At 45.7% G+C, this 72,089-nt stretch overlaps 1 protein-coding gene across 2 annotated transcripts; it reads left to right on the forward strand.

The window, feature by feature from the left end:
- The first annotated feature begins 4,034 nt into the window (after nucleotides 1-4,034).
- Nucleotides 4,035-28,372, forward strand: COPZ1 (COPI coat complex subunit zeta 1). 2 transcript variants are annotated; one of them, XM_073663122.1, is made up of 9 exons: nucleotides 4,035-4,188; nucleotides 16,452-16,520; nucleotides 17,465-17,546; nucleotides 18,197-18,288; nucleotides 19,348-19,403; nucleotides 20,280-20,357; nucleotides 20,989-21,040; nucleotides 23,102-23,140; nucleotides 27,526-28,372. In XM_073663122.1, the coding sequence occupies exons 1-9, from the start codon at nucleotides 4,075-4,077 to the stop codon at nucleotides 27,571-27,573; spliced, it is 630 nt and encodes a 209-aa protein (XP_073519223.1). In that variant the 5' UTR covers nucleotides 4,035-4,074; the 3' UTR covers nucleotides 27,574-28,372. The 2 variants fall into 2 exon arrangements, with proteins under 2 accessions (XP_073519223.1, XP_073519229.1); XM_073663128.1 differs by lacking the exon at nucleotides 16,452-16,520 and having other exon boundaries at nucleotides 4,065-4,188.
- Nucleotides 28,373-72,089: the final 43,717 nt, after the last annotated feature.

The following is a 72,089-nucleotide window of genomic DNA, read 5'->3' on the forward strand; positions in this document are numbered from 1 at the left end:
GGTAAAAGAGATGTTCATAGTTCAACGTTTTACTTTACTGGAGATACCACCGTGGTTTCTTACATTCCCAAAAAAACCAAACAGGTCATTCTGATGAGCACGATGCACCATAAGGCTATGTGCCCACGATGCAGAAATGAAGCAGAAAATTTCTGCAGCGTTTCTGCATCTCCCTTGCCAGAAAAAACGCATGCAAATTGTGCATGCGTTTTTCCTGCAGAATACACGCGTATTCACATGCGTATTCACATGCGTTTATGCATGCGGACTACAAGCACTTTCCAGGCGATAGCATCACTTGGAAAGTGCTTGACAACTAGGTCACACTATATAAATCCATGCAAACAGCATGGATTTATATAGTGTGACCGTAAAAAATAAAGCTATACTTACCGATCCCCCGCCGCGTGTGCTGCCGCGTGTGTTGTTGCGCTCCTTCCGGGTTGCCGGCATATCGCGAGACAGCCTGCGGTCACATGACCGCGACGTCATCTCAGGTCCTGAAAGGTAAGCGCTGCAGGGGCCGCCGGACAGGTGAATATAAACTTTATTTATTATTTTATTCTTTTTTTCACAGGTACAATGGTACCCAGGTCTGGATGAGAGTCTTCTCTCCTCCAGACTTGGGTACCATACGCACATTGAGACGCATATAATCCGCGTGTACAAATGTACAGACACGGATATTATGCGTCTCAATGCAAGTCAATGGCGGCGCTTCCGCAAAATTAATGGACATGCTGCGGATTTATGAGCGCTGCAGAAACGCTGCGGAAAAACCCGCAGCATGTGCATTGACATTGCGGAATGCCATTGGGGACCATGGGGTGCGGATTACCAAGCGTTTTTGATGCGTTTCCGCTGCGGAAATTCCGCAGCAGAAACGCATGAAAAACGCATCGCGGGCACGCAGCCTGACAATGCGGTAACTAGTCGGGATGACAAAAAGCCGCAGATTATATTAGATTATAATTCCACCAAAGAAGCAGTTGATACACTAGATCAACTAATAGCTATGTACACAAGCAGACGCAAAACCAATCGCTGGCCAATGATTTTATCTTATAACATTGTTGATGTATCTACCTACAATGCAATTGTTTTATGCCATGAAATAAACCCCGATCAGAACGTCAATAAACTGCAGAAGAAAAACTCTTTCTGGAAGAATTAGAAAAGTCACTTATGCCATCTATTTTAGGAAGAAACGTAAAACTCTGAAGTGAAGGAGCAGCAGCCATAGTAAACCGTATCCAGCAGCTCAACATAGCGAAGCCACGGCCTCCAGCAGCACTGGAAAAAGACTAAAAATGAAGAGATGCAGCATTTGTCCATCTTCGTGTGAAAAAACAAATGTTACACGTTATAGTTGTAGTAAATATTTATGTAAAGCACGCGAGTTATTTCTGTGCAGAATGTAAGAATGCCTGAATATAGCAATAAGTCAACCTGTACAACCTTTTTTTCTAAAGAAAATAAAGCAAACAGAAGTTTTGTTCACATACAGTTAAGTAATGCAACTGGTATTCAAATAATAAGTTTAGAGTAGGTAAATGTCAAAATTAACAGACTTTAACCCCTTAGTGACCAATAGACGTCTTTTTACTGACCTGCAATATAAGAGACTAGCATCCCCCAACGAGTGACAATCCTGTAACTGTCACCTGTACACTATAGCTGACAACTTGCTGCATCAGCCATGATCAGTGTTGGCACCGACCATGGACGTTTAACCCCTTAGATTCTGTTGTCAATAGTGACTAAAGAATCTAAATAGTTAACAGAGTGTGGGGGGCCCCCTCTTTAACCTCATTGGCACCCTGAGATCTTGATTGTGTGGTCCTGATGTTTAGGTTTAGGATAGAATCAGTAATCTGTGACCGTGTAGTATCAGTAATCTGTGACCTTGTAGAATCAGTAATCTGTGACCTTGCAGAATCAGTAATCTGTGACCGGGTAGTATCAGTAATCTGTGGCCGTGTAGTATCAGTAATCTGTGACCGTGTAGTATCAGTAATCTGTGACCGGGTAGTATCAGTAATCTGTGACCGTGTAGTATCAGTATTCTGTGACCGGGTAGTATCAGTAATCTGTGACCGTGTAGTATCAGTAATCTGTGACCGGGTAGTATCAGCAATCTGTGACCGGGTAGTATCAGTAATCTGCGACCGTGTAGTGCCCAGTAATCTATGCCCGTGTAGTATCAGTAATCTGTGACCGGGTAGTATCAGTAATCTGTGACCGTGTAGTATCAGTAATCTGTGACCGTGTAGTATCAGTAATCTGTGACCGGGTAGTATCGGTAATCTGTGACCTGGTAGTATCAGTAATCTGTGACCGGGTAGTATCAGTAATCTGTGACCGTGTAGTATCAGTAATCTGTGACCAGGTAGTATCAGTAATCTGTGACCGGGTAGTATCAGTAATCTGTGGCCGTGTAGTATCAGTAATCTGTGACCGGGTAGTATCAGTAATCTGTGACCGGGTAGTATCAGTAATCTGTGACCGGGTAGTATCAGTAATCTGTGACCGGGTAGTATCAGTAATCTGCGACCGTGTAGTGCCCAGTAATCTATGCAAGGGTAGTATCAGTAATCTGTGACCGGGTAGTATCAGTAATCTGCGACCGTGTAGTGCCCAGTAATCTATGCCCGTGTAGTATCAGCAATCTGTGACCGGGTAGTATCAGTAATCTGTGACCGTGTAGTATCAGTAATCTGTGACCGGGTAGTATCAGTAATCGGTGACCGTGTAGTATCAGTAATCTGTGACCGTGTAGTATCAGTAATCTGTGACCGGGTAGTATCAGTAATCGGTGACCGTGTAGTATCAGTAATCTGTGACCGTGTAGTGTAAGTAATCTGTGACCGGGTAGTATCAGTAATCTGTGACCGTGTAGTATCAGTAATCTGTGACCGTGTAGTATCAGTAATCTGTGACCGTGTAGTATCAGTAATCTGTGACCGTGTAGTATCAGTAATCTGTGACCGGGTAGTATCAGTAATCGGTGACCGTGTAGTATCAGTAATCTGTGACCGTGTAGTATCAGTAATCTGTGACCGGGTAGTATCAGTAATCTGTGACCTGTAGTATCAGTAATCTGTGGCCGTGTAGTATCAGTAATCTGTGACCGGGTAGTATCAGTAATCTGTGACCTGTAGTATCAGTAATCTGTGACCTGTAGTATCAGTAATCTGTGGCCGTGTAGTATCAGTAATCTGTGACCGTGTAGTATCAGTAATCTGTGACCGTGTAGTATCAGTAATCTGTGACCGTGTAGTATCAGTAATCTGTGACCGGGTAGTATCAGTAATCTGTGACCGTGTAGTATCAGTAATCTGTGACCGTGTAGTATCAGTAATCTGTGACCGTGTAGTATCAGTAATCTGTGACCGTGTAGTATCAGTAATCTGTGACCGGGTAGTATCAGTAATCGGTGACCGTGTAGTATCAGTAATCTGTGACCGTGTAGTATCAGTAATCTGTGACCGGGTAGTATCAGTAATCTGTGACCTGTAGTATCAGTAATCTGTGGCCGTGTAGTATCAGTAATCTGTGACCGGGTAGTATCAGTAATCTGTGACCGGGTAGTATCAGTAATCTGTGACCGGGTAGTATCAGTAATCTGTGACCGGGTAGTATCAGTAATCTGTGACCTGTAGTATAACTGCAGGGGTAGAACCTTCCCCATTAGTCTCTAAAAAAGGAAAGCAAAACACTCGCCGGTAAACGGAACCTAACTGCGTAAACCACGTCCTCAGCCAGTTACCATAGCAACTGGAGGACAATTTCCATTGGTCCTCCAGATTGATTCTACACCAATCAGAACATAGAACACTTTTTTCTTATTAGAAACTGAACCAATTCCTGGGAAGCCGGAAAAGAACGTGACTGCAGGAGGTGGGCGGAGTTTAATCGAAACGTTAACCAATTAGCTTAGGCCTTGCCACCCACCAATCACCGCAACTTCCGCCTTTGATTTAGAAGCGACGTGCATTTCTGTCAGAGTAAGGAGACGTAGACCAATAGGAGAGCTCAGCGCGCACACTTCCGGTCTGTTACTAACAGTATCCAATGGGCAGTCAGGTAAGGGCGGGGGTTAGATTGGAGCGTGACAGCTGTAGGAACCAATCTGTGGTTTGCTCCACGTCGGCAAGACTGAGGAAGAAGATGGACGCGGTGCTGCTGGTGAGTGAGGGCGCTGGTGTGAGTGGGAAGGCGGCCTCTGTGTAAGGTCAGCGAGTGTGTGACGTTGAAGACTGGCGGTGCCCGCATCCTCAGCAGCCGGCCTGTCTCCGTACAGGTGAACGTCAGGCTGTGACGTGACCGGTAGAGACTGATGCTGTGACCCGTCCTGCCTGGGCCTGCCCCCCCCCCCCCCTCTTGCTGCCTGAGCCTGCCCCCCCCCCTGCTGTCTGAGCCTGCCCCCCCCCCCTTGCTGTCTGAGCCTGCCCCCCCCTCTTGCTGCCTGGGCCTGCCCCCCCCCTCTTGCTGCCTGGGCCTGCCCCCCTCCTCTTGCTGCCTGGGCCTGCCCCCCCCCCCTCTTGCTGCCTGGGCCTGCCCCCCCCCTCCTTGCTGCCTGGGCCTGCCCCCCCCCCCTCCTTGCTGCCTGGGCCTGCCCCCCCCCCCTCCTTGCTGCCTGGGCCTGCCCCCCCCCCCCCCCTCCTTGCTGCCTGGGCCTGCCCCCCCCCCCCTCCTTGCTGCCTGGGCCTGCCCCCCCCCCCCTCCTTGCTGCCTGGGCCTGCCCCCCCCCCCCTCCTTGCTGCCTGGGCCTGCCCCCCCCCCCCCTCCTTGCTGCCTGGGCCTGCCCCCCCCCCCCCTCCTTGCTGCCTGGGCCTGCCCCCCCCCCCCCTCCTTGCTGCCTGGGCCTGCCCCCCCCCTCCTTGCTGCCTGGGCCTGCCCCCCCCCCTCCTTGCTGCCCCCCCCCCTCCTTGCTGCCTGGGCCTGCCCCCCCCCTCCTTGCTGCCTGGGCCTGCCCCCCCCCCTCCTTGCTGCCTGGGCCTGCCCCCCCCCCCTCCTTGCTGCCTGGGCCTGCCCCCCCCCCCTCCTTGCTGCCTGGGCCTGCCCCCCCCCCTCCTTGCTGCCTGGGCCTGCCCCCCCCCTCCTTGCTGCCTGGGCCTGCCCCCCCCCCCTCCTTGCTGCCTGGGCCTGCCCCCCCCCCCCTCCTTGCTGCCTGGGCCTGCCCCCCCCCTCCTTGCTGCCTGGGCCTGCCCCCCCCCCTCCTTGCTGCCTGGGCCTGCCCCCCCCCCTCCTTGCTGCCTGGGCCTGCCCCCCCCCCTCCTTGCTGCCTGGGCCTGCCCCCCCCCCCTCCTTGCTGCCTGGGCCTGCCCCCCCCCCTCCTTGCTGCCTGGGCCTGCCCCCCCCCCCCTCCTTGCTGCCTGGGCCTGCCCCCCCCCCCCTCCTTGCTGCCTGGGCCTGCCCCCCCCCCCTCCTTGCTGCCTGGGCCTGCCCCCCCCTCCTTGCTGCCTGGGCCTGCCCCCCCCCCCTCCTTGCTGCCTGGGCCTGCCCCCCCCCCCCTCCTTGCTGCCTGGGCCTGCCCCCCCCCCCCTCCTTGCTGCCTGGGCCTGCCCCCCCCCCCCTCCTTGCTGCCTGGGCCTGCCCCCCCCCCTCCTTGCTGCCTGGGCCTGCCCCCCCCCCCTCCTTGCTGCCCCCCCCCCTCCTTGCTGCCTGGGCCTGCCCCCCCCCCTCCTTGCTGCCCCCCCCCTCCTTGCTGCCTGGGCCTGCCCCCCCCCCTCCTTGCTGCCTGGGCCTGCCCCCCCCCCCCCTTGCTGCCTGGGCCTGCCCCCCCCCTCCTTGCTGCCTGGGCCTGCCCCCCCCCCCTCCTTGCTGCCTGGGCCTGCCCCCCCCCCCTCCTTGCTGCCTGGGCCTGCCCCCCCCCCCTCCTTGCTGCCTGGGCCTGCCCCCCCCCCTCCTTGCTGCCCCCCCCCCTCCTTGCTGCCTGGGCCTGCCCCCCCCCCTCCTTGCTGCCCCCCCCCTCCTTGCTGCCTGGGCCTGCCCCCCCCCCTCCTTGCTGCCTGGGCCTGCCCCCCCCCCTCCTTGCTGCCTGGGCCTGCCCCCCCCCTCCTTGCTGCCTGGGCCTGCCCCCCCCCCCTCCTTGCTGCCTGGGCCTGCCCCCCCCCCTCCTTGCTGCCTGGGCCTGCCCCCCCCCTCCTTGCTGCCTGGGCCTGCCCCCCCCCCCTCCTTGCTGCCTGGGCCTGCCCCCCCCCCCCTCCTTGCTGCCTGGGCCTGCCCCCCCCCTCCTTGCTGCCTGGGCCTGCCCCCCCCCTCCTTGCTGCCTGGGCCTGCCCCCCCCCCCTCCTTGCTGCCTGGGCCTGCCCCCCCCCCCTCCTTGCTGCCTGGGCCTGCCCCCCCCCCCTCCTTGCTGCCTGGGCCTGCCCCCCCCCCCTCCTTGCTGCCTGGGCCTGCCCCCCCCCCCCTCCTTGCTGCCTGGGCCTGCCCCCCCCCCCCCTCCTTGCTGCCTGGGCCTGCCCCCCCCCCCCTCCTTGCTGCCTGGGCCTGCCCCCCCCCCCCCTCCTTGCTGCCTGGGCCTGCCCCCCCCCCCTCCTTGCTGCCTGGGCCTGCCCCCCCCCCCTCCTTGCTGCCTGGGCCTGCCCCCCCCCCCCTCCTTGCTGCCTGGGCCTGCCCCCCCCCCCCCTCCTTGCTGCCTGGGCCTGCCCCCCCCCCCCCTCCTTGCTGCCTGGGCCTGCCCCCCCCCCCCTCCTTGCTGCCTGGGCCTGCCCCCCCCCCCCTCCTTGCTGCCTGGGCCTGCCCCCCCCCCCTCCTTGCTGCCTGGGCCTGCCCCCCCCCCCCTCCTTGCTGCCTGGGCCTGCCCCCCCCCCCCCTCCTTGCTGCCTGGGCCTGCCCCCCCCCCCCCTCCTTGCTGCCTGGGCCTGCCCCCCCCCCCCTCCTTGCTGCCTGGGCCTGCCCCCCCCCCCTCCTTGCTGCCTGGGCCTGCCCCCCCCCCCCTCCTTGCTGCCTGGGCCTGCCCCCCCCCCCCCTCCTTGCTGCCTGGGCCTGCCCCCCCCCCCCCTCCTTGCTGCCTGGGCCTGCCCCCCCCCCCCCTCCTTGCTGCCTGGGCCTGCCCCCCCCCCTCCTTGCTGCCTGGGCCTGCCCCCCCCCCTCCTTGCTGCCTGGGCCTGCCCCCCCCCCCTCCTTGCTGCCCCCCCCCTCCTTGCTGCCTGGGCCTGCCCCCCCCCCTCCTTGCTGCCCCCCCCCTCCTTGCTGCCTGGGCCTGCCCCCCCCCCTCCTTGCTGCCTGGGCCTGCCCCCCCCCCCTCCTTGCTGCCTGGGCCTGCCCCCCCCCCTCCTTGCTGCCTGGGCCTGCCCCCCCCCCTCCTTGCTGCCTGGGCCTGCCCCCCCCCCCTCCTTGCTGCCTGGGCCTGCCCCCCCCCCCCTCCTTGCTGCCTGGGCCTGCCCCCCCCCCTCCTTGCTGCCTGGGCCTGCCCCCCCCCCTCCTTGCTGCCTGGGCCTGCCCCCCCCCCTCCTTGCTGCCTGGGCCTGCCCCCCCCCCTCCTTGCTGCCTGGGCCTGCCCCCCCCCTCCTTGCTGCCTGGGCCTGCCCCCCCCCCCCCTCCCTCCTTGCTGCCTGGGCCTGCCCCCCCCCCCCCTCCTTGCTGCCTGGGCCTGCCCCCCCCCCCCTCCTTGCTGCCTGGGCCTGCCCCCCCCCCTCCTTGCTGCCTGGGCCTGCCCCCCCCCCCCTCCTTGCTGCCTGGGCCTGCCCCCCCCCCCCCTCCTTGCTGCCTGGGTGCGCCCCCCCCCCTCCCGTGCTGCCTGGACCCCCCCCCCCCTGTGCTGCCCCCCCCAACCCCCTGTGCTGCCTGCTGCCTGAGCGCCCCCCCCCCCTTTTAACACCCCGGGAACCATGGCCATGGGGCGGCAGAGGATTGTGAAGACTATTGCTGCTTTATTTATACTATTGATACCAATATGTGGTTGGTATAATAATATTAGTATTAGCAAATACCTCCAATTAGAAATGTAGTATAGTTCTTCTAAAAAGCTAAGTAGCTTACCCCATGTGCAGGCATTGCAGTAGCTTAGGTATCCCTGGTTATGACCACTGATATAGCGACGGTTATTAGTGGGCGTAACATGGATACCTAAGCTACTGCAATGCCCTGCACATGGAGTAAGTGACGTAGTGAATCAGAAGAACTATCCTACATTTCTAATTGGAGATATTTGCTAATATTATTTTTATACCTACTACATATTGGGATAGGATCTTGGGGATGTTAATACTCCTTTAACAATGTATATATTCACAGTTTAGGGGTTATAACTTGCTGGAGGCTTGATAGCTGAGATCCCCAGCGATCCCAAGTGAGGGCCTCTGAAATCCTGAGAACAGGGCTTTGCAGTGCATCTTGGATGGCACAGTGGTACGCATAATCGGCCTCTGCTCTGTTCACTTTTTGAGGCTGTTGGAAATACGAGAGCTGTGTACACGTATTTGTATCTCGCCTTTGGTGACTTTATACAAATTAAAGTGAGTAAGTTTAAGTTTTACATTTGTTACAGACAATTATATAGTTTTCTGATCAATTTGCCTTAGTAGCATCTGAAAATATTAATATTAATTATTAACCACTGTCTTTTGCTACTTTTGGAAATTTAATGCTTATGTGAAAGGTTCTGGAAGGGCTTTAGTGAAGCTGTATTGTCTGCAGACTTTGGAGGATATTTTCACCAGTATTGGCAATATATCATTGGCACGTGTCTTGCTGTTTTCTTGTTACGCTCCTTGGCAGTCTTCTAAACCATCCTTTGTGCTTGATATGTTGATCCATAGTATATAAATTATGCTGTAATGTATTAAAAAAAAACACCTTTTTTTTTTTTTTTTTTAAAGTGGTTGATTTCATGAAAGACATTTATTGCACAGTCACATAAGAGATGCTTTAAACTTCTATGCAGCTGCCATCTTTGGTGCCAGAGTGGCAGTGACTGGAGAGGTGACCTCGCATGCAAGTGCTTTTGTACATCCTCTGACATCCCATAACCGTGAATCAAGAAAGCTGCACATGCGCTGCCAGATATGTTACTGCAGTGGGGCACCAGTCGTAATGGGGAATCGACGGACCCCTGTTTTGGGGATAGGTGTACGAGACTCCCATCTATTACACAGTGATTTAAAGAACACAGGAGGATATCTGTGCCATACATTGCCTCTGAGAAGCTTGTATTATGTATATACGTGTATCTGTTTTCCTAAAGAGTTGCTTTACTTAGTTCACTTGTGTTTACTGCTGGGCTGGTGAATGTTTCACATCCGTCATTAGGTCTAGTAGGACGTTTCTGTTCCCACAGGAACCGACAATGAATGAGTTGAGTCACCTTCATACACCAGAATAGTGTCAACCTTATTCTTTTTTTTTTTATCTACCTGCTCAACTGTCTCACCAATAATACCTGACTTTCAATAGGGCAGTTGTGTTTTTGAATCATATCTCATTAAAGGGGTTGTCCTTTCCTGCACCAGCGCTATTCCTGGGATGTTGGCGCCAGGTCTCCGGCGCTCGCATGTTATACCAAATGAGGACTGCAGCCTTTACTATTTCTTCAGAACTAAAGCACACTCCGATTTATATTTATGAGCATCAGATGATCAGTGACTACTGATTGTCATGCCACGTGACCGCAGCAGCCAATGTCATGCTACCCACCGGTAACATCCGCGCCGGCATTGCTGGAACGGCACCGCTGTGGGAGCTGAGTATATGCTGTTTTTATTTCAAATTGGGGTTGTCCAGTAGTGGACTACCCATTTTAATGAAGGGTCGCATTACATATGTCCATGAGGTCTTTAGGGTATTAGTTCTCCTTATGCCGCCTGGTAAGCCTGCATCATTAGACTTTTGCAGATTGGAAGATAGCCTTCTCTATAGCACAACACATTAGAAGTTGCTACCGTATAAACTAACGTCTGACTCTAACGTGCCTTTCTATATGAATAGGGATACTCATCTAAATCAGAATCTCTTCTAGAAAAAAAAATACATCAATCATGAACAGCAGTTTCAGGGCTATTACCCCTCATCAGTGCAGAATAAGTTACTGGTTGACTGAGTGAGAGATCTTTGACCAATATTTAGGATCTACAGTTTCTCTTGTGAAGGACACTAAGCTATTGTAAGGAGTCCTATGGACTTTGCCGTGCTTTCTCGTATATCGATTAGCTCACCTCCAGAAGTAAGAAAATGCTCATTAACACCAGTCACTTATAGTATTCTTCTGTGAAACTAATATTTTAGTTAAGATACTTGAAAATCTTTAACTCCTTTGCAAGATAAATTATATTGTATGGCTATCAATGCATCGTGTCTATAAATAAAGATGTGTGTTACCTGTATTCATGGTGCATAGACTGGAGGGGTATAAAGTGGCCTCAACGTGCGTTTCACTGCCTAAAACGGGGCTTCGTCAGGAGTTTATATTGTATGGCTATCATGGATGCATAGGTTGTAGAAACTATTGTAGTTATTATGTCCCGTTCCTGCACATCTATATCTTATTAGCAGAATATGGCCAACATGTTCATACAATATACATACTAATCAATATCTTTATACTTTTTTGTGTGAACTGTTAAATACTGAGTGTATTCCATGAATATGCACTTTATGTGATCACTTTGATGCCATGCTAATATAATATTGGGGTATATAACTCTTTCTTGCTTGCGTTTTTTGTCCACTAAAATTTGCACAATATACGTGGTTGCCTTATGAGGTAAACCATTGTGTGTAGCAGTAATTATCTGTTAATACATTTTGATACTGTTTTTATACATTTGGATCCCATATCTCTTTTTTTGGACTAGAAAGGTTTGTTCAGCTGTGACATCACCTAAGGGCTCGCTCACACCAGCATATACACAGGACGAGTGCTATCCGTTTTGTTTTTTTTATCGGATAGCACTCAGACCAATGTTATTCAGTAGGGCAGGGCTGATGCACAATTTTTTTTTGATAGAATCTGTCAGTGGAAAAAATCACAGCGTTCTGCGATATCACTTAGGAATCAGAAGACACTCACCCATTCAAGTCTGTGGCTGCGGGGAAACATCGGACTGTCCTCCGATGACATCGAAGTTCAGTTTGATTCCCGTGGACTCAGAATGTGGACGATAGAGAAATTGTGTTCTCTGTCTGCTCCACAGTGTGTTACTGTTCTCTCATCAGAGTTTGATCAGTGCCATTTTCATAATCTGCCCTTTCCTCTCGGATGAAGCTACGACCATCTGACCGTAGCTTAGTAGTGTGAATCCAATCCCGCATTTTCAACTGTGTACAGAGATGTTACCTGTCATTGTAATCCTGCCTGTGATGAGAACAGGAGGAATGAGTCTAAAATACTCCCAGTGGCCAATATGAAAATTGCAAGATTTTTTTTTTTCGTGATCTAAAACATTGCAAGATAAATAATACAAGTAGCACAAAAAAATCGGTGATGTGGGTGTGATGACTGCTGAACAGCATTGGCAATTTCTACAGTTAGGAACTGGGAGGCCTCAGGCGGCGGCAGAAGCATGTGGGGCACCTGGAGGTTGAAGGCAGGGAAGAGGCTTCAAGGACCTTATCAGCATCTATTGCTTCCGCCAATTCCCAGAATGCAAAAGATAGGGTCAGACTCTGTTCATTGTTGTTAATGTACTTGTGGATTTCCTGAAACAGGAGATTTAAGAATCGCCTCAGTGAGAAAATTGCACGATTTTTTCTTTTATTATTTTTAATACAGGTTGTGATAATTAAAATAATTTTATAAAATACATTTAACACAAAAACCTAATTTAAACAAGTCATTTTCTGATGATGGGTTCCCTTTAAATTCAATGGACACTTGTGGAGTCTAGTATACCTCTCCTTTTTGTTTGGTGGATTATTTAGGTATACTAGTCAATTAGAAGTTTTCCCAGCATACACACCAACCCAAGGACCATGGGCTGATAAGAGAAAAGTACCAAATTTGTTTGAAAACTGAACCAAACCTGCACTGTGTGAACCAGCCTCGCTGGAGAATTGATCTCTGTTCCCTGATCTGTGTATATATAAATCTTCCTGCAATCAAACGTTGTGTCCTGGGAACGATCAGCAGCTAGTAGAGATTGCACTACTTGCATAGTTTACCTGGATGATGTGGGTTGAGGGATCGCCAAGTCCTGATTACAGGTGTGTGATTTGAAGTCCCAGGCACAATTGGCGCTATGTCATACAGCAGTGTCGCAGCCTGTCCAGCTTTTAATGGCCAGGTCAGTATTTATTTCCAGTAATTGCAGCACTAATAAATAATGCTCACATAAGAATTAATTACTTTCCACCATCACATCCAAATCACTCATCTTCCATCTCGGAAGTGAGATTAATCATGTGCTTCAGCGCTTCGTAGCTGCTCTGCTCCACTAGCAATAGATCTGTGTAATAATTAAAAGGACTCTGTAAATGCCTGTGCTTTATTAATAATGGGATATTTTCTGATTCATTAACACAAAGCCTCCTGCTAATATATGAGGTTTATAAGGGGCTTTAGCTTGGCCTGGTAAATGCTTAGCAGGCGGTTTTGTATACAAGTGAAAAGACAGCATCTCCAGCTAAAATCAAAGTTGAATTAGTCAGAGGCGCTCTGTCCTAAAGCTCGTGTCTCATAAACCACTTCTATGTCTGTATGGTAACACTGATAAAAGTATGATTGCCTGCTGAGACCCCCAGTGATCTGACATTTATTACCTGTGCTTTGGCTAGGTGGAATATCTTATAGGACAGCCCCTTTAAGTGCTTTCTAAATTATATATTTTTGAGATATCCGCATTACCAAATTTTTTTAACCCTCCCTAGGTCCAAGTGTAAATGGCAAATTTCCTGATACTCTATAACTACATTACTTGGCGGCTATATATCATTCAGCAATCTATAGATGTTTGGTGCCTATCCTATCCCTTTCGAGAGCTGTATTTGCAGACATAATGTTTATCACCCTGCATTTCTAGAAAGGGAAACACCCGTGAAGCGCTCTCAACCTTAAAAAATTGATAACTTTTAATACTAAATACTTCTGAATTACCGGTAATTTAATTGTCTGTTAATTTTCTGAATTAATTTAATAAAAATTCTTTTAAATTATTTCCCGGTATTTTTTGAGTCTTTAACAGCTCATAAATGAGCAGAATGCCAAATTGCTGCCACTAGTGCCCTTTTGCACATAGAGATGGGTACATGTTTTGGAAAGTTACCATAATTTGGGGGCCTTGGGCTGTATTTTTTTATGATCAGAATGACCTGTACATTTTTGGACACTATCAGAAAATCGGAGTACTTTGGGGCTTGCATCTTTATGGGGAACTGGAAGACCATGTACAGATTTCTCTATTCAGATAATGGGTGATATAGAGAGAACGAAGCAGCAGTGCCTGGCTGTTTCCATAACTGCCATAGAAGTATGGTAAATGGGGGCAGCTGCCCATACGCATAGCCACCTCTGCATTCATTCTCCACCTGGATATGGCGGTTGCCTCACTAGGTAGGACTGGGATATTCGCTCTGTAGTAGATTATCTCCCATTGTAACTGATAAAGTTTTGGATTAAAGAGGCTTTATTAAAAAAATTACTTATAGTTTGAAACAACAGGTTCTTTTGGTAAATGTTTTTTTTCCCCAATATTTTTTAGATTTTTATTTTTCATATCAGTCTAAATTAAAATAAAAATATCCTGCAATTTGCACACTAGCCAGTAGGCCTAAATTTAGACTTTTAGTTCCAATTGGGCACTAGAACATTAACTGTAATAGGGTTTGACAGTCTATCTTTGATATAGAACCCTTTTGAACATCTGATTTGAGCTCTCATCAGTGCAAAGGTCATTGTGAAAAGATGGGGAGGAGGTGAGCTGTGACATCACCTATTGGGAATAGTGGATCCAGGGTTATCTACCATGTATACCATTGTTACTTTTGGTTGTGATCCTGTCTGCGATGATGATGAGACAGCTGAAAAGTCGTTAGTACAGAACAGGAAGTGTGACTTTAGTATAAGGTCCAGTGGCTAGTGTAGAAAAAAAATCCATTTAATATAAAAACCTAATTAAATAATAGGTCATTTTCTGATGACACATTCCCTTTAACTTCTAGTAGTTGCTCATAATGCAGAGCAGAAAGTTGAGTCGTTCATTGACATTACACTGGTATCTACACTTTGCTTCTGTCACATATTGTTTATTGACTCATTTTATTCAGTTCAGTGCCCAGAACGGCTCTCCGACACCTGCTCTATATTCATAGCTGTCTGCACCACACTTATGATTATTACACTGCGAAGAAGTATGGATCCGCACATATTACATATGTAGGAGGGAAGGGCAGTGTTCAGGAGTCTTTTTTTATTTATTTTTTCCTTTGAACTTGCATTTTTCTCATGGCACATTTTATGTAAGTGAAGTAAAGGTTGTACAATAAAAGTTACGCCTCATATCCAGACTTTAGGAGTTTATGGAGCTGTGATATGACATCCATAAAGGTGTACAGGTCCATACAGAATCCTTTTAATAATTAAAAAAACAAAACAATCATGTGGTTGGAATGTGTAATTAAACCTTTAGACCTTTTATATAATGTAACCCCTTCAACTCCCTGTAGATCAAGTGGTTTGGGTCCTGAGACCTCCAGAAATCACATAGCAGGAGGCGCGAGCAGAGGTGTGTGGACCCACAGACCGGCTATTCAGCCCCTACACTGCTGTGTGCATGTGCTCATGGAGAAGATGAACGCCTCTGCTCTGTTCCTTGAGCAATCAGTGGGATCTTAAAGGGGTATTCCCATCTCCAAAATCGTAACCAAATATGTAGTAGATATAATAATAATATAATATTATTATTAGCAGATACCTCTAATTAGAAATGTAGTATGGTTTTTCTGATTTGCTACACCTTTCCTCATGTGTAGGCATTGCAGGACCTTAGTTATCCATGGTTATGACCACTGGCAACTAACTAACTGTCACTATAGTAGTGGTCGTGACCATGGATACCTAAGGTCCTGCAATGCCTGCACATGAGGAAAGACACAGCGAATCAGAAAAACTGTACTACATTTCTAATTGGAGGCATTTGCTAATATTATTATTATCATTATACCTACTACATATTGGCATAGGATCTTGGAGATGGGAATACCCCTTTAAGACCCAGATTCTCACCAATCTATGGAGAGTTTAAATATCAAAAAAATTTACTTGGTTTTAGTTAGACTCTATGGAAATAATATTTCCATAGCACAGCACATGAAATGCCGTTGGCTACTTTGGCCAGTTTCAGACGAGCATGTGATGGCTACGTTTGTGTACCTGTTTTACAGACACAAGTCCTGGATTGATTGCTGGGTTAGAACCCAAACTGACAGCTTTAGGGCTTGTGCAGACGGCTGTATTATCGGTCCAAGTGCGATCCGACAAAACATCAGGACCAATATTAGTTTATGGGGCCGTGCTTATGTCTGATTTTTTTTTTTCTGGAAAACTCGCTGCATGTCCGAGTTTGGTCCGATATTCGCATTGCATTCGACCATGCAAGTCAATGAGTGTGGGGAAACCACCGGACTGCACTGGGAAGACATCTGAGTGCAGTCTGATTTCCGCACACTGACACAATGTAGAAGATGGAGAAATTAGGTTCTCCATCTTCTCCTCAGTGTGCTTCGATTGTCCTATCTGAGAGAATCGGATCACACTATGCTGACGCTCAGATCAAACTCTGATCATAGTTTGATCAGTGTGTCATTAGCATAATTGCCCCAATTCTATTGGAAGAGAAAATCTACGGCCATCACCAGCCCTTATAGGGATCTATGAAGCAGTCAGTACAGATTCGTAGACCCTCGTTGGGCTGTGACTTGTGCCTGCAAGACTCAGGACTGAAACCGGCCATAGTATGTAGTAGTGTTAGGGATTCGTGCTGCTGTACAGGATCTTTGTGCTGCGTGTATGAAGACTCCTCATTCTAAATAAATGAACCCTTGATGGTAAAAGTGTAAGTATCTGAGATGATAATCGGCATTTGAGGTGAAGTTCTGTTATACACTCAGGCTGTGAGTATGTGGAAGTCAGTGCATCACAGAACTTTGTCTCGAGGGCTCTGGGGCATCTACAGGACGGACAACCATGAGAAGGCAGAAGCTGAAAGGCATGGCAAGGTGTGAAGGGGTGACTGCCATAGAAAGTATTTCCTGTGCAGATCCTCTTCTGTAAATCTTTTATTACATTCATCATGTGTTGACATTTCATACAGAGTATGAAGTAGGTAGAAAGTACATCGGGGGGAAAAAAAATCTAAAATCATAGTGGTTCCAATTCTGTGTCCATATTAAAGATAATAAGCCCTCATCATCATCATCATCATAAGGGCCTTCCCTATATGAGGATTGTGTGGGAGGGAAGAGGGGTGCGGATGGCGAATGATAGTGATTTCTATGTATTTTTTTTCCGGCAGGACCCCTCACTGTACACAGTGAAGGCTGTTCTCATATTAGACAATGATGGAGAGAGGCTGTTCGCTAAGGTAAATATTCAGTCATTTATAGGCTGTGTTCAACTGTGAGGAAACTAACTCTTGGTTACAGATGCAACTAATAAAGTAAGGAATAGTGTAGTGCACGAGTAGGACTTTTATTAGTCTGTGATGTTAAAGGCTCTATGTGAAATATAAACAACTCCACACCGCCCAAACCTCTATATGTAAAAAGTATAAGAAAAGTTTTATTTAAGTCAGAGCACAAGATATTGATGACTTTTCTTTAGAATAAGTTTCATCTGATATTGATGAGCTATCAGATGATAGCTGGCCACTGCTTTACACTGCACTAGAGCTTATATTAAAGATAATAGGATCTGATCTGCAGTACCCTGCAATGGCCACTACACATTGAGTGAAGCTCTGCAGTGTAGCGCTCTTCCATGTGATTACATCCAGCCGCTGGAGCTTATAACTGCTGACAGTGGGGCTGCCAGACCTGCATAGGTCATCAATATCCGATCTATCTCAAGGTTGGGTTATCAATCTCATAGGCTCACATGACATGCTAACTTGATGGTGCCAGTGTTGCAAATACGGTGCCAAAAGGGGTAAGATGTGTTTACACCAAAGCTGACAGCAGGCGTTCCATAGTTAGTATTAAAACTATTGTTTAGTCAACCACATATGGCTCAGGATGATAAGGGGCTGCCGGCCATCATGGCACTGCTTATAATTTATATCCATAGGATTGGACAGTAAAATTCTGTCCTATCCAATTATTGTTTTACAAACCACAGAGGTAGGATATTAGGGGGTCTTCCAGCCTGTATCTCATCCCTCTTCTACAAAAAGTTTACCATTTTGTCCTTGAAACCTCAAGCCTTTTGAGACTTTGGCTGTGGGTAAATATTGGCCATATTATAGAATACACGCATTGTATACCATAGAGACATTAGATTGGATCACATGCTTTCCTGTTAACTCCACAGTACTATGATGAGACGTATCCCTCGGTGAAGGAGCAGAAGGCTTTTGAAAAGAACATCTTCAATAAAACACATCGGACGGACAGTAAGTGTGGGGTTGTATGGACCACTTGTACCATTACTGAATATGTAACACCTAGACTGAATGCTCAGCTTCTTTTCCTAACTATTATTCAGATGGGATATGAAATTAAGAACGGTGTATGTCTGATCACTAGGGCTCCAAGCTTTGCAGAGAAGGAGGACTGTTGATGAATGTACTCATTTGGAGTACATATGATGGCAGTGACGGGGTCATGTCAGCACCCCTGTCTCACTGACTGGAAATAAACTGCTGCAGGAGTTTGCTCTGATAAGCACAAGGTTCAGGAGGAGGCAGTTGCTGATTCGTCACTACCATCATCTGTACTCCAAATGAGTACGTTCTGATTTCAGTGCAGGTAAATAGATTGAGAGAAAGCAGATGTTTGGAGGCCACTTACATGCAATTTCTTTACAGGAATAAAGAAAAATCCCCTAGTAAAGTGGTTTACAAAAGCTTTGTAATTTTCCATGCTGGATAAACTTATTAAAAAAAATATGAAAGCTTAACTCTAACGGCTGGATCGCTGCTTGAAATTGTCCCGCACCACAGACTTGGGTGTTTAAGAAATGGCTTAATGCTCATATTCAGTGAATGTATGTCCCTCTGTACTCGATCTACCCGTCCATCACTTATTGTTTCTACCTGTGCAGGTGAAATTGCTCTCCTGGAGGGCCTGACCGTGGTCTATAAGAGCAGCATTGACTTGTACTTCTATGTCATTGGAAGCTCCCATGAAAATGAGGTATGTTTCACAGCTTGTTCTGCTAATAAGTTTTAGAAGCTGCAGTCATTTGGTTAGATAACATCACCCCTGCCTGTGCTCAGAGCCGTTATATGACTGTGTACATTAGCTAATATTAATGAACTGCATTCGACAGCATGTTAATAGGGTGATATAAGCTAATGGTGATGATTAAGTCTGCCTACCTAACAGAAGTGAGCGAGCAAAGACATTCATCCCATAAACTTGTGAAGTGTCGGCGTGTTGTATCATACTGACGTGAAGATAGATGGTGGTATAGGTACGGTCTCTTACTTTATCTCAGTAGTCTTGGCTTTTAAAACCTCTCTCTTTGACTTCAGCAGCTGTCCATATTCCATAGTCTTTCAGGGATTCTCCTGATCTAAAGTCATATTATACGTGCACATGATGGGGCTGTAGTTTAGTTAACGTCCTGCAGTAATTTCTGCTCTACTGTAGATCTACAAGATCAAGGCTGTTTGGGTACACAAGTAATATAGTTTATAGTTGTGTGTACCCATGTACTATTTGGTATGTCTGTTCCTTGACTGTCCCAAGCTGCTGCTTTCCATATACTGATCCACGGTTTGGCATCTATTGAGGCAGGACTAGTCCTGCAGGCAGTCCCTTCCCCATGACTAGTCCTGCCTCAGATTCTATAATCCCACCCCTTTAGGCATGATTGGCAGCTTCTAAACCAGCTCTACTATGGTAGGGCGGATGTGTGCAAGGTTTTCAGCAATCCTATTAAGACATGCAGAACAAAAGGATGGGACGCAGGCTGGATCCTTCTCTCTACCTATTTCCTCTGTAGGGGAAGATTCAGGAGGCTTCCACGCACATTAGATGGTTGGCAATCCCGATGATTTTTATCTGATGTGTATAGCGGTCTTAGCTGTACTTCCAGTGCTGCATAAAACCATTAAGGATCAGATTATCAATGAAAATAAGAAGTACACATATATTTTTTCGTAATGTGTGCTATTTTGCTTCCATTTCAAAAGAAAAATATTATTCTATTCTGTAATATTTCTGTATTTCCTTTTCACCCACATATAGCTCATGTTGATGGCTGTCCTGAATTGCCTCTTTGACTCATTAAGTCAGATGCTGAGGTAGGTGGGGTGTCTGCTGTCACCTTCATTATCTGTATGTCCCCTAAAGAGGCCTTTTTATTTTTTTTTTAAACAAGGCTGTATACAAAGAATTGAACAAGTGGGTGTTTAGTCTTTCTATTGCTAGAACCAGAGTATTAGGGAGCTGTATACTGTTCTTGGCATCCTGCTGAAGAGGACTTTGGGATAAGCTTTGCTATATCTGTGAACTGCTCTCAGCCAATCAGCGTCCCTGAGAGCTTTCCTGTTGCTGCGGCTCTCAATGCTCCTCCCACATGTACTTTACAGCTGGTTGCCAAGAAGCCTGCAGCAGATGTAGGCTGTGAGAGCTCTCAGCGTCCACCAGTGTAATAACCCTGTATGAGAAGCTTCTGCAGCTTGATCACACAAATTGTTCTCTTTTACCACTATTCAAAGTAAAGAAATAATAAAACTTTATAAAACACACATATATGCATTGCAAAGGTCCGATCTATCAAAATATAAAATTAACGCTGTAAAGAGAATAAATCAAAACACCAAAATTGTCTTATCTACCCCAAAATAATATGAATAAAAGTCAGAATAAGCCCTCCTACAACTGTATTGATGGAAAAATGAAAACGTTACAGGTCTTGGAAAATGGGGATGTAAACAAATTTTTTATTTTTTTTTTTACAAATTTTTGCATATTTTTTCACCACTTAAATAAGTTAAAACACTCCAAAAAAACATAATTTAGTGTCGCCGTGACCTGGAGAATCATGTTGCCAGGTAATTTTTACATCACATGGTCTAATACTTCAATAGAAATAGTTATTGCTGATTTGTTTTTCACTCAAGCTTTGCTGTCAGTGGAGAAATTTGACTAACTATAAAAAATGTCTAATTCTGCAGAAAAAACGTAGAGAAGAGAACGCTGCTGGAGAATATGGACGGCTTGTTCCTGGCGGTTGATGAGATTATCGATGGCGGGTAAGAGGTTCATTGGATTTCTGGTGTAGCCTTTTCTCTGTGACTGATGACCACCAACATCTGTTCCTGCATGTGATGGGAGTGTGCCATCCATCTATTCCTTCATTTCACCTCTATCCATTTCTCAGGTTATAAAGCCGGTGCAGCATTAAATACTTCAGTGCTCATCTCCATCTTGTAAAGCATGTTGCTGCTGAAGTAAATGACTGGCATCGCGGTGGTTAAACGTTCAGCCTGAACATTAAGGCAATTCACATTCACAAATGCAGACAGTAAAACCCTCCTGTGATTGTAAATAAAGTGTTAATCTGGAAGCCGTACATTTCCCGTCTGTGCTTGTTTTTGTGTGAATTGTGATAGCGCAGCAGTTACCGCCATAGAGGCTGTGTGCGGAGCGCGGCTCCTAACAGTATCATTACCGTGTAAGAGCTGCTATGTCTCCGTGTAATGCCATCATTAGGAAGGCTTCCATCATAGGCTTCTGCAGATTGAGCAGCCGTGCTCCGGCTATAAAGACGGAAAACAATTGCCTGTTGTTTAACTCTGTAATGACTGAAGCTGCCGTGCCCGTGGTGTACAGTAAACTGCGTGTGGCTGATGCAATCTTGTTGACTTATGTTCTTCTTTACAGAGTCATTTTGGAAAGCGACCCACAGCAAGTGGTCCATCGGGTTGCCTTAAGGGTATGTTGTCATTGTCAATGCTTTCCATTAGGCATTTATAGATTGCTGTCCCTGACTGCCGGTTATCATAGAGAAACAAGCCGTGCTCTACTCTCCTTCCCCGGGTCCACCGGTGAGTCTCCGCCGCTTCTTTTGGTGTCTATAACGTTGGCCCCAGCGTTGACGTGACATAAACAGCGCATGAGCCAATTAGTGAGTCAGCGGCTTTACAGGTGTAGACAGATCGCCCCCTTCAGAGCCACTGAGCCCACTGATTGGCTCAGGCTAAGCCAGGCTGGCTGCCTTGCTGTCAGTGTCACAGCCAATGTCAGACAGTGGGAGCTGCGGCAGAGTCTCACTGGTGGACCCAGAGAAAGTGATCACAGCACAGTTTTCCTTTAGTAACCTACAGCCGAGGACCTTCTTTTACTGAAAGGGAAGAACCCCTTTAAGTGTATCCATAAGCCCTTTCACATGACAGATGCCAAAAAAGTGTCAGTTTTATTTTTATTGCTCTTGTATGAAACCTACACTTTGTGTATAGGAGCCAATGCAACATAAGTGGGAACCTATGGCTGACTTGAGCCACCTGTACAGTGGCATATGTCTGAGCCGTTCATTAGTATAACTTATAAGTATATACACCCCCTGAAGGCACAAACACTGTATAAAGCGCCAAGTCTAAGGCTATGTGCCCACAATGCAGAAATGAAGCAGAAATTTTCCTGCCCATTTCTGCATCTCCTTGGCAGAAAAACGCATGCGTTTTTGACGCGTATTTGCCATGCGTTTTTCCAATGCATTGTATAGGCAAATACGCATGCAGAAACGCACAAGAATTGGTCATGTCCGTATTTTTTCTGCGAGTAAAATCTGCGCAGAAAAAATACGGACCATGTGCACAAGACTTGCAGAATGTCATAGGTAGTCATCGTGGGCACACAGCCTAACTTTCAAAAGTTTAAAAAAATCATTCCTGCTTCCTATTGGCAATCTGATCCCTGGATCTCGGTTTTACCTGATGAGCGGTGCAGATCACATTACGTCTACTGATACCTGCTGGGATGCATCTGAGATTGGCAAATATTGTGCCCCTGCCCATTCATTAAGAACAACACGTCATCATCGCCTGCATCCCCCATTTCTCGATGAAGAAGTGAGCGGAGCAGAGCCTACCTTTTTTAATACCGCTAACCCGATCTGTTGTGTTTTAACACTATCTTAATCTTATTCCCACTTTCAGCCATCACCACCTCTTGAAGGTTTGATAACTGTTAGACAAATAAAGAAATGTTTGATTTTTGAGCTGTGACCGGGTAATTCTGTGGGGTTTGCGAAAACGCTTATCACATTCTCTTTGATAAATATTTAAGTAAATGCCATCTATCAGCATCTTATCTGTAGGGTTAAATAAATGTAGTTTGGTAGCCAAAAGGTTAAATATATTTTTAACATTTATATAGAAAAGAAATGTGCTCCTTGTCCTGAATCCAGAACTTCAGTTTTGCTTGGCGAGGTGTCAAATTAAAATTGCTCCTAGTCTTGGGAGGCTTGGGACTAGCGAGGAAGGAATTGGCGTGAAATATAATTATTTCTATTGAGTGTCCCTAATCTAAGGTCCAGAGGGCTCCTTGTAGACTCTTCTGACAGTGTGAATACTGCTGGATGTGCTTTTGATTGCTCTTTTGATCTGACAGTGGTGAAGTGGTTAAGTGCGGTGCTGCCATATGTTGTTTCTCTTACTAGCATCTGTCCCCTGGGTCCTCCACACCGCTCCCTGTGAATGCCTGCTGAGAAGGCAGATTTATGGGCGCCATTAGCATGCTGTTACAGTGTGAGCTGCGCTCTCTCAGGAGTCTGTGCCCAGCTACTGGCAGTGCCACCTGCTGAGCTGTGCAATGATGGAAGATGGTTCACTACCGCTGTAGTGGAGGGAAAATCGGTAGGGTGTCTGCAAGGGTGGAGGTTAATATGGGGAAGAACTGCTATTTTATGGAAAAGTATTCGGGTGACGGACCCGAGTGCCCCCAGTTGTACAAGAAGTATGGGAGTTCATATTAAATGTGATATTTTGTTTTCTAGGGAGATGATGTTCCTCTCACAGAACAAACAGTCTCACAGGTAGGTTGCACAGACTGCAGACTTTATTGCGTACCATAATATGAGCCATTTTCATACAGATATAAAGGGGTATTAAAGTGTCAACAAGTGATCACCTATTCACTAGATATGTGAAAACTTCTAGATCAGGGTCACGGTCAGGTGGAGACAGCCAGGAGGAGTTCAGTGTAGCAGCTGGTCGCACATGTGCAGTGCACTCGCACCCTCAGCTACCAGTCATGCATGGGGAGGGAATGGCGCACATGAGACCTCATTCTAGTGATCGCTTGGGTCTTTGCCAATGTGACCCGCAGCGATCAGACAGTTATCTGTGACAAATCCATGGCATCATAGGCAAGCTATAGATTTAAAAATGTACATCTTGCAATAAAATCTGCATTTTTATTTTTTTTCTGCCAGTTATGAATAGGGTTTTGAAAATGCCATCCACATACAGTCCTGCTCATCATTATTGGCACCCATGAAGTTTCAGTACATATTCCACATTATCTCCTGAAAAAAATGAATCAAGTGAAACAGTTTTTTGTATGGAGCACTCGTGTTAAATACTATAGAGCAAATGATAAACAATAATTTAAAACCCAAAATAATGGGAGGGAAAACTAGAAAAACCTAAAGCTTGCTGTGTCACCGATATTGACACCCTTTACATTAATTTAGTATGGCAACACATTTTGACCCTCATGTGGTAAATCACAAAAGAGATTCACCTGTGATTAATTGTTGGTGCCCATGTGACATGAATTAGCCAATGAATGATGACTTCAGCGTGTTAAAAAGCCACATGGTAGGCCCTGTTCCTTTGTCACAATGGTGAAGACAAAGGAGCTGTCTGAGGACATCAGAACTGCTATTAGCAAACTCGTATCCCAAGTTTCAGTAGTGCGCAATGTTATTAAGAAGTTTGCCAAGCATGGAACCGTGAAGAGCCTAACTGGACGTGTGGGAAAGTGGAAAATTAACAAGAGATGTCTTCGAAGGTTAGTGCGAATGGTGGAAAAAAACACCACATCAAACATCCTAAGGCCTGAAGGCCAACCTGGAGCAGTCTGGGGTCATGGTTTCAACAAGTACCATATGCCGCACACTAAACCAAGCTGAGCTTTATGTGCGAAGGCCAATAAAGATCCCATTGCTGAAGAAAAGACCTAAAAAGGAATGACTGATATTTGCCAAAGAGTACCTTGACAAACCTGGGAAAATGTTCTGTGGACGGATTAAACAAAAATAGAGCTTTTTGGCAATGCAAAACAGTTTATTTACAGACGGTGCAATGAAGCTTGTAAGGAAAAGAACACCTTACCATCAGTTAAGCATGGTGCAGGATCCATAATGCTGTGGGGTTGCTTTGCTGCGTCTGGAACTGGAGGCCATGACCGTATCACAGGAATCATGAAATCATAGAGATTTTAGAACGAAATGTTCTACCCAGTGTAAGAAAACTTAGTTTGAGTCAAAGATCATGGGTCCTCCAGATAGACAATGACCCAAAGCACACATCCAAAGGTACACAGGAATGGTTGAAAAAGAAAAAAATGACTATTTTAAAATGGCCAGCAATGAGTCCTTACCTCAATCCCATTCCAAATCTTAGGGGTGAGCTGAAATCTGCCATTGGGAAAAAGAACCTTGCAAACATTCAAGAGCTTGAACAAACTGCAAAGGAAGAGTGGGAGAAAACTCCAGCTGAGAAGTGAAAGAAGCTTATAGATGGCTACAAGAAACATTTGGAGGTTGTCAGCAATTCCAAAAGGTGTGCAACCAAGTATTAATTAGGGGTGCCTTTATTGCTGCACATGCTGTTTATTTTGTTTTTTTTTTGTTTTTCAACTTCCATGTTGCAATTTCAATGTTTTATTGTATTATTTTAGACCACTAGTTAAAAAATATTGTACAGTCTGTGAAAAAATGAAGGGGTGCCAATAATGATGAGCAGCACTGTATATTGTATTGCTACATTGTATACAGAACATTCACAACAACTTTTTTTTTTTTTTTTTCAACTGTTGAATTTAAAGAATAAAATTAGAAATTTTGTAAAACCGTCTTAATTAGTGTTGAGCGAGCATGCTCGACACTGCTCGTTACTCGCCCGAGCATCTCACTACTCGGGATGTTCGGCGAGCACCGAGCATTTCCAGGTTACTCGGGCGGGAGCTCGGGTCTCCGCCCTGCACGTTTGGCGCTCTTTACTGAGCCAATGAACATGCAGGGATTGCCAGCCAGTCACTGTAATGCCGCAGCCATATTGTTTATGGGCATTGCTGTGCGGCCAGCCAATCACTGTCACCTCGAGTATTTAAAACCGGGCGCCGCCATCTAGGACACAGTCGCTCCAGATCAGACAGTGTAGGGAGAGTGCTGCTGAGTTAGGGAGAGATATATAGTGCGAAATAGGTAGTGTAGGGTCTCTAAAGCCTGCCAAATCAAACAAACAGTCCTTCTCAGGACTAATATCCATCCCAGTTATCAGGCAGGCAGGCTGTATAGGAGACGCAGTGGTTATACCAGCAAACGCTGCATTACAGTCCTGTGTGCTCCTGTTGGTCAAAATCTAAATCCTGTATTTTATATTTTTTTCCCTCAGTCAGACTGTACAAATACGTCTGATTCTCTGGTGGGCACGTCCAATGCTGCCCTAAAGCAGGCCGGGCTAAGAAAAGTGTGTGTGTGTGTGTGGGGGGGGGGGGTTCCAAGGAGATATAGGGGCGGCTGGGGACAGTGTGTGGACACCCGGCCGCCCCCTGGCGGCTGGGGACAGTGTGTGGACACCCGGCCGCCCCCTGGCGGCTGGGGACAGTGTGTGGACACCCGGCCGCCCCCTGGCGGCTGGGGACAGTGTGTGGACACCCGGCCGCCCCCTGGCGGCTGGGGACCGTGTGTGGACACCCGGCCGCCCCCTGGCGGCTGGGGACCGTGTGTGGACACCCGGCCGCCCCCTGGCGGCTGGGGACCGTGTGTGGACACCCGGCTGGGAACTGAGTATGGATACCGCGCTGCCAAAGCAGCCATGAGGTAATGGCCAGCTTCGGCCTCCTCCAAACTAAAAGGCCCCATTTCAAGTGCAAGCTAGCAGTATGGTATTTCAGCCTGGGGGTGGGTGGGTGGCAGGCTGCATACTTGCGCTTGCATTGCAAGCAATGGGGGAGGTACAATTGAACACTGCCCTGGGACAAGGACTTGCACGGGGATAGTTGCAAGTCTGCATCTTCTGATGCGGAAAGGATCACTTCTGATGGGCACACTTTTAGGCAGTGACCTGGGTGTCAGATATGCTTCCAGGGGTCTTCCCCATGCTGTTCCCATGTCTTTTCAGCACTGTATGCATGTGTCACACAGCACATGGGCAGATAAGATTGTAAAATGTTAAAATGACATTTCCCGGTGAATGCATTTGTCACGGTTGAAAGCAATACAAAAGTGCAAAAACGCATAAAAAATGCTACTTGTGAACATCGTCCAAGGTGTGGAGGAGTATTTTTGTTTTTTGTTATTTATTTTACCTTATACACAAGTCTTTACCCTGGAAAGGATGTTCCTTAACATATTTCACAGGAAAGCTCTTTCCGTTTCGTTTTTGAACCATTTTATTGTGAGCCCGTAAAAGTGGCTTAATACCTCTGACCACGTTGTTGACAGCAGTGACCTGGGGGTCAGAAATGCTTCCTGGGGCGATCCCCATGCTGTACCCGCGTCTTTTGAGCACTGTCACTATCGTTTTGGGCACTTTTTATGCTTTCTACACAATGCTGGGGGTGCCGCCGCAAAAATGCTCGGGTCTCCCATAGACTAACATTGGGCTCGTTGCTCGGGTCGAGCACCCGAGTATCACGGTGAGCTCAGCCTGAGATTCGAGCACCCGAGCATTTTAGTGTTCGCTCAACACTACTAATGACAGCTCTGCGCTCCTTTTATATTGTGGTAATGGAAAATGAAAGCTGTGATCGGTTGCTGCAGGCTACAGAGACAGGATTTCTAGACTTTCATAAATGTTGTTACTAGTTTTTATAGGAGGCTTCATATGTTCGTAATATTACAATCTCTTCATTTATCATTTTTTTTCAATGCACTTTTTAGATTTACATAGTAAACTTAGTGGAGAAGTAGATGTATGGATATCACAGTAATGGTACAGTGGTTGAAGGTGTTATCTGATACCTGACTGGGAAAGAGGGGCTGTTGGATGAGAAAATGTAATGTACGTAAGAGATTGGGGCAGAAGAACTTGTTCAGTGTACCGCAACCACGTGTTTATTTATTGTTGGATACACACTGCACGCCCGCACACACATTACACACACCTACCTCTGGACTAACATTAAGAGACTCTGTGATCCCTATAACATAGTGCTGATTCTCACTATACCATGTGTTTCTTCCCTCAGGTGCTGCAGTCTGCAAAAGAGCAAATCAAGTGGTCTCTTCTACGATAGCTGTTGAGTGTGAACCAAGTTCTGATCATTCCATCTTGATGCGAGAGCTCGCCCTAATGACACCTTCTCTCCATTATTTTTGTGGTATAAAAACCTTACGTTCAGGGCACTGATGTATATTGGGCAGAAGTAAGAGGTATAACTAGTGGCACTGTATGTGCACTTCCTGCATGTTATGCCTTCTTCCTAGAAAAAAAATTTAATTCCTTACCCCACAATATCTTGCTGGTTCATCCTGGGTGTGAACAGTGTACTTATTAGTACTATTACACCTTATTACAGCTCTATCAATATATATCCAATCCAGCATCTTATGTTCTACCACTTAAGACCGGATACATACATCCGTGTACCATGATCTGCTTACTGATAACAGACCGGCCATGGGTCTCCTGACACAAACATGACAGTCTCATATCTGCCTATGAGGCTGCTGAGTTGACGTTGGGGACCCACAGCCAGTCTATGAATCATGGTCCGTGACACACTATATAAATGCAGCGTAAAGTTAATATCTTTATATGCTTCGTATTACACATGCAGGGCCTATCCGTTTCACATCAGCTGCTCACAGTTAAGGACTGGCATCACAGGAACAGATTACTTTTGTCTATTAGCAAAGTGAATATTTGACCACGTGGACCAATATAGGATGGCACAAGCCAGTGCTTAAGGCGACTTCTTCTTCTGTTCTCATTATCGCACTAGAAGCAGCTGTAAGACCTGGGATTGTTCATTCTTATACTTGTGCTGTACAAATCACATCTATACGATGATTAATAAATTACTAGCAAAATAATGACTTGTTTCTTGTGTTTTGTTTTTATTTCAATTTCTTGTCCACTTCAATTTTTTTCAAATTGAAACTTTCAAAATACCAATATCTTATGAGTGGTCATACGAGAAGCTCACTAGAGAACAGTAACATTTTTACTACGTGTCCCCAGACACATCTATGTAAATGTTTTCTCTGCCGTATGGATGTCAAAACTGAGCCATAATTCTTGGATGGCCCAAAAGTTTCCACATATGCCCCTCATTGTTTAGGCCACACACTTAAAACACCCCCAACACAGAGCCGGTGGAGGGCACAACCGCACTGACCTGCATATGCTGAAAGCAAAGTAATGTGGCCAAAAACCAGGAAAACAAACTTCCTGCAGTCTGATAAAGTTTCAGCCTTGCTTGCATTGTGCATGACTCCTAGACAGTATACATAATATGCCAACTGGCAGCCATTACTGGGGTCCTGTCCATGGGAAACCTGAAATTTATACATGTGATGTTCAATAAGCGGATATTCACGCGGGTCTGATATACTGCTGTATCGTGGTATCCGTATTGGTTTATTGTGGAAGAAGTTTTACAAAAGCTCATTCACACATTGCAGAGAAAAATTGCAGCATGTAAATGTAAGTATGGATTGATATGGTGCCAATTTTGCAGCTATGGAAAATCTGCAGCATACCAGATCCATGTGGGCATACAATATTACTGTTTGTGCACTTCGAACATTTCCTAAGCAATTAGAAATTTAAAAATTAAATATTTTCTATGTAAAACCAATACTTGTGTCGTGATGGTGGTTGGATCCACTGCTAATCAAGATGAGCCTTTATATCCTTCTCATACAATGGAATGGTGCAGGTAATTTCACATATTCTGAGACATGCACAAATCTAGATTATATCTAGGATTATTACTAAGTGAAACACAATGATGGCATTTTTTGAAAAAAGAAATGTTAACATAAAATGTCTAATCGCAGTAAATCAGATTTCTCCTTACCTTTTCAAAAGGTCCCCGAAAAAGAGATTTGATTATGGCCAGTTCTCCACTTTCCTTTGCACTAATTCTGATTTATTAATCACCCATAAACAAAGAATGTTATAATTGGTGGAGAAAGGTTGAATTTGGTGGATCTTAATTTTTTTCTCAACCTATGTAACTATATTGTACAGTGGCATGTAAAAGTTTGGGCACCGCTGGTCAAAATTACTGTTTATTGTGAACAGTTAAGCAAGTTGAAGATGAAATGATCTCTAAAAGGCCTAAAGTTAAAAATGACACATCTTTTTTTTTTTTCCATTTTAAAAATTACTAAAAGGAAAATGGGCCGATGTAAAAGTTTGGGCACCCTTGGAGATTTGTGTGCTCGGATAACTTTGACCAAGGTGTCAGTGCGCAATATTTGTGTAAATATATGGAACTTAATATTTGGGAAATTCAAAGAGAAAAGTGTGTTCTCAAAGGAGATCTATTTTAGACAAAATTTAGTAATTGATTAAGGAGAATGTACATAAGTTCTCTAATTGAATTATATTAATGTAGAATGAATTAAAAAGGGAGCATTTTACACAGCACATTAATTCACGATGGATTTTTCTTTTTCGGTGAGTTCATTAGATTTGCACAAATTTATAGTGTAAAAACTGTCCACTCATGGCAAATTCCTGTGAAATTAAACTGCGCCAAATTTATAAAGATGCATGTACCTTTTTAATTATCTTGTAACACATACTGCCAATTGCCATCTCCATTTTGGCTAGTGTAAGATTCATCAATATGAGTAAATACGGCCGTGTGTGTGGAGATTGGGAAGGACTAGCCCTCGTTTCCCATGCACATCAATGAGACATGGGCACCCTTCACCAGTTCACCGGTTGTCTTTTAAGTTTAGTTATTACATTTTGGAGGTCTGAGGATACGTCTGTGTCTTGTCTTGTTCTGTTTCGCTTGTGGCAAATACTGTAAATAGACTGTGCAAGAAGAAAAAACATGAAATATACCAGTACTGAATGTACCCAAATATCAGTACCAGAACACCTTGTAGGGCGCTGTGAACTCTTCAGACTGAGCTGTGAACTCTTCGGACTGAGCTGTGAAGACATTGGGGCAAATTTCCTTCTCCAGTCTTTGAAGGTGTCTCTAATGTCTGCTTCAAAGACTAAATATCTTTGGAATTTGACATTTTAATGTCAACTTGAAAGAAGTGTTAGCCAAGTACCAATGCACCAACTAACACCTTACTGCATTCCAAAGATCTGGATTTAACAAAGTTCCTGCTCTCATAGTTAAGGTTGACCTACAATTACTAATTAAATCCATCCTTTCATCTGTATTTCATTTCCGTTTAGCACAAGAGCCACCTATAGGTTAATTATGATATAATACTAGCATTGTGACAGAAGGGGAAAAATAGGTTGCACTTTTTTTTTTTAAATTATAAAATAAACACCTGAAATGTCCAGAGTAGGAAATTCATGATACACACGAAGTATAGAAAACTTGTAATTTATTCCATAAGCACTATAAGAGCATAGAGCATAAGCCTATGGGTAAAAAAAATGCAATCAGCAGCACTGCTTTTCCTCTTTGAAGAGGACCAGTCACCTGCATGTTTGACCACATCATGGATAAGTGGATGCAAAGCTGAATAAAACAAAGGTTTTATTTTTTAAAGGGAATCTGTCACCACATTTGACCTCACTAAACTATTAATATGAGCATGCAGGTTATAGACTGCTGAAATAAGTCCTCCCTGTATGTCTCATATCAGAAGCCTTGTGGATAAATCATCTTTTATCACTGTATATAAATGACATCTTCCAGGCTCTGGGGAGGATGCTGCCTGGGAGATAACTCTGCCTCCAGAGATTATTTTACATGACGGGGGAGTTGCCAGTGTGAGACAAGTAACTAACACAAAACGGGAGAAATCAACTTTGTCTTGCAAACATGTTTTTTTGCTTCTCTCTCGGCTCTGCTGTATTGTAACAATATTACAATCCTGTCTGCCTGTGAGATGGAAGCTGAAGCTGAGAGGAACCTGCAGATGTGTGAGGTATAATCTCACACAGCTCTGCAGTGAGATCAGGAGAGTAGAGAGCGGCCATTACACATCACACTGGTATCTCCCCCTTTATGTAAAATAATCTCTGAGGGCACAGTTATTTTCCAGGCAGCGCCCTCCCCAGAGCCTGGAAGAGGTCATTTACATAAAGTGATAAAAGATTATTTATCCACAACAAGACATCTGATATGAGACATACAGGTAGGACTTTTTTTCAGCAGGCTATCGCCTGTATGCCTATATTATTAGTTAGGTCAAATGTGACAGATTCACTTTAACTTCTCTCTGTTTTGGAGATTTTAGCTTGTAAAGTTTGTTATAATTTATGATCAGCTCAACTGGGTGTTACCAGAGATTTGTCTCTGGGGTCATGCACTTCTGTGTGTGGTTGACAAATCATAAACATGAAGCAACATACAGGGGATGAAAAAAAAAAGAACATGACCATACAATAGGTCTCCTCTTGTGTGAAACATGTAATGACAGTCTGCTCTCACTGCAGAGCTGTGTGATTTCAAAGTAAAGTAAAGCAGAGCAGAGAAATGTGGTTACTAACACTTCTTCAGCTTTCCTCTCACAGCAATAACTAGGGGGAGAGCAGTACAGCAGAGCTCAGCTTTATCTCATTATAAACACTCCTAGCTGCTCTCCTCTCACGGTGCTGTTAGTTCTTCTGTGCTATCCCTCCTCGCTTACTGACTGCTGTAAGAAAAAAGTTATACATTTTCTATTGCTAGATTATTTATAACCTACAACACCATTTGTTGTGAGAAAAGTATCTAGCCCTTTTTAAAATGTTGATATGTCTGCTATTACCACCTCTTGGATCGGGCCTTCCGCAGTCTGAAAACTATAAAGAACCCTTTCAGCAGCAGAAGGGAAGGAAGGGAGACACAGATACATTACTAGTGGGTAGGCGGAGCCCCACAGGGATAGTTCACCTCAGATTTATAAAAAAGTGACGACCGGCCCCTCCAACTTAAGCTCCTTCTACTCCCATGTTCTCCAGTCTGAAATTTGAGGTCGCAGAGGATAGTCGCTGCCTTTGCAGCTCCTCAGAAGATTTTTTATTTTTACCAAAGGAGACCTGGACCCCCCGTGGTCTAGAGGTCTCAGGGGGTCTCGGTGCTGCCGGGACCCCTGCCCTCCCCTGGCAGACCTGCGTACCCCTTAAGGAGGTCCCCGCAGTAACCTGCCGGCCCCGGGGGACATAGGGCGCTTCCTGGCGGAGACGCACACCGCCTGTGGGGTCCTTGCGCGCTCTGCCATGGGGGGAGCAAGGGCCACAGCGCCACACATCCCTGGGGGTCCCTGTGGCGCACAGCGGGGTAAGTGCTCTGGGTACGAGTGCTTCAGCGGCTGCTGCGGCAGCCGCCGTTATTTCATGTGGTGACTTTCTGCTTTTTTTTTTTTTTTTTATTTGCAGACGGTGTATGAGGATCACCGCTGCATTCTCTGACCCTGGGGGCACGGGAGCAGGGACGGAGGAGCACGGCTCCGGTGGAACGGGGGGCATGGCTTTATTATCTTGGCTTCCTGCCATCACTTTTAGGCAGGAAGCCTTCAGGAGAGCGCACGCTTTCTCCCTAAGCGTGGGTTCTGTGAGTGAGCTCGGGGGGCGGGGCTTCGCGTCGTTCGGCTTCCTGTCATTGTAGTTCTGACAGGAAGCTCCTGGCTTACCGCGCGCTGAGCTCTCCGCCCCTCTCCCTCCTTCCGGCTTCCCTCCACGTGCACCTCCGGCTCTCTGCTGCCCGTTCACCGCCCTCACAGCTCAGAAGGAGCAGTCACCGCGGCACTGGTGAATCGTTTCTGCCTGTAGGCAGAAGCTCCCTTCTTTCTTTCCATTGCAGAGCACCTTGGTTGACCTGCTAAGGCAGGCAAGGTGCTATTTGCCGCTACCGCTTTTTCTGGACACTCTCACTTCTCTGACCTCTTAAGGCAGTGAGGTATTTAGTGTGTCAGCAGCATTAACCCCTTCTGAAGGGGTCTGCTCAACAGGGCTGTTAACTCTTTCTGGGGGTGCACGCTTCTGTTTCAGAGGGCGCTTCTCCCCAGTTTGTTAGGTTAACTTTTGCTCTGCAGGACTGGGGTAACTCTCTCTAGGGGAGAGTTTTAACCCTTCAGTGCCTTAAAGGTTTAAAAAAAAAAAAAAAAGGGGAATTTTTTTTTGTGGAAGCAGGCTGTGTTAGCTATTTTCGCACACCCTAGGTTACCATACTCATTCTAACATGCTGGCATCTGATGTGGGAGGCATGACGGATCAGGGACCAGGGGGCGCGGACCTCTCTCCCGATCCGTTTCCGGATCGGTCTCGCGTTTCTGATACACCCAGGTCTTCGACGGCGTTGAGTTCGACCCTTAGTGATGTTAAAGTGGAGGCTCTCACCCGCTCCATTGACAGTCTTTCTAACCTCCTGGGTCATTGGGTGTCAGCTAAGTCGCAACCGACACCACGAGGCAAGAAGCGCCACAGGGTGGCGCTGTCTCCTCCGCGCAGTGCATCGGAGGCTCTGGATTCACCAACAAGCTCGGTTGGTGAAATCTCCGATTCTGAGGATGAGGATCGGCAGAGTCGTTCTGCTTCGCTTTCGGGCCGCGTGGATGCTCTTATTGGAGCCATGCGGGAAGCGTTACAGCTGTCTGAAGAGCCGACAAAGCCGGGCCGACTTGCCAGGCTATCAGGAGTCGCGTCGGGCTCGTTCAACATTACCGGCGCATGATGAACTTAACGAGGCAGTGGAGAAAGAACGCCGGTGTCCGGATAAACGCTTCCAGGGGATGCGGTTTTTTGATGCCTTGTATCCCTGCGCCACGGAGACGATCGCTAATTAGGTTCCCTCCCCTGAAGTGGACGTTCCTCTGTCTCAGCTTAGCAAATCTTCCTTGCTTCCTGTTAAAGGGAAGGCCAGTCTTCAGGAGCCTCTGGACAGAAGAACAGAGTTAGCGGCGAAGTCCATCTACGAGGCCGCGGGTCATGGATTCCGTGCAGCCTTGGGGGCCATGTGGGCCGGTGAGGCTTCTCTGCGGTGGTTGGACCAGCTGCGGACGGCATGGCAGGATGGAACTCCGCTGTCGGAAGTGGAAAGGCTTTTCCAGCTGTTGGAAGAGGCGACACGTTATGGCAGGGACGCAGTACTGGATACTACTTCCGTTCTGTCCAGGGCTCAATCTTCGGCCGTCACAGTCAGGAGAGCACTGTGGCTTAAACAGTGGACTGGAGACGCAGTATCCAAACAAGGTTTGCTTAGTCTAGCGTACAAAGGCGGTCATCTTTTTGGTTCGGACCTCACGGAGCTGATTGCTAAGGCCAAGGCTAAGGATGCTGCCTTGCCTCAGTGGAAGGCGGCGGCTTCCACGTCTGGCAGGTCAAGTGCCAGTGGTGGTCGTCAGTCCTTTCGGACCAGGGGGAGGTTCGGTCAGCCTTCTTGGGGATCGGGTCGTCCCTCGGCTTCCGGTAAGAAGTCCACCCAGAAATCCCGTATTTCCTGGAAGCAACATTTCCGTCAGGACAAACGGGAGGTTGACAAGAAGCCCGCTAAGGCGGACTGACGCCAGGATTCCGCTCGAGGGCTCTCGGGTGGGAGGTCGTCTGCTACAATTTGGGTCGATTTGGGCGTCCCACATTTCGGACGCCTGGGTGACGCGGGTTATGTTGGCAGGCTATTTCATAGAGTTTCACTCTCGTCCCCCGGACAGGTTTCGTCAGTCACGCACCCCGTCCGAGCCCAAGCTGGCTGCAGCACTGCTGCGGGAGGTAGACACTCTTCCGCAGCAGGGTGTGGTGGTCCCGGTTCCGCCAGAGGACCGGGGAAGGGGGTTTTACTCCAACCTTTTTGTGGTCCCCAAAAAGGAGGACAAGTTTCGCCCCATTCTGGATCTCAAAGATTTGAATCTGCATGTCCGGACCCGGAAATTCCGCATGGAGTCTCTCCGCTCTGTCGTAGCGGCCCTGTCGCAGTGCGATTTCTTGGTGTCGATCGACATCCGCGATGCCTATTTGCATGTCCCTATCGGCAGGGCTCACCAGCGTTTCCTACGTTTCGCCATAGGTCAGGCCCATTACCAGTTTGTGGCCCTACCATTCAGGTTGGCCTTGGCACCCAGGGTTTTTACAAAGATTCTGGCGCCACTCATGGCGCTTCTTCGAAAACAAGGAGTTACGATTCTACCCTACCTGAACGATCTGTTGATTGTGTCGCCCACAGCGGAGGAGGCGATGACTGCTCACGATCTCTCCCTCCAGCACCTGGAGGACTCTGGGTGGCTGGTCAATTGGAAGAAGTCGTCATTAAAACCGACGCAGTCAATCCTGTTCTTGGGGATGCATTTCGACAGAGTACGGGCAGTGGTGCCCCTGCCTCCGGACAAACGAACCTTCGTCGCCATGTCCAGGCTATGAGGTCGGCGATGGCAATGTCCCTTCGGGAATGCATGCGCCTTCTGGGTCTGATGGTGGCGGCAATAGAAGCCATACCGTTTGCACAATTTCATTCCCGGGATCTCCAAAATCTTATTCTGACCAGCAGTTGGGATCGATCGCCGACTTCACTGGATCGCTCGGTCGTTATCTCCCGCAGGGTGCGAGAGTCTCTTGGATGGTGGTTACGTCCGGAAACTCTATCCCTGGGGAAATCCTTTCTTCTCCCAAGGTGGTCGGTGATTTCCACCGTTGCCAGCCTGACTGGCTGGGGGGGGGGGGGGGGAGGGTTGGAAAGACCTCTGGGTTCAGGGGGTCTGGTCGTCAGAGGAGTCGTCTCTACCGATCAACATTCTGGAGTTGAGAGCAATTTTTCTCTGCCTCCGACATTGGACGGTCCTTTTGAGCGGTCTGCCGGTCCGGATTCAGTCGGACAATGCGACGGCTGTATCAACCATCAGGGTGGGACGAGGAGTTCCAGACTCATGATGGAGGTCTCTCAGATCCTGGTTTGGGCCGAGTCCAGGGTTCCAGCCATCTCCGCGATTCATATCCCAGGTGTGCTGAATATCTCGGCGGACTTCCTCAGTCGCGAGCAGGTGGATCCGGGGGAATGAAGTCTCCATCCGGAAGTGTTTGCACTGCTGTGCTCCCGGTGGGGTACTCCTCAGGTGGATTTGATGGCATCCAGGCTGAACGCCAGGGTTCCGACATTCATGTCCAGGTACAGGGACCCGGAGGCTGTGGCGGTAGATGCTCTAGTGGCCCCGTGGGACCAGTTCGAGCTGACCTATGTGTTTCCGCCAGTATCCTTACTTCCTTTGGTGATTCGGCGGATCAAACTGGAACGAGTATCAGCAATTTTGGTAGCGCCGGATTGGCCACGGAGGACGTGGTATTCGACGCTGGTGTCTCTTCTGGCGGCGCCTCTGTTTCCACTGCCTCTTCGCCCGGACCTGTTAATCCAAGGGCCCATTCATCATCCGGACCTGAAGTCACTTTGTTTGACGGCGTGGCACTTGAGACCGAGATCTTGAACCGTCGTGGTTTTTCGTCCGAGGTTATTTCTACCTTGCGGGCGGCCAGAGGTCCAGCTATGACTAGGATTTATCACAGAACTTGGGAGTCTTTTTATTCTTGGTGTTCTGGATCGTCAAGGAATCCGAGGGTTTTTTCTATCCCCAACTTCTTGGCTTTTCTGCAATATGGTTTGGCCAAGGGTCTAGCAGTTGGTACCTTACGAGGTCAGGTATCTGCACTATCCGCGCTTTTTCGAAGGGCTATTGTTTCACGTAGGGACGTGCGTTCTTTTTTTCGTGGGGTTGCTCGTCAGTTTCCGCCTCGGGAGGCGGTTGTGGCTCCTTGGCGGCTTAATCTAGTCCTGGAAGCTCTTCAGCATGGGCCTTTTGAGCCTATGGATTCGGCTACGCTTTACTTGCTTTCTTGGAAGGTGGCCTTCCTGGTAGCGGTCACCTCTTTGAGAAGGGTTTCGGAGCTGGCGGCACTGTCTTGCTCGCCACCTTTTCTGGAATTTCTTCCGGATCGTGTGGTGCTTCGTACCCGTGGAGATTTTTTACCTAAAGTGGTGTCGCATTTCCACGTCAATCAGGACATCGTGTTACCTTCTCTCTGTCCGAAGCCGAAGAGTCCAAAGGAGCGGGCCTTGCACTCGTTGGATTTGGTGCGGGCATTGAAGTTCTATCTTACAATCACGCAAGGTTTTCGGAAATCGGACTCTCTTTTTGTGATTCCTGCTGGTCGTCGACGTGGTCAGCGTGCTTCCAAGGACTCTATAGCTTGGTGGATACGTTCGGCTATCCTGGAAGCGTACCGGCTCAAGGGCGAGCCTTGTCCGGTTAAAGTTCGAGCTCATTCCACGAGGGCTGTTAGTTCGTCGTGGGCTTTTCGTCAGGGGGCCTCGGCAGCGCAGCTCTGCCGGGCGGCTACCTGGCGCTCCGTTCACACCTTTACTAAATTTTATAAAGTGGACGTGAGTGCTTCCGCCGATGCGGCCTTGGGACGCAGGGTCCTGCAGGCGGCGGTGGTTTAAGTTACCTCTTTATTTTATTTTTTGTTCGGCGCTGGTTGCGCACTTACCTAAGTTGTTGGGGTGTTGGAGATTCTGCCACTATTTCCCACCCTAGAGTTTTGGACTGTTTTGGGACGTCCCACTAGTAATGGATCTGTGTCTCCCTTCCTTCCCTTCTGCTGCTGAAAGATGGATTTTGGTAAGAACTTACCTGTAAAATCCTTTTCAGCGAAGGAAGGAAGGGAGACACAGCACCCTCCCATGGCAGAAGTATTTTTTTGTTTCTAGATGCGGCGCGACCCTTTCCTGATGGCGGTCATCTGGTCTGGGGTTGGCGCACTAGGGCTCTTTTCCAGTATCGCCAGCTCATCGCAGTAGTCAGGTCCAGTGAGTTGTACCTAGGACTGTGTGTTTTTTTGCTGTTATTTGCATAACCTGTTTTCTCACATTTCTGAATTTTTCAGAAGGGGTTGTACTGTTCTGCTGGTGTTGTCTGCTCTTCCTTAGCTTGTGTACGGACTGGAGAACATGGGAGTAGGAGGAGCTTAAGTTGGAGGGGCCAGTCGTCACTTTTTTATAAATCTGAGGTGAACTATCCCTGTGGGGCTCCACCTACCCACTAGTAATGGATCTGTGTCTCCCTTCCTTCCTTCGCTGAAAAGGATTTTACAGGTAAATTCTTACCAAAATCCGTCTTTCCTGTTTAGATGCTGGAATCGCTTTTCCTCCACGCAATAAATGTCCTCTGTTCCTGTATAAGGTCTTTATGAACATGAACGAGAAAGGCGAGCGCTCCTTAGGGCAATACCCCAGCAGTGAAGGAAGGTAGGTGAATAAGGTGAGTAAGGCCGCTGCCCCACTATCAGTATTTGGTCAGTATTTGGTCAGTATTTTTTCTCAGGAGTGGGAGCCAAAACCAGGAGTGGGTGATAAATGCAGAATTTAAGGCTGCAGCTACCACCATGGATTCCTGAAGACACCAACAGGAACCAGTAAGCCAAGGAGAATTAAAACAAAATCGTGGTCTCAGGAGCGCTGCCAAGAATGGGAGAATCCAAAAGTATAAAAAAAAAAAAAATAATTCTTTATTCATGCAATGCGTTTCAGAGTCAATAGGACTCCTTCATCAGGCATATAACAATCAGAATGACTCTCATGACCTTTTTATAGAGGTCAGTCCTTAATGGGATAACATAATTGGTGAGTGGGAGATTCACTTGATTAAAAATGAACAAGGGAAATTACTCCCCAATTACAAAACTTAAATATAAAAAACCATAACATATAAACGACTTTACAATCAAAAAATGTAAGTAAAAAACATTCATTTAAGAAACACAAATAAGGAAAAATTCAGAGAATGACGAATTAACCTGGAAAGGGTAGTGATCTGAATTAAAAAAAATAATAATACTAATAATAACAGGGCAAAGGACAGGGATTACTTGGTGTTTTCAATATATTAATTTAACCCTTCTGGGGATAATGTGGCCCGTTTAAAAATCCAGTATGATTCTCTATTGATGAGTCTTTGGTATCTATTAGGAACATTTTCAGGAATTTGTTCAATTAAAATCAATTGGAGATGTGTGGGATTTTTCTGGTGTTCAAACAAAAAATGTGTGGAAAGGCTATGGTTTGTTACGCCATTCCTAATCTATTATGTGCTGCTTGAATTGTTCTGCCTATAAACTGAAGATTGCAACTGCATTGAAGTAGATAAATAACGTAGTTTGAGTTGCAATTGAGATGTTGTAAAATAGGATATTTTATTCCAGTGCGAGAAGATTCAAAATTCTTGCAAGAGTTTCAATCAAATTACAGCAAAGGCCCTTCCTGCTGCCACAACTGTAGGAACCCACTGATAAGTTTCAGGATATATCCCCATTCCCCACCTAAAATAGGCATATAAATAGGTTTTAATCTACTCGGTGCCAAATGATTTTTTTAGTGTCATATTCTGATGATAAATGATGTTCGGTTTATCGGGTAGACTATTAGACAGAAGAGGGTCATTTTTAATAATTGGTAAATATTTAGTAATCATAGATATAACACTCTTATGTGATTGACTATAGGTGGTGATGAAAATATATTTTATCCTATTCGTCAGCCCAGGATCATTAAGTTCAGTATTTTAGTGTTTATAGGCATCTTTTAAAATCTGTCTAGGGTAATTCTCCTGAAATCTACTCTTGAGTATTTTTGGTTCATTCTCAAAATCATGATCACCGGTACAATTCTTTCTTGTTCTCCTATACTGTCCATATGGAATATTATGTATCCATGTATGGTAGTGACCTCTAGAAAACTCCAAGTCGCTATTAACGTCTACAATTTTTAAATGTGTATTGGTAACAATCTTACCCTGTGCATTCTTAGAGTCAGATCAAGATAATTAATTTGCGTTTCTGAGAGAGAATATGAAAATTCTATCCCCCAGGTGTTCTGATTGAGGTTGTGAACAAACATTTCCGCCTCCAAACGAGTTCCAATCCAGATAAAAGTAAGTCATCAATGTAACGCCTATAAAAATGTATGTATGCCTATAAAAATGTGTCCTATCAGAAGTTGAGGGGCTGTGCAATGGGTACTCGATTTGCCCCAAGTTAGGCAAAACTTTTCATCGGGCGTTTCGAATTCTTGCACATCGCGTAACAAACCATAGCCTTTCCAGACATTTTTTGTTTGAACACCAGAAAGATCCCACACATCTCCAATTGATTTTAATTGAACAAATCCCTGAAAAATGATTCTAACAGATACCAAAGACTCATCAATAAAGAATCATATTGTATTTTTAAACTGGCTACATTATCCCCGGAAGGGTTAAATTAATGTATTGAAAACACCAAGTAATCCCTGTCATTATTATAATTTTTTATTAAAAAAATTTCCCTTTCCAGGTTAATTCAGCGTTCTCTGAATTTTTCCTTATTTTATTGTGTTTCTTAATTGCATGTTTTTTTACTTACATTTTCTGATTGTAAAGTCATTTATATGTTTTGCGTTTTTTGTGTGTATTTTTTTATATACAAGTTTTGTAATTGGGGAGTCATTTTCCTTGTTCATTATCATGTGAATCTCCTCTATAAAAGGTCATGAGAGTCATTTTGATTGTTATATGCCTGATGGAGACCTATCGACTCTGAAACACGATACATGAATAAAGAAGTTTTATTTGTTTTATACTCTAGGATTTTCCCGTCCTTTTCAGCGCTCCCGAGATCACAATTTTGTTTTAATTCTCCTTTGTAAGGTCTTTTGGAAGGAATAAATTATATGCCAGTTCTTTGTGTTGACTACACATGTACATATAAATGTGATCTCTGAGATGTCTTTTCTAACCTCTCATTATAAGAGAATCCTTCCATCCCATGTAATAAATTAGTTGCCCTTCTTTGAATGGATTCAAGCTTTCTTTTTTAATCAGTTCATTATTATTAAGATTTTAAAGTGATTTACAACGTTAAAAACCGCAAAAAAAAAATCACTCATACTTAGAATCTCAAAAAAGAAAAAAGGGGTTTAAATATATAAACCAGCAATCTACAATCACCAACAGATCTATATAACCAACTTGTTTCAACAATTCCAACAGTCCTCCATACAATTTTTTGTATAATAATTTTAAAAGTAATCGCATCAGCGAAATATAGAGATAAGTGTCATAGAATGAGACACTTTAGAAATTATAGGATGACACATTGAGGTTAGAGAAAGTATTCCCAAATACATCAAAAGTTCTTTCCAATAATAATATAAAGTTGTGTGCAAAATAATAGTAGTGTTTAAAACAACTGAGAAAAAACTCAATCCTCATAATATTTGTTTCCATATACAGAAGGCACTGGGAGCTCTGCACATTCAATTCCAAATGAAAACATGAACAAAATATACAGGGTTGGCCATTTATATGGATACACCTAAATTAAATGGGAATGGTTGGTGATATCAACTTCCTGTTTGTGGTACATTAGTATATGAGAGGGGGAAAACTTTTCCAGATGGGTGGTGGCCATGGTGGCCATTTTGAAGTCGGCCATTTTGGATCCAACTTTATTTTGTTCAATGAGAAGAGGGTCATGTGACACATCAAACTTATTGAGAATGTCATAAGAAAAACAATGGTGTGCTTGGTTTTAATGTAACTTTATTCTTTCATGAGTTTTTTACAAGTTTATGACCACTTATAAAATGTGTTCAAAGTGCTGCCCATTGTGTTGGATTGTCAATGCAACCCTCTTCTCCCACTCTTGACACACTGATGGCAACACCGCAGGAGAAATGCTTTTTTAAAAAACACTTAAAACACAACCTGTGTAGAAAATATTCAGATACAAGAGGTATGGGAAAATAACCCAGCAATGCAGAAAACCTCTAAACTTTGTAGGTACTGTGAAAAGTGAAATATTTATTGAGTCCAGATAGAAAACAATACCTTAGGTCACTGACCACTGGATCAATATATTAATAAACAATCAATATTTCCGGTAAAAAACGTGACCTTGGCAGATGAAAGCATTATATTAAGGATCAATGCATATAGTTACCTACAAAGTGAGTGGACCAAACGCGTATTGCTGCTCACCAGCAGCTTCGTCAGGGGTAATGAGGTAGTGTGTTGCTCAAAGGAGCATGTGACCACTATCAGGTGTAATGAATGAGAGGGAAAAGGCAGGCATTTGCAGTCCTGGTACAGATATACGTACCAGAACACAAACCGCGCAGTATAGATGAACCGCCATAGAGGCAGCACCGCTGCATGGGAGTGCATGGTCTTTGTTTGCCCTATGCCCTTTTCTCTTCTGTATACCAGTGACACACTGATGTCATGGTTAACTTAAGATGTGCAGATAACCTAAGGATGCCTTCCATGGTGCGACTTAGACAGGGAACCAGAAAGCATGCGCACCCAGTGGCCATGTTATAGTAGTCTAAGGTTGTTTCTATACTACGTGACAGTTATATTGACAAACAATATGTGATATACAGACATGGACAAAATTGTTGGTACCCTTCTATTAAACCAAGGATGTCAAACTCGAATACACAGAGGGCCAAAATTAAAAGCGTGGACAAAGTCGAGGGCCAACCTTGATATTTATTAAAAAAATGTCTACAACTGAGGAAGGTTTTCCTCTTCAAATATAACAATGAACTTTTTCATATGGAAACAAACTTAAAGGGGTTGTCCAATGAACACAGTACAGTACATTCCAATTAATAGATTTTAAAATACAATATAGTAATATAATATGTTAAGAGCAGTAAAAAGCATATGGCCCAATGGCTTAATTGAAATATGTAATAATAGGATAAAAAACCTTGAGTAATACACGTAATAAAGTACGAAGCAAACAAATGTGCCCCAAACTCAGTATGATACCCTAATAGTGAATTCCTCCTCAATACCCTTCACACACACACTGTTAGAACTCTCCTGTTAGGTTTTTTCTAGTTTGCTGGTCACATGACCTTTTTTGCCTATTTAATCCTGCTCCACCCTCCTGGCCTTGCTGGACTTCATTGTAATTTCTACTCTTGTGCTAGCTTGGTGCTCTGATACCTTTCTCAGTCAGTTTTGCTAGGTCTTCGGACCTCTATGTTCTATGTTGTTTGTTTGTCTTATTTCTGCTACAATTTCTGCTAGGAGGTGTCCAGCTTTCTCCCAGTCCCTAGTTCTTGTAAGGATCCCTTCCTCACATCTATAGGTCTTCGTTCAGACTAGCCGAGAACTTTAGCGGGTCTGATCGCAGGATCATGTTCCCCGTTACATCGTAGGGATCCAGCTTAGTTCTATTGTAGGGACAGATCTCCTGTCTTTCCTTAGTGCTTGTAGCAGATCACAACAAACACAGTATGATGACTCTACTGTACCCCCCTCCCTCAATTTCCCTGACAAAGAATGGTGACCCCATCACAGTAGAATTCTCCAACTGTACTCCCCACACAGTCCTCCACATACAACCCCTGGCAAAAATTATGGAATCACCGGGCTCAGAGGATGTTCATTCAGTTGTTTAATGTTGTTGAAAAAAAGCAGATCACAGACATGGCACAAAACTAAATTGATTTCAAATGGCAACTTTAGGGCTTTAAGAAACACTAAAAGAAATCAAGATAAAAAAATGTAGTACTTAGTAAGGGTAATTTTTTCAGACCAAGCAGAGGGAAAAAATTATGGAATCACTCAATTCTGAGGAAAAAATTATGGAATCATGAAAAAGAAACACACAAAAGAACACTCCAATACATCACTGGTATTTTGTTGCATCACCTCTGGCTTTAATAACAGCTTGCAGTCTCTGAGGGGTTGTAGTATAATGGCCACAAAAAGTGCTCCATATACTGCGCTGAGATGTCAGACGTATAGGAGGAATGATGGGAGAGGGAGCGTCAGCTGATTCTCCTTCCTCCATCATTGTTTTCAACTCTATCGGTAACTAGGATGCCAATATAGTTGAAAGTGCGATGTCGGCACTGTGAGCCAAATATACTCACTCTGCGGGCCAGATTTGGCTTGCGGCCCAGAGTTTGATGTGTGTTAAACTAAGAAAAATCCACCATGGTCACTGAAATAGCTTAAAACAGACAAAAGTAATTTTCTATTTAAATTTCCAGAATATCAGCTAATGAAAACATTAGACATTGCTTGTGAATGATGGTTCGCTTAATGTAATATTTTGTTGAATAGAGAGGAGATGATGAAAAGCTGCACTCACCGTTTATGTAAAAATAAGAGCCCTTAATTTCATAATCGGATAAAATGAATGGAAAGCAGGGAGTGCGGGGAGGAGGTGGACGACAGCTGTTTCACGCTCTGACTAGCGCTTCTGCGGGTCCATGTGATCAAGAAACCACATCCTGTCCTTTCTTAAACAGGTGGATAATTAAATATGCAATGACTAGTGTTGAGCATTCCGATACTGTAATATCGGGTATCGGCTGATATTCGCGGTATCGGAGTTCCGATACTGAGTTCTGATATTTTTACAATATCGGATACCGGAATCGGAAGTCCCCATAATGCCTGCGCTCTGCAGTGTCTCTGAAGGATGACAAGCTGGATGGCAGCGCTCAGCTGCGATCCAGCCTGTCATCTCAATGCCATCCTAGCAGGGCAGAATTCTCCTGATTGTTTAAAAGCCGGCGGCTTTTTACCGCCCGCCGGCTTTTAAACAATCACTCAGCCCCATACTCGCTTCCCCGCAGCCTCCCACCCCGATCCTCCGCTCCCCTCGCCACCTCCCATCCCGATCGTAAGTTAGGACCGGGCGGGGAGCACAGCACCAAGGAGCGGGGAGCGAAGGACCCAGGCGGGGAAGCCAGCAGTGAAGAGTTCACCGCCGGCTTTCCCGTTCTGTGCTGCGCTTTCCCGCCGGTTATTTCAAATGAACAGCTGAGGTATCAGGTGATGCTGATCAGCTGTTCATTTGAAGTCGCCGCGGTGCCCTTAGAGGGTTCATGTGAGTTCATGCTTGACTGCATTGCATGAACTCACATGAACTTTCCCACGGCCGCACAGGTCAGCCACACCTCGCAGACCATCAGCCCGTCATGATTGGTGTGTGCGTGCAGGCAGACATAGGCCGATGTGACACTGCTACTCCCATCGGCCTATGTCTGTCCCCCGTCCACTCGTGCCAGCAGGATCAGCTCGATGGGAGCAGTAGTTCCCATCAGCCTGATCCTGCTATTTAAATTGCCCTACTGTGTCCCCAATAAATTTTAAATACATTTCATTGGTGGCCAGTGGTTACCTAAAATAAATTAGTTTATACATTACCTGTCCCCGCCGATCGCCACCTAAAATAAAGTAAAAAATAAAAAACTACACCTATACTCACCTAGACACCTAATTCCCCGAAGCCATCGATCTCCTGTAATAAAATATAAAATAATAAACCACAACCTTATCCTTACCCCTCCGTAGTAGTCCACGAGTGTCCCACGATGATCTCCAGTTTGGAGCAGCCACATAGAATGTGACCGCTCTGAACCACTGCCGCCGCTAGAATGACGGGGCCGTAAAGCAGCCCTGTCATTGCATAAGCGGGTTCGCTGGAGTTCAGGCAGTGCTGCTCCGGTCAGCTCCTTTACGGCCCTGCTGTACTGTGAGAAATTCCCACGGTACAGCAGTGCCGTAAAGGAGGTCTCCGGAGCTGCGCTGCCTGAATGCACTCCGGTGACCTCAGTCAGGGCTCCCGCTGCCGGGAGCGGACGTGTTCCCGGCAGTGTGAGCTTACAGCAGCCATGCACAGCTGTCACCATCTCCAGATGTGACAGCTGTGCATGGGAGATCAGCGCAGGAACGTGGACAGGTAACTATTTTTTTTTAGTAAACTAAGAATTAAATAAAATGGTGTGTTTTATTTCAAATAAATTATTTTTTTCTGGGTCAAGTGTGTGTTTTTTCTTTTTAACACTTTGTAGGTAAGTAATGGGGGTGTCTTATAGACGCCCATCATTACTAACCTGGGCTTCATGGCAGCTGGCGCTGACATGAACCCCAACCCTATTACCCCCTGCCACCGCACCAGGGCAGCGTGGAAGAGCGAGGCAAAGTGCCAGAATTGGCACATCCTATGGATACGCCATTTCTGGGGCGGTTGACGGCTGGTGTTTCTAGCCTGGGAGGGGGCCAATATTCATGGCACCCTTCCTGGGCTATTAATATCAGCCCCCAGCTGTCTGCCTAGCCTTTGCTAGCTATTAAAATAGGGGAGACACCACGTAATTTTTTTTGGGGGGTCTCCCATTTTAATAGCTAGTAAAGGCTAGGTATTCAGCTGGGGGCTGATATTAGTAGCCTGGGAAGCTCCGTGGGTATTACCCCCTTCCCAGGCTTCAAACATCTGCCCCAGCTGTCTGCTTAACCTCCGCTAGAGACTAAAATTATGGGGGATCCCACGCCAATTTTTTTTTTTAATAAATCCTTTATTTTAACACTAAATGACACTTGAGGGGTTAATAAAGATGCAGTCCCTAAATTATTAATTTTTAATTAATTTTTCCCAAAAATGTTGACGTGGGCTTTGCCATATTTTTGTATGCCAGCCAGGTACATAATCCAGGAACGGGCTGCCCCCAACTCCCAGCTGCCTATTTGTACCTGGCCGGACACAACAATATAGGGAAGCCCTTTTTTTTTTATTATTTCATGAATTTCATGAAATAAGTTTAAAAAAAAAAAAAATACGTGGGGCTTTGCCCTATTTTTGTGTCCAGCCAGGTACAACTAAGCAGCTGGGGGCTGGAATCCACAGCACAGGGTGGCCCAAGCTTTGTGGGCCCCCCCTGCTGCGAACTGCAGTCCGCAGCAACCCCAGAAAATGTTGCGTTCATAGAAGCGCCATCTTCTGGCGCTGTATCCAGCTCATCCAGGGCCCTGGTGCGGTGGCTCACTGGGTAATAAAGGGGTTAGGGCCAACTTTGTATTATCCGCTGGCCCTAAGCCCGAAATTCATGGGGTCACGCCAATATTAGACATGACCGCCATGAATTTCTAGTAAAGTATTTTAAAAAAACACAACACCAAGAATAAAGTCCTTTAATTGAAATAAACACACAATTCTTTATTGTTCTAAATTAAACTCTACTTACCGTCACGCCCATTCCAGCTGAAGCCAACGATCTCCTGCAATAAAAGTAAAATAATAAAGCAACATCATCCTTACCTTTCCATGGTTCCCAGGACAGCTTCAGCTCTGCTACATTCACATGACAGGCTCTATCGCAGCAGAAAGCTGCCATTCAGCCTGTCATCCCGCATACACTGAGAAGCGCAGGCATGCTTGCGCTCCTCAGTGTCTGGCTGTGACTGCATCCCGATGAGCCGACAATGAACTCAGCTCACTTCATGCACGTCACTGACAGCGTGGGAGAATTCTCCTGCGCATGCGGTGAGCGTGAGAGACTTGGCTCATCTGGATGCCGTTACAGCCTGACACTGAGGAGCGCAAGCATGCCTGCGCTTCTCAGTGTCTGCAGGATGACAGGCTGGATGGCAGCTTTCTGCTGCGACCCAGCCTGTCATCTCTATGTATCAGAGCTGGAGCTGTCCTGGGAACCATCGAAAGGTAAGGATGATGTTGGTTTATTATTTTTCTTTTATTGCAGGAGATCGTTGGCTTCAGCTGGAATGGGCGTGATGGTAGGTATGGTTTAATTTAGAACAATAAAGAATTGTGTGTTTATTTCAATTAAAGGACTTTATTCTGGGTGTTGTGTTTTTTTTAAATACTTTACTAGAAATTCATGGCGGTCATGTCTAATATTGGCGTGACTCCATGAATTTCGGGCTTAGGGCCAGCTGATAATACCAAGCTGGCCCTAACCCCTTTATTACCCAGTGAGCCACCGCACCAGGGCCCTGGATGAGTTGGGTACAGCGCCAGAAGATGGCACTTCTATGAACGCGCCATTTTCTGTGGTGGCTGCGGACTGCAATTTGCAGGGGGGGGGGGCCAGAAAGCTTGGGCCTCCCTGCGCTGCAGATTCCAGCCCCCAGCTGCCTAGTTGTACCTGGCTGGACACAAAAATAGGGCGAAGCCCCACGTTTTTTTTTTTGTAATTATTTCATGAAATTCATGAAATAATTAAGAAAAAAAGGGCTTCCCTATATTGTTGTGTCCGGCCAGGTACAAATAGGCAGCTGGGGGCAGCCCGTTCCTGCCAGCTGTACCTGGCTGGACACAAATATAGTGCGAAGCCCCACGTCAATTTTTTTTAAATTATTTCAGGAAATTCAGGAAATAATTAAAAAAAAATTTATGTGGGGCTTCGCCCTATATTTGTGTCCAGCCAGGTACAGCAGGCAGGAACGGGCTGCCCCCAACCACCAGCTGCCTATTTGTACCTGGCCGGACACAACAATATAGGGAAGCCCTTTTTTTTTTAATTATTTCATGAAATAATTACAAAAAAAAAATACGTGGGGCTTCGCCCTATTTTTGTGTCCAGCCAGGTACATCTAGGCTGCTGGGGGCTGGAATCCGCAGCGCAGGGAGACCCAAGCTTTCTGGGCCCCACCTGCTGCAAATTGCAGTCCGCAGCCACCCCGGAAAATGGCGCGTTCATAGAAGCGCCATCTTCTGGCGCTGTACCCAACTCATCCAAGGCCCTGGTGCGGTGGCTCACTCGGTAATAAAGGGGTTAGGGCCAGCTTGGTATTATCAGCTGGCCCTAAGCCCGAAATTCATGGGGTCACGCCAATATTAGACATGACCGCCATGAATTTCTAGTAAAGTATTTAAAAAAAACACAAACACCCAGAATAAAGTCCTTTAATTGAAATAAAGACACAATTCTTTATTGTTCTAAATTAAACCATACTTACCATCACGCCCATTCCAGCTGAAGCCAACGATCTGCTGCAATAAAAGAAAAATAATAAAGCAACATCATCCTTACCTTTCCATGGTTCCCACGACAGCTTCAGCTCTGCTACATCGAGATGACAGGCTGGACCGCAGCAGAACGCTGCCATCCAGCCTGTCATCCCGCAGACACTGAGAAGCTCAGGCATGCTTGCGCTCCTCAGTGTCAGGCTGTGACGGCATCCCGATGAGCCGAGTCTCTCACGCTCACCGCATGCGCAGGAGAATTCTCCCACGCTGTCAGTGACGTGCATGAGGTGAGCTGAGTTCATTGTCGGCTCATCGGGATGCCGTCATAGCCAGACACTGAGGAGCGCAAGCATGCCTGCGCTTCTCAGTGTCTGCGGGATGACAGGCTGGATGGCAGCGTTCTCCTGCGGTCCAGCCTGTCATCTCGATGTAGCAGAGCTGAAGCTGTCCTGGGAACCATGGAAAGGTAAAGATGATGTTGCTTTATTATTTTTCTTTTATTGCAGGAGATCGTTGGCTTCAGCTGGAATGGGCGTGGTGGTAAGTATGGTTTAATTTAGAACAATAAAGAATTGTGTCTTTATTTCAATTAAAGGACTTTATTCTGGGTGTTTGTGTTTTTTTGTAACTTTGACTATGGGGTTAGTAATGGGGGTGTCTTATAGACGCCTCTCCATTACTAACCTGGGCTTGATGTCAGCTGGCATTAGAAGCTGACATCAACCCCAGCCCTATTACCCCACTGCCACCGCTACAGGGCAGTGGGAAGAGCGAGGCTAAGTGCCAGAATTGGCACATCCTATGGATGCGCCATTTCTGGGGCGGCTGACGGCTGGTGTTTCTAGCCTGGGAGGGGGCCAATATTCATGGCACCCTTCCTGGGCTATTAATATCAGCCCCCAGCTGTCTGCCTAGCCGTTGCTAGCTATTAAAATAGGGGGGACCCCACTTCATTTTTTTGGGGGGGTCCCCCATTTTAATAGCTAGTAAAGGCTAGGTATTCAGCTGGGGGCTGATATTAGTAGCCTGGGAAGCTCCGTGGGTATTACCCTCTTCCCAGGCTTCAAACATCAGCCCCAGCTGTCTGCTTAACCTCCGCTAGAGACTAAAATTACGGGGAACCCCACGCCAATTTTTTTTTTTTAATAAATCCTTTATTTTAACACTAAATGACAAGTACAGTAACCAACACTATCACTGTACTTAATATATATGTGACTGACATGTTTCTATCTATCTAATCTATGTGTGATGCTCTATCTTTCTGCTATAAATAGTCGGGTACCGCTGCTGAATTGCCGGCCGGCTTTTTTAAAGAGACAGTGCATGAAAACACTAATATTTTTTTAAATAAATCCTTTACACTAAATGACAAGTACAGTAAGCAACACTGTCACTGTACTTCATATATATGTGACTGACATGTTTCTATCTATCTAATCTGTGTGTGAAGCTCTATTCTTTCTGTTCTAAATTGTCGGGTACCGGTGTATGCCGCTGCTGAATTGTCGGCTTTTCATGTTTCACTGTGAGCACTGTTCCCATCGATTTGGGCAACCACCTCCCCCAATACATTCTACATTATTGATAGTTGTTTTCCTTCATGTAGAATTAACCTACAAGGAAAGAAAGGGTTTATTTTCATTCCGATATTTGTGTCCCATTGATTTGCATTGGTTTCCGGTATCGGAATTGGCGATATCCAATACTTTTTGGGTATCGGCCCGATCCAATCCGATCTGATATTTCCTGATATCGGAAGGTATCGCTCAACACTAGCAATGACATTTACATATAGTGTGCAAAAAATAAAATAATTTATAAAAACATAGAGAAATCAGATCTATCATTTAAACCTATAGGGCTGGTAGCATTTGTAACAGAAATCCATTTGGCTTATTTTTGCAATAATAACCTTTTGTTGATTACCTCCTCTGTCCAGGAGGTTTACTCGTTCTAATCCGGCGAACCTTAGTACCTGGGGATCAGCATTATGAACATTGATAACATGTGATATAAATCTTTGTGAACCTTTTTTCGTAGTAATAGAATGTAGATGCTCTCTGATGCGAATAAAGAGGGGGCATATGGTTTTACCAATATAATAATAACCGCATGGGCAAAAAATCGCATATACAACGAACTTGGTCCTACAGGAAATGAAGTCTCTAACTGTATGCGTAATGGAGCCTAAGCGTAAAGGGTTCAATGTGAGGTGTTGACTACAGAAAGAACAAGACCCACATTGGAAATTACCCTTGGGTATGGATTTTGTAAGCCAGTTCTTAGAATCTATTTTTAATCGGTGTTTGCTAATCACATCGCCAATGTTGTGACATCTTTTATATGAGATAATGGGTTTATTCGAAGCAACATTACACAAATCCTTATTTTCGGTCATGTGCCAATTATTATAAATGGCTTTTTTAATAATCTCATCCATGGGGCCGTGTTTAAAATTAAAAATACATTTTTTTGGAAATGTTGAGTTATGACAATTCATTTTCTGTGTATGTAGTAGGTCCTGTTGGGAAAAGCGTTTGACTTTTTCTAGAGCAGTATTGAGTATTTTTGATGGATATAAATTTAGTTTTTAGCTCTTCTGCTTGTTCTAGGAAAACTAAATCTACATTGTTAATTTTTCTAAGGCACCTAAACTGACTATATGGTAATCCATTTTTAGTATGTGATGGATGTGCACTTTGGTAGTGCAAGAATAAATTAGTTGAAGTCGTTTTTTTAAAAACCTTTGTACATACAGCGCCATTAACAATGGAGACAGATACATCCAAAAAAACGTTTTGTGTCTCAGATCAAGCTTTCTGGCATTGGACAGCACATTTCTCTCCAAAATGCCTTGATAGACTTAAGATTTCATTGTACCCTGCACAGATTCAAGACATCCTGTGCCAGATGCTGCAAAGCAGCCCCAAAACGCAACCAATGTTCCCCCATGTTGCACAGTACATACAATGTTCTTTTTCTTGTATGCTTCATTTTTCTGTCTGTGAACATAGAAATGATGTGACTTGCCAAAAAGCTCCAGTTTTGTCTCATCAGTCCAAAGGACATTCTCCCAGAAGCGTTGTGGCTTGTCAGTAAGCATTTTGGCAAATGCCACTCTCAATTGCGTATGATTTGATTTCAACAATGGTTTTCTCCTCCATCATCTTTCATGAAGTTCACTTTGGCTAAAACAGTGACAGATGGTGCAAACTGACACTGATGTACATTGACCTTGGAGTTCACTTCTAATCTCTTAGAATTTGTTCTCAATTTTCCTCTTGCTGCCTCGTCCAGGGAGGTTGACTACAGTCCCATAGACCTTAAACTTCTGAATAATATGTGCCACTGTAGTAACAGGAACATAAAGCAGTTTAAAGATGGTCTTATAGTCTTTATCTTTAACATGTTTGTCTATAATTTTCTTTCTAATCTCCCGAGATCACTCTCTCCTTAGCTTTGTTTGGTCCATGTGCAGTGTGGTACACACCATGATACCAAACAGCACAGTGACTACTTTTCACCTTTTAAATAGGTTGACTGACTGATCACAAGTTTGTAGACATCTGTGATGCTAATTACAGGACACACCTTAGTTTCACATGTCCCAATGGTCAAATTATTTTTAATCTTTTCTAGGTGTACCATCATTTTTGTCCAGACCATTTTCATTAGACTTTTTTTTATTATTTTTCTGTTGAATCACAATTCAGAAGCAATGTCTGATTTTCATTAGTTGATATTCATTAAATTTAAATTGAAAATCAGTTTCAAGTTATTTAAGTGATCATTGTGAGATTTTCTTACTTTATTAAAAGGGTACCAACAATTGTGTTCACATCTGTATAATTTCATAAATCATGAGCATAATACTAGTTTCTAACCTGATCACAATCCACCATAAGGATGGGGTGACACAGCGAATTTGGCCATGAAACATGACGTGCGATCAAGGATAGCTCGGTGTCACTGCTATATCAGAGAGCAATACAAGTGAATGAAGTCGCATTGCAACCCTGGGGGTACTATGACCTCGACAAGCAAGTTGCAAGAAATTCAACGTGATTTGAGTTTTTGAGACTTGTTTGTCACGGTCACTGTACCCTCGGGGAAGACATTTAAAAATCTATAAAAAGGTCCCATTATTTAACCCATATGGTGAACACCATAAAATAAAAGAACTCAATGAAAATATAGCTTTTTCATTTTAAAAATGCACAAAAAATGGAATAAAAGTGATCAAAAGGTTATATTTATAAAAAAAAAATGGTATCACTGAAAAAGTCATCTCATCCCGCAAAAAACAAGCCCTCATAAGGCTCTGTTGGCGAAAAAAACAAAACACCATGGATCTCAGCATGCATAAACAAATTATGTAGCAAAACTTGAAAAAAACTGGCAGCTTTTTATGGTTAAGCAAAAATTTACGAAACTAAACACGAGGTTCTTAGTTAGCATTCCTACACAGAGAAAACAAAGTTTTAATCATGGTGCAATCACCATGTAACAACTCTCTCTGAGTTTGAATGATAGCTCGCTTTGAACACACAGCAGACAAGTTGTCACTCAGTGTCGGGGTGTGATTACAGCTGCGCTCTGGGTATACTGAGCATTGACATAATCACTCCCTTGCACTACCCAGGTGACTCAGAGAGAGCTGTTACACTTTGCACTTCCGGTCATGCACAGTGCACCTCTGAAGCCTGGAAGCGTACACCCGGCTTCAGATGTGCAATGACGCTGCCGAATAGAGTCACGGGCATGAGCAAGACTTGCAGGGCCCTGGTGATTACGCCGACTCTTGCAAATCATGTTATCGGGCCTGCAGGGGCGTGATAACATGCAAAGAGGGCCGACTAGTCTGGGAAACTAACGCCCCATTGACTAGTCAAAGCCCTAGCATAAGGAAAAATGGATCTTATAAATATTTTTTTTTAAACATTGCTTCAAGTGACTAAGGATATAAAGGCAGGGAATTTATTAATACATATGTGAATACTGCTGGGTTGGAGGGCATGGGGGGACCTGACAGTAGGACCTCCACCAGGAATAACAGGGCCCCATACTGGCAAAATATTTGGGTCCCTTTGAGACTCCACCCAAGCTCCACCCCAGCTCCGCCTCCACCCCTCGAACCTTCCACAGTCCCACCGCCCACTCTTGGAAAAACTCCACTTCTGCCCACGTCCTCCTCACCAATCACACATTAAGGCCACATTCACACCAGTATTTATAAGTCAAATCCAGGAGTGGAACAATCAGAGGAAAAGTATAATTGAAACACGTCACTACTTCTGTATTTATCACCCACTCCTGGTTTTGGCTTACAGATACTGATGTAAAATACTGACCAAATACTGAACGTGTGAACGTGACCTAACAGTTCCCATTGAACACCATATCACATACATAGCCATCAGCTTTTGTTTTGGCCAAAAGATTTTTTAAGCCGCCACCACAACAAGGTAGACTCTTCTGGCCGGGCCCTACTCTACTCTAACCTATTAAGCATTTGTTATAATAGAACACTGTCCAGCAGCCTGCCCTCAGCAGCCTCCCCTCCTCAGTCTGCCCTTAGCATCCTCCACTCAGCAGCCTCCCTACACTGTCCAGCAGCCTGCCTTCAGCAGCCTCCCCTCCTCAGCAGCCCCCCCACACTGTCCAGCAGTTTCCCCTCCTCAGCCTCTCAACACTGTCCAGCAGCCTTCACTCAGCAGCCTCCCCTCCTCAGCTTCCCCACACTGTCCAGCAGCAGCCTCCACTCAGCATTCTCCCCACAATGTCCAGCAGCCTCCCCTCCTCAGTCTGCCCTCAGCAGCCTCCCCACACTGTCCATCTGTTGCTGCCTCCATTCAGCAACCTCCCCACATTGTCCAGCAGCCTCCCCTCCGCAACCTACCCACACTGCCCACCTGTCGCTTCCTCACATTGTCCACCAGCCTCCCCACACTGCCAGCCCATCCACATCTTCCTCGCACTGCTCGCCTCAGTCTGCCTGCCCGCTGCCGCAGCCTCCATTGATGCCTGGCTCCCAATCTTGCTCCGGATTCAAGATGGGCGCCGTGGGGGTGTCACGTGAGCGTGCTACGTCAGGACCATGATGCGCTCAGGCCCGGCCGCGGCTTAAAGGTACATCACCCAATTACTGCCGCCGGGTGCATTAACAACAATGTAGCTGTATATTTAAATTAACTTACGTGATTTAACTATACAGTGTTGTTATGCACCTGGCGTGCAGCGCTCCGGCGGCCCTGAACTGTTGCCCCTGGGGCCCAGTGAGCGGAAGCAAAGAGAGGGGGGCCCCGGGCTGCGAGCGTGTTCGGGCCCTCCCTTTTTGCTTCAGTTCACCGGGCCCCATACACCAGTAAGCACAGTAATGCCTTGATGGCGGCCCTGCCTGACAAGTTCCCTTTAAATTTTATCTTAAACTATGTACGATTACAGTTCGTTATTTTTTATTGATGAAAATGATCCAATATTACATGTCTGTAAGTGGTAAAAGTATGTGAAATTTTGTTTTCAGTATCTGGTGTAACTCCCTTGTGCAGTAGTAGCTGTATCTAAACGTTTTCAGTAATTGCTTAGTCCTGCACATCGGCTTGAAGGAATTTTATAACATTCTTCCCTACAAAACAGCTAGAACTCTGTTAAGTTGGTGGATCTTCTCCCATGAACTGTTCGCTTCAGGTCTCCACAACATTTCTATAGGATTAAGCTTAAGGCCCCGTCACACTTAGCGATGCTGCAACGATCCCGAGAACGATATGACCTGTCAGGGATCGTTGCTGCGTCGCTATGTGGTCGCTGGTGAGCTGTCAAACAGGCAGGCTCACCAACGATCAGGGGAGCAGCGACATCGTGGAAAGAATCTTTCCACGATGTCCTGCTCCTGATTACCAGCCTGCTGCTGAAGCAGGCTGGTAACCATGGTAAACATCGGGTTACTAGGGGCACACACGCACCTAGTAACCCGTTGTTTATCATGGTTACCACTCTGCTACAGTGAGCGGGAGGTTACCGCTCACTTTAGCAGGCTGGTAACCATGATAAACATCGGGTTACTAGGGGCACACGCGCACCTAGTAACCCGTTGTTTATCATGGTTACCACTCTGCTACAGTGAGCGGGAGGTTACCGCTCACTTTAGCAGGCTCGTAACCATGATAAACAACGGGTTACTTGGTACGCGTGTGCCCCTAGTAACCCGATGTTTATCATGGTTACCAGCCTGATCGCTGCTCCCGCTGGTCACACACAGCGATGTGTGCTGACCAGCGGGAGGGCAATGACCAAAAAATGGTCCAGGACACTTTGCAGCGATCAGCGACCTCACAGCAGGGGCCTGATCGCTGCAAAGTGTCACACATAGCGACATCGCTGGTGAGGTTGCTGTTGCGTCACCAAAACCGTGACACAGCAGCGATCTCGCTAGCGATCTCGCTATGTGAGACGGGGGCTTTAAGACTTTGACTAGGACATTCCAAAACTTCATCTTTATTCTTCTTTAGTCATTATTTTGTAAAATGACTTTTGTGCTTTGGGTCATTGTCTTGCTGCATGACCAACATTCTCTTGAGATTCAGTATATGGACAGATGTTATAACATTTTCCTTTAGAATTTGCTGATAAAATTCAGATTTCATTGTTCCACCAAGATGGCAAGCCGCTAGATGTAGTAAAACAGGACCAAAACATAGTAATACCAATACAACTATGTTTCCTATATTGTATGAAGTTTTTATGTTTTAATGCAGTGATTTTCTTTCTCCAAACATAATTATTCTCGTTTTAACTAAAAAGCTCTACTTAGGTCTCATCTGTCCATAAAGCATTGTTTCAATAGCCTTTTGGCTTGTCAAGTTAATCTTTAGCAGACTGATATCAATGTTATTTTCAGAGAGCAGTGGCTTTTTCCTTATAATGCTGCCATGCACATGATTGTTGCTTATTGCCCTCCTGATGGTGGACTTATTAAGATTAGTTAATTTGATAGAGGCCTTTAGTTGCTCAGAGGTAACCTTGGGCTCCTTTGTGACCTTGTTCACTATTATACGCCTTGCTCTTATCTTGATCTTTGTTGGTCGACTGACTACTGTTGGGGAGGCTTATAATTGTCTTGAATTTCCTCCACTTGAATACAGTTTGTCTGACTGTGTATTGGTGAAGTTCAAACTCTTTAGAGATGGTTTTGTAACCTTTTCCAGCCTGATGAGAATCAAAACGTCTTCTGAGTTTCACAGAATTCTTCTCTGTTTGTGCCATGGTATACTTCCACAAATGTGTCATGAAGATCAGACTTGGATCCCCGTTCTATCAAAGTCTGATTTTCATAACACATATCTGTGAGTGGCAAAGTATGTGAATCATTAGGATTATATAACTTGAAGATGAAATTAGTGTGTGGTGTTTTCAATCAATGGGATTACAATAAAGTGTGAGTAGGCGACCTGTTTTATGAAGATCAGACTTTTAGGGTATGTGCACACGATGCAGAAATGAAGCAGAAAATTTCTGCATCTCCCTGGCAGAAAAAACGCATGCAGATTGAGCATGCGTTTTTCCTGCGGAATACATGCGGATTCACATGCGTTTCCACATGCTCTTTCCAGGCGATTTTAGCCTCACCTGGAAAGTGCTTGACAACTAGGTCACACTATATAAATCCATGCAACCGGCATGGATTTATATAGTGTGACCCGAGAGAGTGGTAAAAATAAAAAATAAATGTATACTTTAACCTCCGATGGCAGGCGCTGTCCTGCTCAATCCGTTCTCCCTCGCCGGCAACTTTGAATTGAAAGACCTGCCGACGTCAGCGTCACGTGACCCGTCACATGACTCTGACGTCAGCGCAGGTCCTTCAACTCACTGCAAAGTGCCGGGAACCAAGCAGGAGCGGTGTGTGGGCCGACAGAAGGTAAGTATACATTTATTTTTTATTTTATTCTTTTTTTACAGCTTTTTTAATGGTACCTGGGTGTGGAGGAGACTCTCCTCTCCTCCACACCCGGGTACCATCCGCACATTAGAACGCGCCAATAGCGCAAGTACAAATGCAGTCTTGCGGAATTGGCGCGTTCTAATGCAAGCCAATGGCGGCGAAAACGCAGCGTTTACGCAAAATTAATTGACATGCTGCGGATTTCAATTGGGGAACATTGCTGCCCTTCTACCATGCGTTTTTAATGCGTTTCCGCGGCGTTTACACAACTGCAAAAACGCCGCGGAAACGCATTAAAAACGCATCGTGTGAACTCAGCCTTATAGAATTTTTTTACTACATTTATAATACTAGGTAACCACCCCCTCCATTAATGGTAGGTGTGGGAGTGGTTGTTTCATCATTATTTTGCAATTGTGGTTCCGCCTTTATCACGGGGGGCTGCTTCATCTTGTAGTGCATTAGCATTGTGACCTGGTGTTGGTAAACACTGCTGCCTTTTTTCTGTGATGTTTTTGCATTTTTTTTGTCCTTTTCTGTGAGTTACAGTTTTAACCCTTCTAAAATCACAACAAAATAATAGGATATTTGAAAAATAATGCTGAAGTAAAGGAGATATATGGTAAATATTATTTGTTGAAAATTATTAAATATTTTGTATATTATGGGTATCCGTTTTAAGTACATAAAAATTTAAAGTTTGGAAATTGCTAATGTTTCAACATTATTGACAAATTTCAGATATTTTCATAAATAAATTCAAAACATATTAAGCTAAAGTTACTAATATCATAAATTATAATGTGTCAGCAAAAATCTCAGAATCATTGGGATCGGAGCAAGCATTCCAAAGTTATTACCACCCAAAGTGACAAGTCAGATTTCAAAAATTGGGCTATGTCAGGAAAGTCAAAACTGTATTTGGCGGTATGGGGATAATGTGTCCTAGTATCCTTTTTAATAATGATACATCCATGATCTCTGCAGCTGCTATAAAGTCGCATAAATGCTCTCTTGTGTGTATTTGCAATTCATGGAAAGTAAGACCCACATATATTTTGTTGAATACGAGCAGATGCCGTAATGAGTAGCCAGTTATACTACACAGGCGATAATGATCATCATTTTCATATGTAAGTTGAAATACAGTCATTAATTGAAACAAGAATAGTTGTTAAAACTGGGTTAGGAGCAGCCAAACTTTGCTACAAATGTGAGGCTGTAGAAAGTTTCATGTCACAAGTTATACACCATGGCAAAACCAAGCACAGCAACTAGATACAAGGTAGTTGAACTGTTTCAGCAAGGTCTTTCCTAGGAAAAAAATATAAAGCGTCTAAAATTTCAAGATGTGCCATTCAAGATCTTTTAAGCACCATGAAATAGGCAAAGTTGACCACCGTAGATGCACTGGTCGGTCCAGGGAGTTTAGTGCAGCAGATAAAAATCATATTTTTCCTTTGAAATCGGAAGATGTTCAGCAGTACCATCAAGTAAGAACTGACAGCAGGCCGTGGGATCCAGCCACACCCATCTATTGTTTAGAGAAGTCTGGCCAGAAGTGGCCTTCATGATGGAATTGCAGCCAAAAAGTCTTACCTTCAACATGGAAACAAGGCCAAGTGACTCAACTATGTATGAAAGCATAGGAACCGAGTTGCAGAAAAGTAGCACTGAGGAGTCAAAATTTGAAATATCTGTCTGTAACAAAAGTCCGTTTGTTTGCAGAAAGTCTGGAGAGAGGTATAATAATGAATGTCTGCAAGCAACAGTGAAGCATGTTGGAGATCCTTGCATGTTTAGCGCCGCATTTCAGCAAATGTAGTTGGGTATTTGGTCTTAATTAATGGTGATATGGAAAATCCAGCAAAGATCCAGTCTTCACAGGTGACTTGAATAAAAAGTAAATTTATTTAGAATAAAAGCTACAATTATAAAGGAATAGAATAACATATAGAAAGGCATATTGAGAAACTCCTATGAATATGAGCAAGGAGTTTGATCTAGGGGTGCAGTATTTCAATTAAAATTTTGGTTCACTGCTATAGAGTTTCCACGCATGCCTAGATCAAAGAATTTGGGCAATCAATAATAATTAAACAATTCATAAATGAAACATCAACAGTAGTGTTGAGCGAACATGCTCGACACTGCTCGGTACTCGCCCGAGCATCACGCTACTCGAGTCTCCACCCTGCATGTTTGGCGCTCTTTACAGAGCCAATGAACATGCAGGGATTGCCAGCCAGTCACTGTAATACCGCAGCCATGTTGGTTGTGGGCATTACATTGATTGGCTGGCCGCACAGCTTCACCTCGAGTATTTAAAACCGGGCGCCGCCATCTTGGACACAGATGGCTGGGATCAGACAGTGTAGGGACAGCGCTGCTGATTTAAGGAGAGATATATACTGCAAAATAGTTAGTGTAGGGTCTGTAAAGGCTGCCAGATCAAACAAACAGTCCTTCTCAGGACTAATATCCATCCCAGATATCAGGCAGGCAGGCTGTATAGGAGACGCAGTGGTTATACCAGCAAACGCAGCATTACAGTCCTGTGTGCTCCTGTTGCTGAAATTGCCGGACTTAGCTCCAGGTCTTGGGGGCCAGGAAAAATCCTTTTTTATTCATCTAAGTCATCTTTTTTTTTTCCTCCTTCACACTGTACAAATACCCATCTTATTAACCTTTTGGTGTCCCCCCCCCCCCCAAAAAAAAAAAAAAAAAGTGTGTCTGTGACAGTTCAGACACAAATATATTTTTTTAAAAGAGTCTGGTGTAGGCCAGAGAAATAGAAGTGTGGTTTTGCAGTTCCACAGTTCAAACCTCTGTATTATCCACTTTTGGGCCATTTTTACCTAAAAAAAAAAAAGTTTGAGTATGTCGCTCACTGTTCAGCCGCAAATATATCTATTTAAAAAAGTCTGGTATACACCAGTAAATTATAACTGTGGTTTTGCCGTTCCACGGTAAAAAATCTCTATTGTCCTGCTTTTGGCATTTTTTGCCGTAAAGAAAAACAGTAATAGTGTCTCCTGATTGTTCAGACACAAATATATCTGTTGAAAATAATCTGGTGTAGGCCCGAGAAATTGAACTGTAGTTTTGCAGTTCCACGGGTCAAATCTCTGTACTATCCTGCTTTTGGCATTTTTTGCCGTAAAGAAAAACAGTAATAGTGTCTCCTGATTGTTCAGACACAAATATATCTGTTTAACCCTAGAACGCATACCTGGGGCCTCGCAGGCCCCCCCTGTTAATTGTTTTCTATTTTCTGCAAGATTTCTTTAGTTAGAATTTTGAAACTCTAGGTATTCCTCCGGTATATAGTTGTTTGTCATTTCCAGTTGGTCATTTATTTATTATTTGCACACGGGCCTAAAAGGCCCCAGATATGTGAAAGTGTAGATTTTTATTGCCATGCGTTCTAGGGTTAAAAGAGTCTGGTATACACCAGTAAATTATAACTGAGGTTTTGCCATCCCACGGTAAAAAAATCTCTATTATCCAGCTTTTGGTATTTTTTCCGTAAAGAAAAACAGTAATAGTGTCTCCTGATTGTTCAGACACCAATATATCTGTTTAAAAGAGTCTGGTATACACCAGTAAATTATAACTGTGGTTTTGCTGTTCCATGGTAAAAAATCTCTATTATCCAGCTTTTGGTATTTTTTGCCGTAAAGAAAAACAGTACTGGTGTCTCCTGATTGTTCAGACACCAATATATCTGTTTAAAAGAGTCTGGTATACACCAGTAAATTATAACTGTGGTTTTGCCGTTCCGCTGTAAAAAATCTCTAGTATCCTGCTTTTGGCATTTTTTGCCGTAAAGAAAAACAGTACTGGTGTCTCCTGATTGTTCAGACACCAATATATCTGTTTAAAAGAGTCTGGTATACACCAGTAAATTATAACTGTGGTTTTGCTGTTCCATGGTAAAAAATCTCTATTATCCAGCTTTTGGTATTTTTTGCCGTAAAGAAAAACAGTACTGGTGTCTCCTGATTGTTCAGACACCAATATATCTGTTTAAAAGAGTCTGGTATACACCAGTAAATTATAACTGTGGTTTTGCCGTTCCGCTGTAAAAAATCTCTAGTATCCTGCTTTTGGCATTTTTTGCCGTAAAAAAAAAAAAATGTAATAGTGTCTCCCTGATTGTTCAGACACAAATATATTTGTTGAAAATAGTCTGGTGTAGGCCAGAGAAATAGAAGTGTGGTTTTGCAGTTCCACGGTTCAAACCTCTGTATTATCCACTTTTGGGCCATTTTTACCTAAAAAAAACAGTTTGAGTGTGCTTCTCACTGTTCAGCCGCAAATATATCTATTTAAAATTGTCTGGTTGTTATGTACACGCCCGGACAGACTGTGCCATGAACCGGAGAGTGCCTGTAGGGGCGTAACTAAGTATCAACCCAATCCGACCCAGGTCGCACGACGGCTACGACGCCGTGCACCAGGGAGGAACCGAGCAGAGGGACCAGGTGCGACTCCAGGTCAGACCCCAGACACGGCTGTTGACCCACACCGAGGAATACAGGAACAGGCAGGTTAGAGCACAGGCTGGGTAGGGTCCAGTACAGACTGGGAGACGGGTTCAGAGCCGCAGATGCGGTAATCAAGCAGAGTAAAGCGAAACCGCAGGTGCGGTGGACAAGGCTGAGCAGAGCGAAATCGCAGGTGCGGTGGACACGGCTGAGCAGAGCGAAACCGCAGGTGCGGTGGACAGGGCTGAGCAGAGCGAAACCGCAGGTGCGGTGGACAGGGCTGAGCAGAGCGAAACCGCAGGTGCGGTGGACAGGGCTGAGCAGAGCGAAACCGCAGGTGCGGTGGACAGGGCTGAGCCGAGCGAAACCGCAGGTGCGGTGGACAGGGCTGAGCAGAGCGAAACCGCAGGTGCGGTGGACAGGGCTGAGCAGAGCGAAACCACAGGTGCGGTGGACAGGGCTGAGCAGAGCGAAACCGCAGGTGCGGTGGACAGGGCTGAGCAGAGCGAAACCGCAGGTGCGGTGGACAGGGCTGAGCATAGCGAAACCGCAGGTGCGGTGGACAGGGCTGAGCAGAGCGAAACCGCAGGTGCGGTGGACAGGGCTGAGCAGAGCGAAACCGCAGGTGCGGTGGACAGGGCTGAGCAGAGCGAAACCGCAGGTGCGGTGGACAGGGCTGAGCAGAGCGAAACCGCAGGTGCGGTGGACAGGGCTGAGCAGAGCGAAACCGCAGGTGCGGTGGACAGGGCTGAGCAGAGCGAAACCGCAGGTGCGGTGGACAGGGCTGAGCAGAGCGAAACCGCAGGTGCGGTGGACAGGGCTGAGCAGAGCGAAACCGCAGGTGCGGTGGACAGGGCTGAGCAGAGCGAAACCGCAGGTGCGGTGGACAGGGCTGAGCAGAGCGAAACCGCAGGTGCGGTGGACAGGGCTGAGCAGAGCGAAACCGCAGGTGCGGTGGACAGGGCTGAGCAGAGCGAAACCGCAGGTGCGGTGGACAGGGCTGAGCAGAGCGAAACCGCAGGTGCGGTGGACAGGGCAGAGCAGAGCGAAACCGCAGGTGCGGTGGACAGGGCTGAGCAGAGCGAAACCGCAGGTGCGGTGGACAGGGCTGAGAAGAGCGAAACCGCAGGTGCGGTGGACAGGGCTGAGCAGAGCGAAACCGCAGGTGCGGTGGACAGGGCTGAGCAGAGCGAAACCGCAGGTGCGGTGGACATGGCTGAGCAGAGCGAAACCGCAGGTGCGGTGGACAGGGCTGAGCAGAGCGCAACCGCAGGTGCGGTGGACAGGGCTGAGCAGAGCGAAACCGCAGGTGCGGTGGACGGGCTGAGCAGAGCGAAACCACAGGTGCGGTGGACAGGGCTGAGCAGAGCGAAACCGCTGGTGCGGTGGACAGGGCTGAGCAGAGCGAAACCGCAGATGCGGTAGACAAGGCTGAGCGGGCAGGAACCGCCAGAGGGGTAAGTAAGGAAGAGCAAGGGGAAAACCGCCAAAGCGGTGAGCAAAGACAGAGCAGAGGGGACAGGGCTCTGTTCACACGGAACAGACTGGAAGGGAAAGGCAGAACCAAATACACACAAGGTACTTGCAAAGAAGTAGCGAGTGGACTCCAAACTCACAAACGGAAGTACAGCGACAACGAGTAGGAGTTAGGTGGAGGTTCAGACTCTGCAGAAAAAGGAAAGGTACAGACATAAAGAAAAACAGGTAACAGGCTAGGAGAGTGTTCAGACAGGAACTGAGTGTTAAGACAGGAACTGACACTGCAGCGAGATACAGGAGTGAGTCTGGGTATGCGGTCCCCAGAAAGGCGGACAAACAGGCTAGAAGATACAGACAACAGGTCTGGGTATGTGGCCCCCAGAAGGCAGGACGAACAGGCTAGCAGCGTGTTCAGACAGGCCTGGGAATACAGCCTCCAGGAAGGCGGACAGGCAAGAAAAACAGAACAGGACCTGGCACATGAGAGGCAAGAAGCCCTCTGAAGATAATAGTTGCTCAGGCACCAGCTTCAGGGTGGAGCTGGTTTAAATATCCAGTGACAGACAGCAATAGGCTGAGGACGCATTAGGGGTGTGCCCACAGCAGCTACAAAAACCAGGAAGTAACCGGGCCGCCGCCCTAAGCAGTCAGAACAGAGACAAACAGACAGCATAAATAGAAGCCAGGCTAGCAGACTGGCCTGAAGATCAAGTTTGCGATCTTGCATAGTGAGAGATGGTGCACCATGCAAGTCCGCCACCAGGTATGTTACACTGGTATACCCCAGTAAACAATAACTGTGGTTTTGCCATTCCACGGTAAAAAATCTCTATTATTCAGCTTTTGGTATTTTTTCCGTAAAGAAAAACAGTAATAGTTTCTCCCTGATTGTTCAGATTGTTTAAAAGAGTCGGGTGTAGGTCAGAGAAATAGAACTGTGGTTTTCCTCTTCCACGGTTCTAATCTACTTTTTATTACCCTTTTTCCATTGATAGTGCGAGTGTAAGCTATTTTACTTCCTTTACAATGGGCAAGGGACGTGGAGCTGGACGTTCTGGTGATGGTGCGTGTAGAGGACGGGGCCGTGGCCAAGGTGAAAATGTGCCACAACCAACAGCCACATCTTATCGCTCCCACTTCTTGACCGAATTACTAGGGAAGCACAGAACAACACCAGTCTTGCGAACTGATCAGTGTGAACAGGTTATTAATTGGATAGCAGATAATACTTCCAGTTACTTGGGCACCACCACCTCCGGTCTATCTTCCACACGGTCAAATCTTAGTAGCCTTAGTAGCCGTGAGTCTCGACCGCATACTCCTCCTCACCCTGATGCTCCTTCTTCCCACCATGCTGAGTGTCGTCAGACAGCAACTGATCCCACACTTGGACACTCTGAAGAGCTGTTCACTGGTCCATTTCCAGATTTGTGCCCCTCGCCTGCTCCACTTGAAGTGGTGGAAGAGGAGATCCCATGTAGTGATGCCCAAATATTTGAACAGCACGGCCACAGGAAGTCTACGCTGACAATTTGTCACAAGAGGTGGACGATGACGAGACACAATTGCCAGGAAGTGAGGAGGAGGATCGTGGTGCGCAAGTGGAAGAGGAGGAGGTGGTGGATGATCTAGTAACTGACCCAGCGTGGCAGGAGGATATGCAGAGCGAGGCCAGCAGCACACAGGGTGAGGGAGGCAGAGTACCCCAACAGGCTGGAAGAAGCAGCGTGGTGGCCGCACACAGAAGGCAGGCAACAGTTCCACGTAACACCAACACGAGGAACGTTGCCAGTACAACCTGTAGGTCTTCCAGAGTCTGAAATTTTTTTAAAGACACTGCTGATAACCCCAAAAAGGCCATTTGTACCACCTGCCATGCCAGCATCAGCAGGGGTGACAAAACTACCATCCTGACCACCACCAGCATGATCAGGCACATGGCAGCAAAGCACCCGACTTTGTGTGGTGAACCCCAGGGTCCACGACCAGTGTCAGCGGGTGTCACCACTGCTTCTTCCGCTGTTGTGCGTGCAATAGAACCCCCTGTTGTGTGTGCAAGGCAATCCCCTGTCCATACTGCATGCAAAGATGCCCCCTCCTCTCAGTCTTCACTTGTTATGGCAGTTTCTTAAGAAACAGCATCAACGTCCAGGTCCACGTCCCACCGCAGCGTTCAATTGTCCATATCTCAGACCTTTGAATGAAAGTGGAAATTCGCAGCCAACGCCCCACAGGCCACAGTCCTAAATTCGCACATTTCACGACTGCTTGCGTTGGAAATGCTGCCTTTTAGGCTGGTGGAGACAGCATCCTTCCGCAACCTTATGGCGGTGGCCGTCCCTCGGTACTCGGTCCCCAGCTGACACTATTGTGCCATCCCCGCACTACACAAGCACGTGTCCCAAAACATCTGCCAAGCCCTCAACAATGCAGTTACTGGGAGAGTCCACCTGACAACGGACACGTGGACAAGTGCTTGTGGCCAGGGACGGTACATTTCCCTGATGGCACACTGGGTAAACATAGTGGAAGCCTGGACCCAGTCGGACCTTGGGATGGAACACATCCTCCCCACACCGAGGATTGCGGGCCCCATGTCAGTCAGAGTTGCCCCCACAGTGTACAGCTCCTGCGCATCATCCTGCTCCTCCTCATGTTCAGCCTCCATCTCAGATATCACCACATCAGTTACAAGCTGGAAGCACTGCAGTACTGCCTCCGCCAAGCGGCAACAGGCTGTGCTGAAACTCATAAGCTTAGGTGAGAAACCTCACACTGCTTGTGAGTTGTGGACAGCTGTGAAAGAGCAGGCAGATCTGTGGCTGAGACCGCTGAACCTACATCCCGGCATGGTCGTGTGTGACAATGGCCGTAACCTGGTGGCGGCTCTGAGGCGAGGTGAGATCACACATGTACCATGCCTGGCTCATGTGCTTAACCTTGTAGTTCAGCGGTTTCTTAAATCGTACCCCGAGTTGCCAGATCTGCTCGTCAAAGTACGCCGCCTGTCAGCTCATTTTCGCAAGTCGGCTACAGCTTCCGCCACCCTTGCTGTGTTGCAGCAGCGTTTGCAGCTTCCGTCACACCGACTGGTGTGTGATGTCCCCACACGTTGGAACTCTACCCTCCACATGTTGCAAAGGATTTGTGAGCAGAAGAGAGCAGTTGTGGAGTATCAGCTGCAACAAGGCCGTCGATATTCAGGTCAGACTCCACACATAAGACCTCAGGAGTGGACCTGGATGTCTGACATATGTACCATCTTAACAAACTTTGAGGAGTTTACCAAGATGGTGAGTGACGTTGACGCCATCATTAGCGTCAGCATTCCACTTGTCTGTCTTTTGCAACGCTCTCTGCAGAGAATTAAAGAGGAGGCATTGCAGCCAGAGTATGATGAGATGGATTAAGAAGCCGTAGCGGTCGATTACACACAGCCCAGCCTCATCTCATCCCAATGTGCATTGGGGAACAATGAGGGAGAGGAGGAGGAAGAACAGGAGCTTGTATCATGCGCTGTAGACGGTAGTACCTGTACAACTGTCATACCATCAGTTCAGAGTGGGTGGCCTGAGGACAGGGGGGAGGAGGAGGAGGAGGAGAGCATGGTCAGTCGTCATCTTGGTGAGGACACGGAAGTCTTGCCCGTTACCAGTCTGGCACGCATGGCTGACTTTATGTTATGCAGCCTTAACTGTGACCCTCGCAATGTCAAAATGTTGGGTGACAGTCATTACTGGTTGGTGATACTTTTAGACCCCCGCTGCAAGGAGAACTTTCATTTGAGAGGCCCTTGCTGCAGAACTGTTAAAAAAAATTCCCATCTGAACACGCTAGCGGCAGAGGTCACAGTTCATTGCCCAACCAAGGCGTACATGCGAGAGAGACGCTACTCCAATCCAGCAGAGGCAGGGGAACACTGTCAACGTTCTGGGACAGTTTTCTCAGACCCTCCCTTCGGACAGACCCTGAGGCGTGGGGTACTCTCACAAGGAGTGGAAAGTTTCAAAAGATCGTGAGGGAGTACCTTGCCGACCGTACCAGCATCCTCCGTGATTCCTCTGTGCCTTTTAATTATTGGGTATCCAAGCTGGATGCTTGGAATGAACTCGCTCTGTACGCCTTGGAGGTCCTGGCCTGCTCTGCCGCTTGCGTGTTATCGGAGCGTGTTTTTAGTGCCGCTGGGGGAATTATAAATGATAAGCGCACGGAGGAACTTTCAATAATGGCAACACGGACCACGGTCACCCTGGTGGTATAGTGGTGGTGGAGGCTGAGGATAAGGAGAAGAACATAAAACAGCCGAAATAAAGAAGCGTATACCCATGTGTGAGTGTGAAGCGGTGCATGTGAATACACATCCCGAAATAACACAGTGGATTTGACTTTATGTTACTCTGCTGTCATTTGGTGGTGATGAGAAGTCTGGCCCAATCCAGCCCTTGTTCATTTTGATAAGGGTCAGCTTGTCAGCATTTACATAGTTGAGTCACTTGGCTTTGTTTCTTTATCAAAATTTTCCTGGCTACTAAACAATCCAGCTCCTCAACCTGGAGAAAACCAAGTTTAGATCTGATGGAAGTGAAGAATTGGGTCTCATGGTATATGATTAACAAAAAATTGTGAGCCATACTGTCTGATAACTTCAATAAAATATGGGTTCCTTGGGCAGACTACAGTAATCATACCCCTTTGCTCTACCACCACTATGCATACATGCTTCCACAGCCTCTGATTCTCTTGAACAAAGTTTGTACTTTTGTAATTTTGAAATTTCTTTGTTTGTTCCAAAATTCTCAATAAAAATTGACAATTTAAAACAAAGTATGTTTTTTTTGGCCACAATTCTTTTATGACGACAACTTCTGGCCAGACTTCTCTGAACAGTAGATGAATCCCACTGGTTGCTGCCAGTTCTGATCTGATGGTACTGCTTGTCATTTCGAAGAGAGGTAAGCACGATGTGTCTTTCATCTGCTGCAGTTTTCCTTGGCTGAACATGGTCCTTGGTCTAACATCCTCAAAGTTGTCCATTTCTTGGTGTCTTCAGTGCTGAGAAATACAGGCAGAAACTTATCCTCATGCAATACAATCAAGCAGGCTTCTGATTGGTTCCAAATTTATTCTGCAACTACTCCAAACATACAGCCAATGTTATTTAAAAATATCTTTATCACAAGTTGTCATATACTTGATGATATGACCCTCACAGAGCCCTGATCTCAACAAGATCGAGTCTGTTTGGGATTATTTGGAAATAAAAAAGAAGGCTTTGCATACGCCTACATTCACAAAAGATCTGTGGTTGGTTCTCCAAGATGTCTGGAACAACCTCCATGCTGATTCCCTACAAAACCTGTGTCCGAGCGCAGGGTCGGACTTGGGTGTCTGTGGCCTACAGGGGGAATTGACTATAGGGGCCCACCTACAGGAATATGCAAATATCTGTTATCCGCTATCCCTGTTACAGTGGAGCATTGACTGGCGGCTCCTGCACATCTACTGTGCACATACTATAACTGGGATGTAGAATTACAGTAGTTTGCATTAACCCCTTTACCCCCCAGGGTGGTTTGCACGTTAATGACCGGGCCAATTTTTACAATTCTGACCACTGTCACTTTATGAGGTAATTACTCTGGAACGCTTCAATGGATCCCACTGATTCTGAGACTGTTTTTTCGTGACATATTGTACTTCATGGTTGTGGTAAAATTTCTTCGATATCACTTGTTTTTATTTATGAAAAAAACTGAAATTTGGCGAACATTTTGAAAATGTTGCAATTTTCAAAATTTGAATTTTTATGCCCTTAAATCAGAGAGATATGTCACACAAAATAGTTAATAAATAACATTTCCCACATGTCTACTTTACATCAGCACAATTTTGGAACCAAATTTTTTTTCTATTAGGGAGCTATAAGGGTTAAAAGTTAACCAGCGATTTCTCATTTTTCCAACAAAATTTACAAAACCATTTTTTTAGGGACCACATCACATTTGAAGTCACTTTGAGGGGTCTTTATGACAGAAAATACCCAAAAGTGACACCATTCTAAAAACTGCACCCCTCAAGGTCCTTAAAACCATATTCAAGAAGTTTATTAACCCTTCAGGTGCTTCACAGAAATTTTTGGAATGTGGAAGAAAAAAATGAACATTTAACTTTTTTCACAAAAATGTTACTTTAGACCCAATTTTTTTTTATTTTCGCAGGGGAAACAGGAAAAAATGGACCCCAAAATTTGTTGTGCTATTTCCGCAGAGCACGCAGATACCGCATATGTAGGGAAAAAACACTGTTGCGGCGCATGGCAGGGTTCGGAAGGGAAGGAGCGCCATTTGATTTTTTAAATGTAAAATTTGCTGGAATAATTAGTTGATGCCATGTTGCGTTTGGGGAGCCCCTGATGTGCCCACAAATGACACCATTTTGGAAACTAGACCCCTCAGGGAACTTATCTACCGTAGATGTGTGGTGAACACCTTGATCCCCCAGGTGCTTCACAGAAGTTTATAGCATTGAGCCATAAAAATAAAATTTTCACATTTTTCAACAAAAATGTTTTTCAGCCCCCAATTTTGCATTTTCATAATGGTAACAGGAGAAATTGCACCATGCAGTTTGTTGTGCAATTTCTCCTGAGTAAGTAGATACTCTTCCTTCGGAAGGGAAGGAGCTCCATTTGACTTTTTGATTGTAAAATTTGCTTGAATAATTAGCGGACGCCGCGTTGTGTTTGGGGAGCCCCTGATATGCCTAAACAGTGGAAACCCCCCACAAATGACACCATTTTGGAAACTAGACCCCTCAGGAAACTTATCTAGATGTGTGGTGAGCACCCTGAATCCCCCAAGTGCTTTACAGAAGTTTATAACATGGAGCCGTGAAAATAAAAAAATCTAACTTTTTCCACAAAAATTATGCTTTAGCCCCAATTTTTTTATTTTCACAAGGGTAAGAGGAGAAAATGGACCCCAAAAACTTTTGTGCAATTTGTCCTGAGTACGCCAATACCCCATATGTGGGGAAAATACAGTGTTTGGGCGCACGGCAGGGTTCAAAAGGGAAGGAGCACTGTGTGAGTTTTAGAACGCAAAATTGGCTGGAATTGAGAACGGACGCCATGTCGCGTTTGGAGAGCCCCCACAAGTGACCCCATTTTGGAAACTACACCCCTCCAAGGATTTTATCAAGGGGTATAGTGAACATTTTGAACCCAGAGGTACGACACAGAATTTGATAACATTAGGTCATCATATTAAATAAGTTGTCATTAGTCTTGAGCGCAAGTGGTCGCTACTTGAGTTTGCATCAGGTACTCAGGTATGCACCGGGTATCGCAGGTGCTCGAGTGACATGCTTGAGTCCCCGCCCGCATGTTTCAAGGTTATTAGACACCCCAAAAAAACATGCGGGGATCGCTCGTGCATGGCAGGCAATCCCCGTGAGGTTTTTTTTGGCCGCGAAGCATTTGGGGCGGAGACTTGAGCATGTCACTCGAGCACCCGCGATACTCAGTTCAAACCCGAGCACCCGATGCAAACTTAAGTAGTGAGCACTTGTGCTCAACAATAGTCACCATATCGTCATGTTTTTTTTTTACTTTTGAAAAAAAATCACAACCCTAGTACAACCCTAACCCTAGAGTTTATTTTTTTATTTTCTACGCCGTTCCTCTTGCGGTATAAGTAATTAGACAACTTTATTCTTCGGGTCGGTGCGATCACAGCGATACCAGAATCATATTGGGTATTTATGATTGACAGCTGTCACACACTAAAAGACGCATTTTTTTTGCAAAATCTAGTTTTTGCATCGCCATATTTTGAGAGCTATAATACTTCCATATTTTGGCTAACAGAGTCATGTTATGGCTTGTTTTTTGCGGGATGAGTTGATGTTTTTATTGGTACCATTTTCAGGCATGTGACATTTTTTGATCGCTCT

Source organism: Phyllobates terribilis, unplaced genomic scaffold, assembly GCF_046119375.1.
Source record: "Phyllobates terribilis strain yellow unplaced genomic scaffold, ASM4611937v1 Scaffold_2__4_contigs__length_985480577, whole genome shotgun sequence".
NCBI classification, from domain to species: domain Eukaryota; kingdom Metazoa; phylum Chordata; class Amphibia; order Anura; family Dendrobatidae; genus Phyllobates; species Phyllobates terribilis.

Bases quoted from the DNA above. Each gene is read 5' to 3' on its own strand.
- COPZ1 (XM_073663122.1), top strand. From the start codon at position 4,075: ATGGGCAGTCAGGTAAGGGCGGGGGTTAGATTGGAGCGTGACAGCTGT. The intron at 18,289-19,347 runs GTATGTTTCACA...ACCCACATATAG, and splicing joins GAAGCTCCCATGAAAATGAG to CTCATGTTGATGGCTGTCCT. The intron at 19,404-20,279 runs GTAGGTGGGGTG...CTAATTCTGCAG, and splicing joins TCATTAAGTCAGATGCTGAG to AAAAAACGTAGAGAAGAGAA.